A 72,089-nucleotide genomic window follows, 5' to 3' on the forward strand; every position below is an offset into this window, starting at 1 on the left:
TAAACAGGAAATTTATGAAAATTACCATATTAGTGATATTCATGTCAACACCGAAATGTTGACTACTGGGCTGGTGATACCCTCGTGGACAAAACGTCAATCAGCAGTGGCATCGACCCAGTGGTGTAAATAGTTATCAAAGGTATCAGGATTATAATCTAGTACGCCAGACGCGCGTTTCGTCTACATAAGACTCATCAGTGATGTTCATATGAAAATATTTATAAAGCCAAACAAATAAAAAGTTGAAGAGCAATGAGGATCAGAAATTCCAAAAAGTTGTGCCAAATACGGCTACAGTTATCTATGCCTAGGTTAAGAAAATCCTAAGTTTTTGGGAAAAATTCTAAATTTTGTAAACAGGAATTTTATAAAAACGAAATTAGTGGTATTCATGTCAACACCGAAATATTGACTACTGGGCTGGTGATAACTTCGTGGACAAAACGCCCACCAGCAGTGGCATCGACTCAGTGGTGTAAATAGTTTTCAAAGGTACCAGGATTATAATTTAGTACGCCAGATGCGCGTTTCGTCTACATAAGACTCATCAGTGAAGTTCATATCAAAATATTTATAAAGCCAAACAAGTAAAAAGTTGAAGTGCAATGAGGATAAGAAATTCCAAAAAGTTATGCCAAATACGGCTAAGGTTATCTATGCCTGGGTTAAGAAAATCCTAGGTTTTTGGGAAAAATTCAAAGTTTTGTAAACAGGAATTTTATAAAAATGACCACATTAGTGGTATTCATGTCAACACCGCAATATTGACTACTGGAATGGTGATAACTTCGGGGACGAAACATCCACCAGCAGTGGCATCGACCAAGTGATGTAAATAGTTATCAAAGGTACCAGGATTATAATTTAGTACGGCAGACGCGCGTTTCGTCTACAAAAGACTGACTCATCGGTGACGCTCATATCAAAATATTTATGAAGCCAAATTAGTAAAAAGTTGAAGAGCACTGAGGATCAGAAATTCCAAAAGTTGTACCACATACGGTTAAGTATTCGATACATGGGTTAAAAAAATCCTTACTTTTGTTTTTAAATTTAAAGTTTTGTAAACAGGAAATTTATGAGAATTACCATATTAATGATATTCATGTCAACACCGAAAAGTTGACTACTGGGCTGGTGATACCCTCGTGGACAAAACGTCAATCAGCAGTGGCATCGGCCCAGTGGTGTAAATAGTTATCAAAGGTATCAGGATTATAATTTAGTACGCCAGACGCGCGTTTCGTCTACATAAGACTCATCAGTGATGTTCATATGAAAATATTTATAAAGCCAAACAAATAAAAAGTTGAAGAGCAATGAGGATCAGAAATTCCAAAAAGTTGTGCCAAATACGGCTAAGGTTATCTATGCCTAGGTTAAGAAAATCCTAAGTTTTTGGGAAAAATACTAAATTTTGTAAACAGGAATTTTATAAAAATGACCACATAAGTGGTATTCATGTCAACACCGAAATATTGACTACTGGGCTGGTGATAACTTCGGGGACGAAACGTCCACCATCAGTGACATCGACCCAGTGGTGTAAATAGTTAACAAAGGTTCCAGGATTATAATTAAGTACGCCAGACGCGCGTTTCGTCTATATAAGACTCATCAGTGACGCTCATATCAAAATATTTATAAAGCCAAACAAGTAAAAAGTTGAAGAGCACTGAGAATCAAAAATTCCAAAAAGTTGTGCCAAATACGGCAAAGGTAATCTATGCCTGGGTAAGGAAAATCCTTAGTTTTTCAAAAAATTCAAAGTTTTGTAAACAGGAAATTTATAAAAATTACCATATTGGTGATATTCATGTCAAAACCAAAATGTTGACTACTGGGCTGGTGGTACCCTCGGGGACGAAACGTCCACCATCAGTGACATCGACCCAGTGGTGTAAATAGTTAACAAAGGTACCAGGATTATAATTAAGTACGCCAGACGCGCGTTTCGTCTATATAAGACTCATCAGTGGCGCTCATATCAAAATATTTATAAAGCCAAACAAGTAAAATGTTGAAGAGCAATGAGGATGAGAAATTCCAATTCCAAAAAGTTGTGCCAAATACGGCTAAGTTATCTATGCCTGGGTTAAGAAAATCCTTAGTTTTTCGAAAAGTTCAAAGTTTTGTAAAACAGGAAATTTATAAAAATGACCACAATCAGTGATATACATGTCAACACCGAAATGTTGACTACTGGGCTGGACTACATATAAGATGGATGTAAGTAATAATACAATGTTTATGCATGGCGAAAAAAAGAACCCGTTGTTATATCAACATATCAAGCTTAATTTTTTTTTAAGAAGAAATAAAATGGAATTGGCTTGACAAATTAGGATTAAAAAATTAATTCTATTGAAACACTTTAGATATATCTCATACTTACAATGAATACTGTTCTATCTTGGATCTTAATATCTATATTTCATTTACAATTTCGTAAATATAAATCATCGTGTTGACATCATAAGATTGGTACGCCAAAAAGAAAAGAAATTTTCCAGAAAATATTAGAGAGTAATACGGCACTGGATAATTTACATTATTATTCAGTTCCTTGTATTACTTGATAATTTATTGAAGGAAAAAGTTACACAAAAAATCATTGCTAGTAAATTAAATACCGTCTGAAAATGAAATTAACAATCGATTCTAAAGCGAACTACAGATATATTAATGTTTGATCCATTAATAACACCAGCTGCCAGGCTAAATTTGTTTGACATACTAAAACTAAAAAAATTTAAAAGAAAATTAAAAGGTTTGGACAAGGCAATCATCTTGTGACTCTAATACAAATTTATTATGACATGCAATGCGACGATTCTGTGTTCGATTTAATATCTGTATATGTACCTGTATAATGATAACTCTGTGCGTATAGGTTTTTATGTTGGATATAAGTTTTACTCTTTCAGCGGGTCACGAAATTGCCGAGCACACATGTACTCATTTACATCAAGTATTGCCTGTTGATTGATATAAATTAGGTCAAATTCATTTCCTGCAAGCCAGTAATGTATCTGTTAAGTGTTGACTTATTTGAACTACATAAAATTCAATTCCGGTATAATTCCATTTATATAAATAAAAAAAACCACAATTTAATTGTTTTGTCAAAATGGTACGCATTTCCTGTTTAGCCGTAAGGGAAAAGTGATAACAAAAACTGCGCATAGACTACATGTTCATTAAAAATAAATTGTGCCGGAAAAAAAGATGCACCTGCACAACATGGGGGTGTGGAAACATAAAACTATGCGCCTTTTGCATAAGAATCATTTGGAACATACTTGATTATTATATGCCAACTCATTGTTTCCATTTTTAATATGCAGCGGTAATAAAACACGGAGTAATTAAACACTTATCCAAAAGCAATAAATCGATGAACACTATGATGACAAACGAATATGTTTTACTTTGTTTATGTTGCATTCCAACTGTCGAAGTTGTTTGTTGTAGGTATCCCAATCATTTATTTTCATACATTGTATTAGGATAATATTGCATCCTAGAGTTATAAATCTCACTTCAAATAATTGAATCGATGCTATCACTGGGGTGACCTAGAGAGATGTGCGGAGCGTATTATAAATATAAAGAGGTTTTGGCATGTTTGGACCACCTTGAATAAAAAATGTTACTGATTTATGATCGTCAACTAACTCCATGAAAATGACTATATTGCATTAACTAGTACAACATGAAAGAATTTTGACTTACATACTTTATGCTGCTGTCATTATTGTAGTGTAACTTAATCACCTGCACTTTATGTATCAAAAAAAAAAAAAGCCTTATAGTTTGCTACTTTGATAAACTCTAAGTAAATCATCACTTTCTTAAAAAAAAAAGAAAAAAATGCAAGTATCGTTAATCTAAAGTATGGTATCAGATATGCCGATTGAGTTTTTGTCAATAAAATTCTCTTTTCCAATTCATTATCTTGCTTCAAATATAAAACTCGCTATCATTTTTGAATGGTGGCATGATTTATCGGCCATTTCGTTTTTTTTTTCGGCATCCAGGATATCTAAACTCTTATAGTAATCATTTATTTATTTTATATGTTTATTTCTCTGTCCTGAATGTTCTTGCATTTATTTGTACTGTATTCATAAAATTGAGAATGGAAATGGGGAATGTGCCAAAGAGACAATGCATGTAATGGTGTCATTTTAGTTTTATATTTTACATTGCTATAAAAGTGTTAGGTTTGGCTAGCCACAAAACCAGATTCAACCCATCATTTATAAAATGTCCTGTACCAAGTCGAAAAAATGGCAGTTGTTATCTTTAATATACGTTTGTGTAGTTTGTTTCTGTTCTTGTTACATTGTCGTTTGTTTTTTATTCACTTCAGCGTTTCTGTTGTTTCGTTGTTTTGTTCTTATTTTTGATGTGTTTCCCTCGGTTTTAGTTTGTATTCAGGATTTGTTTTTGTCTCAATCGATTTATGACTTTCGAACAGCGGTATACTACTGCCTTTATAAATAACATTTTCATTTTTTTAACTTGTAGCGAGAACGTTTTTCGGTGATATTTCCTTTTCTTCTCATTATTCAAAAGCATATTTTAATACCTATCTTCTCATATTTTATTTCAAAATTATGTCTGAAAAATTTCTTTGTATTAACAAAAAACCTTTTTTTCATGAATAATCTATGCAAAACATATGAGCTGAATCATAACATTTGTTGGTAAGCCTGAAATATCCGAATCAAATTTCTTTTTTTTTTTGGAACAAAGACGATACCTTATTAAAATGCTGTTATTTACAAGCTGTTTGATACAAAGGATCTATCATGTACTTCTCTTAAATATTGCGATATATTGAAATTTTGATAGCTTTCTTAAACTATCCTGTTTGTGTACCAAACTTGGACAGCAGCTTGTTTATGATCATAAGATAGTATCCAGAAGTAAATTTTGTACAACAAAAATTCCTGTTTTTCCGTATTTTATTTATAAATGGACTAAGTTTTTCTGCCAGGAAACATGACATTAATTTATTCGTCCATTGTGTCTTTATTCGTGTCACTTCGGTTTTTGATTGAGTTAAATCATTCGAATTGATATTTTATAGTGTGTCTTTCTATGTTGTGATGTTATACTTCTGTTTCAGAAAACGGAGAAGGTTTGGTCATATTAAAATGTTTAATCCCGCTGGAATTGTTGCACCTGTCCTTAGTCAGGAATCTAATGTTCAGTTGTTGTCGTCTGTTTATGTGGTTCATAAGTGTTTCTCGTTTCTCGTTTTTATATAGATTAAATTGTTGGTTTTCCCGTTTGAATGGTTTTACACTAGTAATATTTGGGGCCCTTTATAGCTTGCTAATCGGTGTGAGCCTAAGCTCCGTGTTGAAGGCCATACCTTGACCTATAATGTTAACTTTTATAAATTTTGACTTGAATTGAGAGTTGGCACTCATACCACATCTTTCTATATCTAATTAAAGTTTTTGAAAATTTTGATAGCTTTCTCAAACTATCCTTAATTTGTACCAAACTTGGACAGAAGCTTGTTTATGATTATACGATAGTATCAAGAAGTAAACTTTGTAAAACAAAAATCCATTTTCCCGTATAGTGCTTATAAATGGACTTGGATTCATAGACTATCCTGGAATTTTACCAAGCTATGACAGAAGCTTCTAACAATCAAAAGATAGTATCGAGAGGAATATTTTTATTAATTCCTTTTCTCTTTTTTTGTTGAGTCTGAGATTAATACTAAAAGTAGGCGAGACACTGGGTTCCGAGGAGAACTTATTATTTTATTTTTTATTGATTTAACGCAATATTGCAATTTAATTTTGGACTCAACATTTTTACAATATGACAGATTAATATATTCATACGAGAGAATTATGATTCTTAAGATGTTTGATATTTTGAAACCTGAAAGTTGGAGTTCGAAAACTAGGAAGAAATTATTAATAAGGACACATTTCACTAGTTTTGATAAACTACTGTTTTAGTAACAACACATACCATGCTGTTGATCGACTTAAAGAATCTCCACTGATGTTGTTTTTGACTTTTTATCAGGTAATAGAAATCTTATAAAATCCTTTTATATTTTCATAGTTTTTTTTAATGAGAAATCTAGAGACAAATTTTTATAATGATAGGTCAATGAAAATCTAGAGACAATTATTTTCCGCCAATATGTGCTACTTTTTTAACCAAGAACACGCTCCTTTCATTTGAATCTGCGTATTATGTTTTATTATTTATTTACTATCAATTTATTTAATCTAATTTTTTTTTCAAATATTGTATTTTAATATAGAACAGCAAATATACAACATATGTAAAACAATAAGTTATTTCGTTCATACATATAATAATAATATATCTAATAAAAGAATAAAAGGGAAGGTGAAGAGTTTATGATTTACAGGCATAACATATATGAGTTAAACCACGTTGCACACATCAAAGATAGGCCCTTCATTCAATTGTTGATCAGAATTATGCCAATCCTTTGAGGGGAACAAAACTACAAAAACTTAAAAAAATAAGATCAAAATATGATTATAGTAAGAAAAAATAAGAGTTTAGTTATTATAAATGTGCTAAATATGCATATGGTTTAAAATACTGTTGTTCGATCATAGTTATCTGTTTGCATTTGTGGCATATCAATGATTACTTAGTTTGTTTTATTGTCATATGAAAAGGTGTAAAAGAAATAAATTGTGCGAAAATAAGATTAAGATACACAGAGCATTACTATCAAATTCTAATATTTATTTTTTGTCTGATCAAAAATAATTAAATACGAGAAAACGCAAAACTGTTTCAAAACTGACAAGATAATGTTCAATAGAAAGTGAATATCATTCCATCTTTAACCTTAATAAATAACTTGGTAGGAGATCTAACTCGACTATTTCTTTCCTGTAATATTTTTCATTCAAACAAAGATAGGAGATTTAAAACGTTGAATGTTAACAAAAATAGCTAACAATTATAAATCACTCACAAGAAAGCGGTTGTTCTAAATTCGATCATTTATTTTAAAACAACTGAATTATATAGATATAGGAAGATGTGGTGTGAGTGCCAATGAGACAACTCTCCATACAAATAACAATTTAAAAAGTAAACCATTATAGGTTAAAGTACGGCCTTCAACACGGAGCCTTAGCTCACACCGAACAACAAGCTATAAAGGGCCCCAAAATTACTAGTGTAAAACCATTCAAACGGGATGCATACATGACTCTAGTACATTGTGGACCAGTTTTCAGATTAAGGAGGTTTATCTATTAGTTTCGAAGGTCATTTAAGATATAGTTAATTCATAAATTATGCACAATCAAATGCTTCTTAAAGTCTGCTTGAGAAGTTTTTAGGTTCTCAATCTTTTCGGATAAATTATGTTTGTCCCATCATGATGCATTGCTTTTTCTTTAAATTACCTTAATCCAACAATAATTTTTCATTTCAAAAATTTCTAACAAAGTACAAGAAATCTTGATTTAGACATAAAAGTAGTCAATACTTTCATTTCAATCACAATGGGAAGGTCGGAGCCAGTATTTTATCCACTTTTTTGTAAAAGGATTTTAGATAAAATAAAAAAAGGAATGTTCGTACAGTTCAACAGTCAAACTAATAGATTGAAAAAAAAAAAAACTGACAACGCCATGGCTAAAAAAAAAGACAAACAGACAAATATAGTACAGAACACACAACAAAGAATACTAAAGACTAAGCAACACGAACCCCACCAAAAACTTGGGGTGATCTCAGGTGCTCCGGAAGGGTAAGCAGATCCTGCTCCACACGTGTTGCACCCGTCGTGTTGCCTAATTTACTACAAATCCGGTAAATTGTCTAATTCGGTAGGTCACATTTATGAAAAGGGAATGGCATTGTAGTTACGACTGAAGGAATATATCCGATATCATCTGTGAAACGATTATTCCATTACGGTCAACCAACTCGTGATGGTGTCCGTAAAATTTACGAGGACGGAAAGTAATGATTTAAGCCATTATGGTTTGAGATAAAGTTTCCATCAGCATCAGGTAGTTTGCCACGGTATACCGATTGAGACTAATCATTTCACTAATTTTGATTTAGTCAGTTTGAACCATTACTAGGGACTACTGTACTTGATATACCTTGATTTTCGTATTCTTCATACATGATAAGTTTGAAGATTTTTTCTATTCTTGATAGTAATGTCCCGTTAGCGCATCCTTATGTCAAGTGCAGTTCTAATTTGGTTCTTTATGCGTCCCAGATATCAACCATTGTGATATTTAACATGATAAAGCAATGTTTACAGTAAGGAAATAAAATTCATAAATTTGTAAACATTCTACTAAATTCATCACAAATACAAAGACCTATTTGCGACGTATGTCTGAACCTTTAGAAATTTTGATAATAGTTGTACATTGAATCAAGATTTTACTGTAAAATTATTCATAAAACAATATAAAAATCGGTGAACTACTCATATTAAAAACAATGAAAAAGACGAATCTAAGACGAGGTTAAAATACCTTAAGCATCACTGTTGACATATTACCATTAGTTACATTGATTTTTGACGATTTTGCTGGGTTTTACATTGGCCTCTTGGAATCTTTTAACACCCATTATTGCAAAACAATAATAATAATAAAAAAAACATATCTATATCGACGACCTTCCAAATTGAATTGTGGGACATAAGGTAAGGATTTCTTAAACATAAAACATTTTTGTAAAACATAAATATCAGAAAAAGAGGTGCGATGAAAATCAGACAAACGCAAGTGCATTGCTAATATGAATTGTGCAGATAATGAGAACAATAATGATGCGAATCTGATTTTCAATCTTTGAGCTGTAAAGTAACATATACTGCATAAACAAAGTTGGAGAAATTATGTATGGGGAGTACAGTGAAATAGATCAAACTATTTATGTGATGTATTATAACAATACATGGCACAGTAACCATAGAGTTTCACATAATTTATCATCATTCATTACGACAATTATATGTTTTGACCAATATCATTATTGATAATCAATGAACTAAACACCTACTTATTAAACAATGCAGATTATCACTAAGAGATGTTATAATTTTTGTCAATGAAGAATCAAATTAGATTTAAAGTCGTTTAATTAATTCAAAAGTAAACAAGAAAAGTCGTAACTTAGAACGTTGGCAAGCCTACACAAACATGATTCCTGGTTTTTATTTTTCTAACATAACATTGATAAACTTGCATTGTATCATTACTGATAAAACATTTGTAGACTAAACGCGCGTCATACGTACACAATTATCAGTATGAATTAGTATAAATGGCATCAATTAAAATTTGAATGTTTTCATATTATTTTTTTTCGAAATATTATGAATGTCCTTTGCCAGGATAAGTTTACCTTATCTATATTCGGAAAAATATTTCGGAATTTTAGGTCCTCAATGTTCTTAAACCTCGAACTTTATTTGGCATTTTAAAACTTCTTTTTGTTTATCTTGATTCAAAACAACATGACTTAGTGGCGAAATAAGTATTTTTGTTAATTTAGAAACTATTAAGTAACTAAGACTTTTAATCCCTCAGACAAACTAGACGATAAATGGATTTGATTTTGGAGGGGCATTTATTGTCATATAGCTCTTCAACTGTTTCGGTTCTTATACATTATTGTCTTTGAAATATGCGACTCTGAGAATTGTTGAAGGTATATCACAATATTTACTTCGGACGAATGCAATATTTGAATTGGAGATCGAAGATATCATTAAAAAATAGAATTTGACATCAATTTTATTCTATGATATTTTGATTGTAATACAAATTGTTTTGTCGGAATGATATACTAATGTATACAAAATTTTCTAAAATTTACGTGTACCACCAATGTCAGTCCATAACAAGTCGAATAAAACAGACAATACTATATCCTTATACAAAAGCAAAAATGACGGATACTAACAGCAGTACATTAAATTATACACAGAGCACGTAAGAATCAGCAGCATAATCCTCACCAAAAACGTAGGTTGAACTCGGGCGTTAAAGAAGGGTAATCAGCTAATCATTTAGTAGTATGACCTCTTGTTCTGCCTGTTAAAATAGTTTATAAATCGAATCAAGTGACAGTGAATGATGTTATAGCAAATTGGTAAAAGTCTCATAGCTAACCTTACGACTTTTACAAATTTAAAAAAAGTCTTTTTACTTTCTATTCAAGTAACCTATAAACTGAAAACAAAAAATGTGTTTTAATTCTTATCATAAGAAATAATATGTTTATTAAGTTTAATAATAATCTTCTCGTCACTTTAATGTCACTGTCTTGTCCGAAATTCGTTCTCTTCCAAGCTAAATTAAATAATCAAAAAATTTTGTAACCATTGAAATATGCGTAATTTGCGATGTATTAAAATGTTTTTATTTGTATTGCCTAGTTTATAATCTCATTGTCAAGTGGCCATATCGTTCACACCACATCTTAAAGTTGAACAAGACCGAATCCGGTACAGAAAAGATAAAGATACGAGGAATGATTCATTGAGGCAACGCTTATCAATATATTCACCTTGTTCAACTGATAATTTGAAATTTCTGAACTTAGAATAAGATTGCGTAAAAAGGATAATTTCAGATTTGAAGATTAAAAATTGTTATTTTTCATATAAATATATTAATAACATTATTTCAATTCTGCAGCTTGTTCAAAAAGAAAAAGCTGGCTATAAAAGCGTTTCCGATACTGAGCAGTATTTGCTAGTCTTATAATCTTAATCAACCAGATTTAAAATTTCAGATAAACCTTCCATGCGTGACACTTCATTGAAATCTGACCAATTAAAAAAAAACCAACTTAATTCATGATTGTTGATAATTATCAAAGGTACAAGTCTTATCATTTGATACGCCAGACACGTGTTTCGTGTACACAAGACTAATTAGTGACGCTCTGATCAAAATAGTAAGAAAGCCAAACAAGTACAACGTTGAAGAGTTAAGAGTTAATATTTTCTTAGCAGTGTTATTGTACAAAATTCATTCTGATGACGTTGGAACTTACGCACAGAGGAATACGTTAATGTGACACGGTCTTATCATCTCCTACGTCATATACTGTGAAATTACTTTTAATCTTTAGGTACAATTTTTCGTTGGGTTTTTGTTTTGGATGGCTTTCACCACGAATTTAAGTGTCCAACGAAATATAACAAAATTAATGTTGTCCGATTTGGGACATTGAAATAACCTTAAAAAGGTTTGGCTATATGGATACGGGATATTAATCTAGATAATACATCGAATATAAGGTAGCGCACTATGATCTAAATATACAACTTTAGTCTGGATTTGATCTTAAACAAACCGAAATGTACGATTTACAACCTTTTAATTATCATGTAAAATAAGTTTTGATTGATGAAAGGTACATTTCAGTTGATGGCACATTTATGCGATGATGTATCATGATCCCCGAAAAACCCCCATTCCTTTTGAACTTGCTTATTTATTTCATTTGAAGCAATTTCGTATGTTAAATTGATGATGGCAATTTGGTATGTGTACCAGAGATAACAACCAGACCAAAGACTGGTAAACTTTTTTAACATGTCCCAATTAAGATCTTTGATGATCGTCAATCAGTTAGTCATTCGATCATTTCTAATTACAACTAAAATGTTTACTTTGCGATTTCCTACAAGCGGGACAATGTGTATGGGAATGACCATATTTCTTGTATTTCCAAAAGCAACTTTGTTTTATTAGAAATATAATCACTGATTAAAGACAAAGATAAAGTGAGTGAAAATGGACACATGGCTTTGCAATGTCCCACAAATCATTACAAAACAACATCCGATTATTTTCTCGAACATTTGCTTCTAAAATCGTCACTCGATTTTTTCTTCAGATAACGAACTCAACTAGTTTAAGTACCCACGAACATGTTACTGTATTTAAAACAACAAATAAAAGTACTTTCCCCGTAATTTTCAATGCTTTAGCTTCAATACAAATTCAAACAGCTTAGACGTCTTTTATTAGTTACATGCAGATTTAGTATCACCACTTTTATTAAGCGGCTCGCTGCTGTCTTCATTTATTTTGCACCCTTACTTTATTTTAGTCCAAGCATATGCAAATTTTGTTTTTATTTTACTTTCTTTAAAACTAAACATTTATGCATCAATGCAAGGGTATCTTATCGTTAGACGGAAGTTGAAATATTGTCAAGATATGTTAAATAAATGATACATACTGAACTTTATGTCATATCATAAAGCTTTGTAAATAAATATAATATTACCTTGGAGACAATGTCACCTGTGTTATTCTCTTGACAAGTGTAAGGATCACGTTATCATATAAATACTAAAATAGTGTATAATAGTTACAGATGCAACAATTGTATGACCAATTGAACTAGCATGGTAAGTTTACAGCATTGTATTATTTCAACAAAAATGATTAGTTTTCTAGACAAAGTCGATGATGTCAAGCATATTTTTTTCTGTTAGTTGTTTATGTAAATTTCATTGAATATTTCAAGAAAAGTTAACAGCTAACAAAACAGATGAAAATAGAGTAATTTAATATCTTAGGAAATACTTAAAATCGAGAATGGATCATAGCGTTATATAATAAAAAAAATTAACTAACTTATGAGTTGATACAATGATTTTAACCAATATAACATGACATTGACCCTCGGTTGAAATGATGCAGAAGTTTTACTCCAACTGTGTTGCCAAGTCAAATTGCAGTGAACGTACATTTATTCGTTACATGCAGTCATTGACTATATAAGGTTGAAATACAAAGTGTTTCATAATGTTATAATTTTCAATTTAGGAAAATAGTCAATATTAAGATGAGCAGTCGTTGTGTAAAAGTAAAAATAAAACTTCGTATACATGTGGAGATAATATTATTTCAAGATGTCGTATTTTCTTCATAATTGATTTAGAGCTAGTTTCAACCTTTGCGTCTTAGTTTCAAAATTACTTTATTAAGGTAGCACAATACAAAGATTTTCTTAACTTCCGATCTCCAACCTTTAAAATGCTGTTACTTTATCAAAACTGCATATTAATTAATAAAAGAGGTATACATAGATAGATAAAAGATAATCTTTTAAATAAATGAAATATTTGTGATATGCAATCATTATGTAACCAATTATTATGCAATTAATGACAAAATCTTGGTCAGTTCACTTGAATGAATTTAGATCTTACATCTCTTTAACTATACAGGAAATTTTAGCAAAATCTTAATCAACACAACAGGAGCTACGAAAGAGTGTCTCAAATTATCGCTATTGTATTCCATTCTCTCATTAATCTGTAATTAGTGTAAACATCCTTACCACATAAAAGTAGATAATGTTTGATTAGGTGTAAAATTTTATCTTCACATTCTATCCCATATCTACCCTTTTGTAGACAATGGCTCTAGGAACAACATATAATAAAGTTGACCCTCCTGATTATCCATGAAGAAGCTAATTTCAATTGAAAATGGAAATTTTATGTAAATTGTGGAGATACTGTTACCATTATAATTGCTTACATAATTGTTATATAATACGAACATTGAATTAATTTGAAAGAGTAATCTGTTAGCTATCCATAAATATCACTTTTATAAATTTTTAAGCTTTATAAAGAAAGTTATAGCGAATTAAAATTGGGGAATCGGAGGTATAAAATCTTTGTATTGTGCTACCTTAATTATGATCCAATCACTACTGCGTATTTGCAAAATCTTGGTTCTTGTGAGTTATTAATCCTGGTACCTTTGATAACTATTGGTATTTCAGAAACTTTATCAATCTTCTGTGGATGTATGCCAGCTTTCTGACGGGCTTTATTGCAGTGAATTATAGTTTTACGGTACATTCTAATGTACAATGGGTATAAAAATATTCGAATCCTGGATGTGCCGCAAAGCATTCCTATTTAGTGAGCGTGACTCATGAAATATGATAGTAATGCATTCCATTTGCTATTTTCTATCAAAGACAGTAACCTGTGTTAATTAACCTATCTTAAGACTAATTTTAGTTATTTTTTGTTTAATTTAAGAACTGTAATTTTTCAAGAACTGCTCTAAAAGAGAAAGGGTCTCAATGATATTTTTTGGATCTTTATTTTGCGGAAGTACTATACTTGCGTTTAACAGAAAACGGGAAATAATGTTTTTTTTTATCCCGGAATTCGAGATTCAGCGTAAATTTTTTGGGAATTTGGGTGGCAACCCTCTTTACTCTCAGGGTTAAAACATTGAAATTACTAAAAAGACATTATCGTAAATTACAATGTTGTTCAACATCAGTTTGCTTTTATGTTTGGTTATTTTCTTTTGTTAGGACTGTGAAATACTTTTTCAAAATAATATTGATTACGAAAAAGGGGTTTTAACAGGTGAAACGAAGTTCAATGAATAACCCATAGGCCTTCAAATGTAAGTTCTCTGATCTCATATTTATTTTACCGTTGTTTATTTATATGTCATTAGGTTTCTTTTGGAGAGTTGTTTCATTGGACATTATATCACATCTTCTTATTTTGATATGTAGGTATGAAATGCATTTATAAATTGTTGCTGCTGTCCTTGTTTAAAAGAGAATTTACTGAACGGAATTCGAATTTGTCTTCTTCTGTGTCTAGGAATTTATCCAGAACGTCAGAACACATAGTTATTTGTTCTGAAATCAAATAAATGTATACATTCCTGGCTTTCAACAGTGAAACGAACGAAATTAAGAAAGAGTTATTTTTAAATACATATCATTTAAAGTAATCTCGCGATACTTATTTTTTCTTCTTACAGAAGTTCTTATCTCGATGTGGTTGCATCTGCATCGTGTTTGCAATTTTCATTGCAGTAGGTGTTGAAGGTATGTTCTGATCAGTAATACAGCTGATGCATTGATGTCTATGTACAACGTATGGTAATGTTTCTGAATTTCATTCAGGTTTTAAATCTTATCAACAAAATGCCATGCTTTTTACTCTGATTTTCTCCAAACATTTGTGAAAGTATAGGGTTAAATTACAAACAAGCTTAAGGTACTTGTAGCAGATATGTTCTCGAAAGACTAAGGTATTGACATAATTCATATATTTAAATCTGCATTGTTTAATTTTGTATAAATGTTAATATATTAATTGGTTAATTTTAAGATGTATCGCACATGGTATAGTATAAAAGAGACAAACATGGAAGTGAATATAACTCAAATCGTCTAAATTGTTCTAAAGATAGAAAAGGTGTGACAAAATGGTTAACATCCACTGCCAAACCATTAAGACGTTTGCATTGTTCACATAACTTGTTAACGTCAAATTTAGAATCAAAAGATTTGTTGAGAAATTGAGCAAAATAAATTGTGAAATATCAATTTCATTCCTTCGTTTCAATAATTAGGTCTTTCCACTTTTCCGTGGAAAGACCTATTGGTTTTCTTCTGATTATTAGGTCTTTCCACTTTTCCGTGGAAAGACCTATTGGTTTTCTTCTGATTATTATTTTTTTTCTTCCGCCTAATTTTCTTTCCCTCGCTAACTTTTTGTTTCACAAGATGTCACTTAGATATTTTGTATATGATATCGAAGAGTTAATACGCTTTTGAAACTGACACCGCGTAACTAAAATCTTTTCCATGTAAGAGTTATCTCCCCGAACACTGTTTTTCTTGTTATCGCGTAATCTTCATAACCGTATAAGAAACCGACAAATTTATTTTTGCAAATTGCTCATTACATCTTCAGGATGTGCTGTTTTATTTTGAACGAAGCCGTATAGAGATTCCATATGAGAGTTATTTCCCCTTTTGTATTTGAAGTTTTGAAATGTATTTTAAACTGGAAAACCATAAGTGATAGAGACCTAGGGTCTTTTGATTTGAGATCCTTGGTCCAAAAAAATGAAAATTAGGTCAAGGTCAAAGGTCAAGGTCATATTCTAAATTTTGATTTTGGCTTATTTTCACTCATTTTCATTAACCTTATCAGATATCGACACATTATTTTTACTAAATTGTTAGTTGCGACATGTCGTAACATAATAATTTTGGTTGAAAGGGTGCGTAGACAATAAATGGGAGTTTTAGCCCCTACCACATCTAAAATTATGCGTAAAGTGATATTACTTATTAACCATACATATTAGAGACCTAGGGTCTTTTGATTTGAGATCCTCAGTTTGTGACCTTGAAATTGAGGCCTTGAAATTGAGGTCAAGGTCATAGGTAAATTTGGCGTTTTAGATTATGACCTTTGGTTAAAATTCATATCTATACATCATAAAGCCATAGGAACTGACATTTTAGACTGATTTTTAATATTTTAATATCAAAATAGATATTTACTGGTGGAAAGACCTTCAATTGTTCTCTGAACAATTGGTTTTTAATTATTATTATTTTTTTTCTTCCGCCAACTTTTTGTTCCTCCGCAATTTTTTTGTTTCGCAAGATGTCGCTTAGACATATGGTATATGATATCGAACAGTTATTACGCTTTTGTAACTGACACCGTGTAACCAAAATCTTTCCCATATAAGAGTTATCTCCCCGAACACTGTTTTTCTTGTTATCGCGTAATCTTCACAACCGTATAAGAAACCGACAAATTTATTTTTGCAAATTGCTCATTACATCTTCAGGATGTGCTGTTTTATTTTGACCGAAGCCGTATAGAGATTCCATATGAGAGTTATTTCCCCTTTTGTATTTGAAATTTTGAAATGTATTTTAAACTGGAAAACCATAAGTGATAGATACCTAGGGTCTTTTGATTTGAGATCCTTGGTCCAAAAAAATGAAAATTAGGTCAAGGTCAAAGGTAAAGGTCATAATCTAAATTTTCATTTTGGCTTATTTTCACTCATTTTCATTAACCTTATCAGAAATCGACAAATTATTTTTACTAAATTGTTAGTTGCGACATGTCGTAACATAATAATTTTGGTTGAAAGGGTGCGTAGACCATAAATGGGAGTTTTAGCCCCTACCACATCTAAAATTATGCGTAAAGTGATATTACTTATTAACCATACATATTAGAGACCTAGGGTCTTTTGATTTGAGATCCTCAGTTTGTGACCTTGAAATTGAGGTCAAGGTCATAGTTAAATTTGGCGTTTTAGATTATGACCTTTGGATAAAATTCATATCTATACATCATAAAGCCATAGGAACTGACATTTTAGACTGATTTTTAATATTTTAATATTAAAATAGATATTTACTGGTGGAAAGACCTTCAATTGTTCTCTGAACAATTGGTTTTTAATTTTGCTTGTTTTTGTGTTAATAATTATAATTCACAAATGTTACTTCATCTCTCCTGCATTAAATATACATTAGAATTCAATATAACCAAATTTTGATTTTTTAGTAAGATACAAAATAAATTTTGTAGTCCTTTTTTTTTTGCACTGTGTTCTAATCCCTATCCCGTCATCTTTCTAGTATCTTGCCCTGTTCGAAGAATTTCTCATAAACTGGAAGTCATATGTTATTAAGGTCTAACTTATGTTACCCTTATAAGCAGAGTGTTTGAAAAATAATTTTGGTTTCGCACGTGAGTCATGCAGGAGTAGTACTGAGCGGAATAATAAGCGGAAGTAAAATTTTATGTAAAGCCTGGCGTCCGTTTGGCCTTGCAAAATGTTGCAGTAAGCACCCATGTTCGGTCGGAATTGGAAATCGTTTGGCTGTGTAGGATGCTTAAATACGCATCGACGTTGTGTCGGAATGAGACTTTTACTCAGTTGTTTCATGTCAGGCTTTTCCACGCTCTGTTTCCGCGTTAAAGCCAGACAGACATATTGAAAACATTAAATTGTGTAATTAAATAAATAGTTTATGGCAAACAGGTTTGGAATTTATTTTCTTATCATCTATATTAAACTATCATATATACTATCAAAATTATTTTGTATGTTAAATATTCGGGTTGTTTTTTTAACACAAAAACATCATATATTATAATTGATACATGCGCTACCTTTATGAGCGCTCTTAGATACAGTGAACGTTAAGCTTAAAGTCATATGGAACGAGTGAGTGGTGAAAAATAATGTTTATCCAATTCTTGAACCAATACATGTATATATCGTAAACTTAGTCCTCTGTGCACGATTTTATCATCTTTTACTCAAATATATCGTACAATCGTCAATTTTTTTCTCTCTGTCTGTTATGATTTAACAAATATGGCTGCTCATTAAATGCCGTGTTATGAAGCCGAAGTTTACCGATTGTCATCTTATAGTAAACAAATAACAAAAAGCATGGGTATTTAGCACGTGTTTAAGATGTATAATTAGATATTTGTTTATTTTAATGACAGATACATGCGTATTGCGATCACCGGATTTTTACGAGGAGGGTCACGCTCAGGTCACTATGAATACGGAAAATATGTCGATGAATTGCTTCCTGGAAGCAAGCAATTGAATATAAGTAAACTTCTTCTAACTGTGGAAAAACTAAAGATTTTTTCTCAGAAAAAAGTATATGTACATAAGTTGTGAAATGAAAACTATCCATTTAGTTATAAAAAACATATATATATATTTTTTTAATTTGAGGTTTCTTATGACTCAACAAAATAAATAGAGTGAGAGAGAGATTTCAGGATTTTGAAATCTTTTCTACTCAGAACAACAAATGTTAAGCCGACATTAGAAAACATCACTGCTGAATGTATCACGTTTTTGAATTATTACACAAATGACTTTTTACCAAAATACCAGAGAAAACTCAGTTACACAGTCGTACTCAAACGTTACAAGTAATGAATAAAAAAAAACCAAACAAATCGTATTTATTACAGAGACAAAAGACATTTCTGTGCAATGGGCTTGTTTATATTAAACAGTTTGTAATCTATGGTACGCAAAATGATCTGAAAAAAGCCACAAAGGCAGAACAAAGTGGAAATAAATTATGTTGCATTGAGTTAGTGTTTTTTTCTATTTCCTGTACCGATACTGTATGCAAACTTGGTCATGTGAACACCTCATTTATCTGTGAATTCCGTGCAATACATTATACTCAATAAACGACTTAAACAATTCTGAGTGAATTGTTATATTTAACAAAACCGGGTTTAACCCACCTTTGTTTTGTTAAAATGTCCTGTACCAAGTCAGGAAAATGGCCATTGTTATATTATAGTTCGTTTCTGTGTATGTTACATTTTAGTTTTGTGTTTCTGTTGTGTTGTATATCTCCTCTTATATTTGATGTTTTTCTCTAAGTTTCAGTTTGTTACCCGGATTTGTCTTTTTTTCAATCGATTTATGAATTTCGAACAGTGGTATACTATTGTTATGGTATTTTTTTAGGAGTAGCTTACGGTGCCAACTGTACAGGCAAAGGCACTGGGAATTGCACAGAAAAGAATAATACAGTTTGTAACAGCACCTGTAAATGTGCTACCAATTCATTCCGAAAAAGTACTCCAGAATGTGCAAAAAGTAAGAGCTATTTATCAACATTGTTTGCTAACTTTACTGTATGATTTACACGTGTTCCTGATTATCTCCTGCTTTTCTTTTATTTGAATAACTTTCATTATTAAGACATTCCATGACAATTAATGATGAAAAAAAACCAACAATTTTTTAAAAGATTATAATGATATAACAAATATACATTTAAAAGCTTCCACGGGGGAGTGATCGCTTCATTTTTGTTAAATCAATTATACCCAAATACTTTCCGTTGACAACAATAACAGTTAGTTTGAATAATAACAGTTCAATTCAATTAATTTCAAACTTAAATGAAATTTTGACAATTGTTTCGTGACAATCAAAGAAAAGACAAACGTAACGTGGATCGTCAAGCTGCATCGATGTCAATTGTTGACAATTTTGATAGAATTTCACTTCTATAACGTGGTAAATACAACATTAAAATCGCAGGGGTCTCACTAAGTCTTGGCCTCATCAAAATCTGTCTGGACTTATAATTTTTAAAACTTTCATAACGTCCGAAAATGCATCCCAAATTGTAAAATGTTGTATCAGCTGAGCACAATTAACATTATTTTATAACAAAAGTTAAAAGTTAATTTATATTTGACGTCATTTTATTGCTCTATTTTGTTATGGAGACTGGATTTATATTATATATCAATAAAAAGTTCATCTTTTCACTGGTGGACCTTTTTTGTTTATGGCCAAAAATTACGAGTCCCTTGAGTTATTTAACAAAGGTATTCTCCCCTGGTTTGGATAACACATCGAAGTTCCATTCTAACGTGTAAAAGTTTTTTTTTTACAGAATAAATAGAACATAAATACATAATGACTCGATTGAACTTCATTCTCATAAGTAATATTATAGTGAGCTTGTTTAAAATAGAGAAACAATTATTGTCGTATTTTGTTATTGAAAAAACAATCCAATTCAGATCCTAAATTAAGTGTCGGAAGCAGTGTTAAAAAAATGGCCGTCAAAGGACTTTTTTAAAATAAAATTCGCTTATGAATATACTAACTTCAAATATGTAAAATGAATCCCGAAACAAGCACCTAACAATCGCCAGTCATTAATTGGAATTAGTCAGTACTCACCAAAATATACTCAACATATAATTGATATTTCTGCAAGTTTGTTTAAACAATTTATCTTAGTGTCTTTGTAGGCCACAAACTATAGGACCCGGTTATTTCTAAAAATGTGTTTTTTATTGGACGAGGTGCTTTAATGATTTAGTAAATATTCTATAATATTTAAACAGATTTGCACTAATCTAATAACGATTTCCTTTTATCCGTACGACGTAACAAGAGCTATATCTATAAATGATGCCCCTCAAAAGACAACTTTCGAGTTCGATGCATTTCCGTCAAAAACTCTGGTTTTAGTGAACATGATTCGTGCGTTTAGGGCATCGTCACTTCCGTACCAATGTTTAGCGAGTGGTTGGAAAACTATAATGATATTGCACGAATTATTCGGGAAACTAGATTTTCATAATTGACAATCAGCACTGCTGTCATTAGGAAATGTAATTAAGGGGTTAGGGTAGGCCTTTGTAACACCAAAATTTCCCTCTCGTTTATTTTTTCTTATATTTACATCATTGAAAAGGTAGGGGTCCATTCATCATCTGCCAAAGTCTTAAGGATATTCACCGTTTCATTTTATCTTTAGGGTATATTGAATATAACCAGTTTTGGGGTACCCTAAAAAACGGTCGAAAACACTAGTAGGTAAAAATCATTGAGTTTTTTGCATATGTTGTCATTAGAAATATCCGACTGTTAAATTGCATAGAAGAGACTTATTTTAAAGTAAATCTGAAACATCATGGTAATACAAATAGCCTGAATGTAAAAAAAAACCCGTTTTTAATAATCAATACGGTTAAAAGTCTGGCCAGCTGTAATGATACATTTTTTTTCAAATTTAGCCAGAACAAAATTTTTGTCGTTTAATTCCTGTAAAAAATTGTTTGAACATTTATTGGTTATTTATCTTTAAATTTACAAAATTTTATCGAATTTGACCCTTTGAAATTTTCAAAATTTTTCAACAAGTTGGCTAACAAGGAACACGAAAAAAGTAGAATTTTTGGACTAAATTTATTTTCCCCATACAAAACCTCCTACAGACTGTCTTTACATTCTTTTTCAAAAGTGAAATAGTCAAAGGAGTACTGTCCCAATGTTAATTGTAATTAGTATGGAACGAGTATCCTTGGGAAGAGTTGACATAATTTTTTATCACAACTATTTATTTGTTTCTCTCCCCAGACTACAAAATGCCCCTGGTATCATATCAGACGCTATCAGAGTTCACTGTTTTGACAGTCTGTCACTATCTAAGTACTATCTTTTTGTTAATGTAAATTATCTATTAGCATGAGCTTGTACTAGGATTGATATTCATATCTTCTAGAATATAGCCTTTTATATTCGGCAAAAAAAACCAACAAACAGAAAGTACAAACTCTGTATCAATGACTTAGCACTAAAATCATATTAATTCATTATTTGATTCATATGTTGAAATCGGATTTCCAAAAGATTTTTTTCTAAATGATGCCACAAGGTCCTTTAGTCAGAAAAGTAAAGTTGCTCCAGAACTCACCAGACGCAGTTCATTGTGTTTTTTTTAAGCATTTCATGTATGAATGGTAATTTTCTACCTTGTTATCGACATCATTAAAAAAAGATGTTCTTTAGTTAAATGTTTGGTGGTGTCAAACATGTACAGCTTACTGAATCTGTCTGCATCATTCTCACATCCAAATGTTAACAACATAAATGCTTCATCACTGTTTAATTTACTGCTTTGTTAAAACGCACTAATGACTTTCAATACATATGTAAGAGTTGTCTCCCATATACCAGGTCTACCCCCTTAAGTACTTACAAAACAAATATTATTTCTAGTTTATCCTGCACAGTGACGATCACTAAGACTCTAGATGAACGTAAAAAGGGCAGGGATACAGGCAATCCCCTCTATCTGTTATATGATGCTAAAAGGCAAGCATAATTGACGAGGTTTTCCCCGGTGACGGATGAACTCGAAAGTGGTCTATTCTTCTTTTCCTTAAGCAAGATGAAAACATTTAATTGTTTTGTCGCTTTTGTAGACATATTTTTTGGTATAACGTAGAATAAAGGGAAAACATGTTAAACCTGATAAAAATCATGTGCTGATTTTTCAGGATCCATTAGAATAATACTATAAAAAAGAGAACTTATAATTACTTTAAATATTTTTTAATACAGTAAATACACTATTGTTAACTTTTTACTGCAATCTTAAACATCGTTCTACCAATTAGAGGTGAAAAGAGTAGTATATTTTAGTTGTTTCGAAGTTTATTCAGAATAAAATATTTTGATTTTAGAAATTGCGCTAAAGCAGAACTGTACAGCTGGACAACCGGCTGATCAGTGTGCAGACGCTAATGCAGTATGTGATGCTACTGCATTAAAATGTCAATGCAAGTCCGCTCATTTTTTAAGTAAAACAAGTGGAGCCTGTAAACCAGGTAAGATTTATTGAAAGCATCATAGGAATAGAGTTATGGATTCTTTATAATATTTTTTTTATTGAAATATGTTCTGTGATACATGTCAACTTCTATGCCAGGGGGATATTGTTTGGTCTGTGATATTTTCAATAAATTGCCATGTGGCCAATATTTTGCCCACGGTTAATATGAAAACCCAATTGTTGTTAACCATGTACACTAATTTTGTATTGTAAAAGTTATAATCAAATAAGTAGCGTTTTTTTTTAACAAGTTAACACAGCAAATGCTGATAATAAAAGGATGTGACCACAATGCACTTACATGTGTACTCGTGCTGATCCCGAAAAAACATTGACCAATAAGAAAGATGAAATACAATCATGCAATGGTCATTAGTGAAATTTCTCTGCACTGGAAAACATGTCATCTAATTTCAACAATTCATCGTTTAATCAACTAGGACACTCTGACCCTTTGACCAGAACAAGAGACATCACCAATTTAAAGTCTAAATAGCCCACCCTTTATTTAGGTCTACGTAATAACCAATTAGAACAGAATTATCTTTTCTGCTGTCTTGAATTGATTTATTCAGCTTAATTTTCAATTAGCAAATAAAATTGGTTATTGATCATTGACGTACGTCTGAATAAAGGGAACCATAGTAAACGTTATTTATACGTCAGGGATATGGATAAATTAACTCATCAAATATGCTGATTTTATTTGCCTACAGTCAGATTGTTTTTTCTTCTTTTGATATATTGATATAATTAAACATAACTTTACTCTTTATGACAGAAAGATAATCTAATCTAACATGAGCTTGTTTCTTACAGTATGTGTTCGAAGAAGGGATTTATGAATTATTAAATAACTTTAAGACTATAGATACAATTGTATAGAACCATATTTCTTAAATACTATATACAAATTACAGTGGTTCCTGCCTTGAATGGAGCTTGCGACGTCTCGGATTCTGCATTAGACCAATGTGCTATAGCCAACTCGACATGTAGAAATGCTGGAACTGATAAATGTCTGTGTAAAACCACCCACTATGTAAAAGGAGCCGCTTGTGTTATCAGTAAGACTTGGAAATATAATTATTTAAAAACTAATTAATTGTTGTCAATTAAAATAATACCTTCATACTTTGGTTGTTGCTCTGCAAAGAAGTACTCTTTCACTGATTCAATCTTTGAACACTGAATTCTTCCAAATGCTTATTGGATACTCATGTTAAACAGCTGGAATAATATTTGTGGACGCCGCCTTCTTATGAGTGAGACATTGTTTTTGATATAAGTTTATATGGTAGTACCGTGAAACTTAGTAAACGGAAATAAAATTGCGTACTTAAAATATTTGTATAATTTTGGTCTTGAGTAGATTATATTTTAGTGTGATGTCAGTTTCAGTTGTTACAATTTTTAATTCTTATAAATTTAGTAATTGAGCAGACCGATATACAGTTCAGGGCTCAACCTGTTTAATTAATATTTCAAAATCATTTTATATCTACTTTCATATTTCTTTATTCTGTGGGCCCTTTTGATCAAATAGTTTTTCGCGTGTTTAGATTGACTTCTTCCTTTCAAAAATTTTGATCATTAAGCGTTGATGTTAGCCTTTGAGAGTCCAGAAAGCGCTTTGGAGGCAACACATGTAAATAGTTTTATTTACACATATTTTAAAAATATACGATCAATGTATTGCATTTACATAATTCATTTTGAATTTCATTCCGAATGCTTGGATATACACGTAAAATGCTCTAGCACGAGTGCATTATTTTCCTGTCCCTGTCTTAAAAAATATATAACGTAATAGTTTCAATACTATCAATAGAAGTTAACGAACACTAGATTCGACATACATATATTTGAAAACATGATAACTCCCAAATAATGAATTGAAACATATTCTTATATTTAAGGATCGATTGAGAAACTATAAATTAAAATTATTAAAGAGATATATGTATAGGGTGATGTCACTCAACAAATCACGTTGCAATGAGTGATTGCGCCTAACATATCTCAATAAACTTGAGATCAATGCTACAATCGAAACTCGAAGGTCTGATATCTTGAAATTATTCTCAATACTGATTGCAGACCTCAAACAAACAAAAATATTTTTATATCTTTTCTACTCCAGGAAAACAAATTAGCTCTCATTAATATTTGTACCTTTTGTCAATTTAAAAACCTAGTTATTGGTTTATTACAATCCAACTTATTGGTGTTGGTATGTTATAATTGAATACGGATGGGATGTCACACATCTTTGAAAAATCACTGTCACATTCACATATACTCTATATGTTTTTGTTCATTTTTAATTGCAGGAATTGTTCCAGGTGCCACTTGTGTTGCAAAACAATGTGTAACCCATGCTTCTTGTAACACTACTTCTAAATGCCAATGTGATGTAGGTTATACTGCAACACCAACCGCCAAGCCTACCATATGTGAGTTAAAGTTAAATTTGAAATACTGGTCAATGTCGACGTTACATTTAAATTTGTCACTTTAGGATCTTTGTATTACTATGATCTGCAATTTATCATTAATTTCATCGCTTAAATACAAGAAGACAATCAGGTGAATATAGTCAGTATTTCATAGCAAAAAACACTTCACTGTCATTCACGCATCCCCGATAACGCTATGTAAATGAAACGAACATCTTGCGTAAAACATTTTATACATGGTGTATGTGATGAGCTTTTGAAGTCGTCGATTCTTTTTTATGCTCCTCTAAGCTGTAATATTTCTACAGTTTTGACAAAATATGTATACTCAAAGATTTTTTTTTGCTTTGACCAAATACGTATACTCAAAGAAATTGTCTACTTTGACCAAATTGACAGGAGACAATATCACGACTACTGGTGTGGTTTAAAAGTTTTTTTATTGGACGAGTATTTCCGCTACTAAGGACGACCAATAAAATGATGGATATTTTCCCTTAGTTTTTCCTTACTAACTGCCTTGTCGATCGAGTATTTTGCGATTCATAAACAATCTTGTAGATTTTTTGCACTCATAGCCTGTGTATTAAAAATTACAAAATTTAGTTTGTTTTTTGTTTCGGCAATTTGGCAAATGAAACAAAACATATATCCGCTTTAGCGTAACTTTTATCGATGTAATAAAAAAACAAAAACAAAAAAAAAACATTGTGTTGAACTTATTTGAAATAACCTTCTGTGTTTTTCAGGCAGTGGTGCAACTAAAGTCACAACTTTGTTGTACATGTTTGTGATGCCTATTCTTTTATCCATGATGTTTCTTCTACAATAAATGTATCGTCTCGATACATTTCAGGTATAAACTTTATGTGATATTTGATTATTTTTTTATAATATCTCAGTTTAAGCTTTCAGAAAATCTATAAGGTGTTTATTGGTACCCTATATGTTTTTTTTGCTAATTTTTTTTGCTGTTTTTTTGTGTGATTAATTTCTTTAATTCATTACTGTCCAAAGCCTGGAGAAACCATTTCAATATACATTATTTGAATAATTTATAATTTTTAATTTCAGTTCAAATTGTTACATTTTTAAACATATAAATAATGTTTAAGTTCAAAACTCGAAACGATTCAATTTGTTATCACAGCATCTTACTGTTGAGTATATTTGTTAATTAGATTTCGCCTATAACAAATACATTTTGTCCGATGTTAAAGAGCGCTAATTTATTGCAATAATTCTTGCTGCCGTAAAGTCTTTTTTGTGTTGATGCGGATGAGACATCATTTGTCCAGTACTAATTAATGTACATGTTTGCTTGTTTTATTATGTCACATTGATACTTATTGTTAAAGTACAATAGTTTGAAAAACAAACTCTTAAAACTTAAGCAAAAGCAGTACATGTATACCTAATAAAACGACAAGAATATCGAAGCATTTAATATCAATAGCGCTTCATCATACTTATAAGTCAAAAAGCTACTATATAAAGAAAAACAAAAAAATGCATATGTTCGCTCACTGTATAATGATTTAAAAAGAATAATTCTGGCGAACATAACTCTCTAGCTAATATTTGTCGTATTTTCTCTTTGAAGTAATCAATTTTTCACATTCAAATGAAAAGTAAAGTACCTTTGAGAGGTGTATTTCATTTTAACTTTTAGAACACTTCTTCTTCGTTGACGTTTACAGGGAATTCTACACTGACCATAGCTGTAGTCGAGATCTCTTATACTATTCTGTGTTTTATACCGAAATATTTTGAAGTTTAAAGATAGCTGCTGATCTTAATGACAACACATGTGGGTGAATCATAAAACGTCGTGTCTGAGAATTAAATATGTAGACATTTCTATAGTTTAGTATTCATTGTAAGAGGCAACAAATTCGAAAAAAAGAACTATGTTAAAAATGTCTCGTATTCAGAGATAAAGGCAGTATTAAGTATATGTTTTATTAAGTAAGGAGGAAATTAACAAACCTACTGTCATTATCCTCACATGAGAAATGCATTCTATAACACCATTATAAACTTAACGTAATTTCCATTTGTCAATTCAAAACATGTTTTCTCCTTAAGCTTAAATCATTATACGTTTTACGTATTTTTTACATTTAATTTATATAACTAATTTTAATTATCATAACTATGGCAATGAAAGATGATTATGAACATTCGCTTTCAATGATATAGCATACTGTTTATAATGTTGTGAAATTTAATAACTATTGATACGTTCCGCATGTCAATGAAGGTTGTATTTGCAATGCAACTTGATGTACATACGTTTACGTTATATTAAAATTAAATAAAACATGTTTACCTTTTTGTGCTTTTATGAAATGTAATATATACTAAATGTAAAAAAGAAGATGTGGTATGATAGCCAATGAGACAACTGTCCACAAGAGACCAAAATGACACAGACATTAACAACTATAGGTCGCCGTACGGTCGTCAACAATGATCAAAGCGCATACCGCATAGTCAGCTATAAAAGGCCCCGATATGACAATGTAAAACAATTCAACAAGAAAACTGACGACCTTATTTATAAAAAAAATGAACGAAAAACAAATATGTAACACATAAACTAACGACAACCACTGAATTACAGGCTCTAGACTTGGGACAGGCACATACATAAATAGTGTGGCGGGGTCAAACGTGTTAGCGGGATCCCAACCCTCCCCCAACCTGGGACAGTGGTATAACAGTACAACATAAGAACGATCTATAAAAATCAGTTGAAAAAGGCTTAACTCATCAGATTGACAAAAATACAAGTAAATAGTTGAAGATTTGGTTTTAGTAAGTAACATAATGACTTACTTGACTTAATCCACTTCGTCCCAAGGGGGACATAGGGCGACTACAGTTTCTTTCAATTTCTTTCTGTCCATGGATATTCGTTTTGTTTCTTTCCAGGTCTTCCCAATTTTGCTCAGTTAAGTTGTTAGTCCCCTGCGCCAGGTGTTTTTTGACCTCCCCCTTTTTCGATGTCATTGGGGGTTCCATTCTAAGGCTTGCTTGGTAATGTTTGAGTCTTTTTTCCTGAGGGCCTGTCCGATCCACTTCCACTTTCTTGTTCTTATTATCTGAGTTGTTGGCTGTTGTTCTTCTTCATAACTCATTGTTGGATATCTTGTTTGGCCATCGGATGTTGATGATATTTCTCAAACACTTATTGACAAAAGTTTGGATAGATTTAATTGATGAAGCTGTTTCTCTCCAGGTTTCTAATCCGTATAAGAGTATTGATTTGACATTGGTGGTTAATATTCTAAGCTTTGTGCTAGTTCTTAAACCAATACTCCTCCAAACAGGTTTAAGCATGGAAAATACCTGTTGTGCTTTTGTTTTTGCTTGCCGATATACCTTCGTCTGTGCCTCCTGGTGTACTGACAATACTTCCAAGGTAATTGAATTGTTTACATCTTCAACAGAAGAGTCGTTGATCTTAAGACAATCGTGTTGGTTCGTTTTTAGCCTCATTTGATTTTGTTTTCTGGCTGTTGGTGCTGCTGTTTCAAGACTTTTGGTCTGATGTAGTGCATATTGGAAGTCATGGGATAATGTACATATGTCATAAGCAAATTCTAGGTCTTCTAGACGTGTTGTGAGAGTCCATCCAATGCCTTTCGGATCTTTGTAGTCTGTTTTCCCAACCCAGTCAACTACTATCAGGAAAAGAAGCGGAGAGAGAATACATCCTTGACATACCCCAGTTGTAACATGGAGTGGTTCGGTCACTCTTCCACAATGTATAACTTGACAGGAAAATTGGTTCTATAGCAGTTTGATCATTTTGATGATCTTGTGTGGAATTCCATAGTGTCCAAGAACATAATACCGATGTTAAAATAAAAAAGGGAAGTAAAATCTGAGCATAAATAAATACTAGAAGTACAATACCATGATCGAATGATAAAGATGACGAATAACAGTGGAAAAGAAACTACAACGAAACTTGTTGAAATAAAAAAAAATTAGGAGGATAATCATTTATATTTTTATTAGTTATACTCTTTGTCAAAACAAAGACACTACAATGAAAGACATTTCTTCCCGCGTTTTTTCCCGCTCAAATCATTAAAATAGTCATATCAAATATTGTTTGTATTTAAAAAACACATATAGAAAAAAAAAATAAAGTGTAGGTAAGCCAAAATGTATTCGAAAATATGGCATGATCTCAGGTGCTCTAGATCTGGAAGGGTAAGAAGATCCTAATCCAAATGTGTCGTTCGTTCTGTTACTCATTTTAGTACAAACCCGGTAAGAAGTTTTATTCGGTAGGTCACATTCGGGGAAAAGGGAATGGAATTGTAATAACGGCATTGTGAATATATTCGCTATCATATCTGACACAGATAGTTCAGAACATGATTGCGCCGTGAAATCTTAGAAGGAATATTTCAACTTCGCCAGTTGGAGCTCTTTTTTTTTTTGCATTTGAGTAACAGCCCTGCATGAAGGAAATCATGATAAGTAGAAAAAGAGAGAACTTTGAGAAAATTCAAATCAGAATGTCCTTAATAAAGAGCTAGATCAAAAGCTAAAAACATATCAAACGAATGAATAACAACTGTCATATTCATAACGTTGCACAAGCGTTTTTTGTGTGTAGAATGTGTAGATCAAAAATGTTTTTTTAACCAGCTAAACATCTCACTTTTTACTTGTATAACAGACGCATAAAATTTCATATTTTGACAACGATGTGTTAACAAACCAACTGACATATTTGGTACAAATGTCAAAAATAGGGATACAGCAGTCAACATTGTGTTATAATCTGAATCACTATAAAGCAAACAAAAACGAAAAGATGTATTGACAAAGCTTTTGACAAAGCTTGTTAGCAAAAACGAAAGACAAGAATACAAAAGTTTACAATAACACAATGAGACAATGACGGAATGTATAAGTAAGACTTATTAATAAACGTATTCATATACAAAGACAAATAAAAGAATAAAATGACACGTTGAGATGACAAGCAAAGTCAGTACCTATAATATATAATTCAAGACCATTGTGTCTTATAAATGTTAAGATGATATTGAATATATATCAACAAGGTTTTGGTATCATTCGCTAAAAAAATAATTTAGAAAAAGGACGAGACAGAAAAATAATAGTACAAAAGACACAACATAGAAAAATAAAAACTAAGCAACAAGAATCTCACCAAATTACCCCCCCCCCCCCCCCCCCCGTGTTGAGCGGGTGCATCTTTTGTCCGGCACAATTTATTTTCAAGGTAAGTCTATGCGCGAGTCATTTGTTACAGTAGGAACAAAGAATGAACGAATCAAAATAATTGATAAAGATAGGATAATATATGTTCGTTTAGACTGTTAGAGATAAAGGATACTACAGATACAGTTAAGTGGGCTTCATAAATTGACTTACATCTAGAAATTGACAATGAGGGTCGGTTGAAAACAAAACTTTACGACAAAAGAGATGATTTCAGCTTTCCAATTGTGAACTTTCCATTTCTAAGTAGCAACATTCCAGCAGCACCTGCATACGGGGTATATATCTCCCAATTGATACGATATTCCCGTGCTTGCGTTTCCTATCATGATTTTCTTGATAGAGGGTTACTGCTCACAAGAAAGCTATTAAACCAAGAGTTCCACATTGTGAAGTTGAAATCATCCCTTCGTAAATTTTACGAACGCCATCACGAGTTGGTTGACCGTTATGGAATAACCGTTTCACAAATGATATCGGATATGTTCCTTACGTCGTAACTACAATCCCCTTCCCTTTCATGAATGTGACCTACCGAATTAGACTATTACCGGATTTGTAATCACATAAGCAACACGACGGGTGCCACATGTGGAGCAGGATCTGCTTACCCTTCCGGAGCACCTGAGATCACCCCTAGTTTTTGGTGGGGTTCGTGTTGTTTATTCTTTAGTTTTCTATGTTGTGTCATGTGTACTATTGTTTTTCTGTTTGTCTTTTTCATTTTTAGCCATGGCGTTGTCAGTTTGTTTTAGATTTATGAGTGTGACTGTCCCTTTGGTATCTTTCGTCCCTCTTTTACTTAGATATCGTAAAAATGTAGGAGATATGGTATGATTGCCAATAGTTAAAAAACAGAGACAAAATGACTTGGATTTAAGAAACCCAAAAACAAATCAGTGAAGTATAGTAGATCCCGTTAAGACAGGACATATTTTAGTTACATATTTACCTGTGATCGTTCTGCAGAGGAGTGAAGTATTTTAAAAAGACGGATGACATGCTTCAATAATAGGCTCCATTTCATTTTGGCTAGGTGGGATGAAAAAATTACTCATCAGTGACGCTCGAATCTAAAAAAGTTAAAAAGACCAAATAAATTGAACTTTCAATTGGTCCGCCAAAATCAAAAGAATTTTTCTAGAAAATATTGTAGAGTAATACGTCACTTGATAATTTACATTATTTTTCAGTTTCTGGTATGGCTTCACAATTCATTGAGGGAAAAAGTCACACAAAATATCATTGCAAGTAAATTAAATACCGTCTGAAAATGATATTAACAATCGATTCTATCGCGAACTACAGAGATATATAAAGTTTGATCCATTAATAGCACCAGCTGTCAGGTTATAAATTTGTTTGACATACTAAAACTAAAACATTTGTAAAAGTACAAAAATGCTTTAGAAGTCTAAAATTTAGAAGAAAATCAAAATGTTTGGACTAGGCAGTCATCTTGTGATCCTAATACAAATTTATAATGACATGCAATGCGACAATTCTGTGTACTTTTTAATATTTGTACATGTACCTGTATAATAATAACTCTGCGCGTATAGGTTTTCATGTTGAATATAAGTTTTACTTTTCCAGCGGGTCATGCAAATTCCGAGCACATATGTACTCATTTACAAAGTATTGCCTGTTTATTGATCCAAATTAGGTTGAATTCCTTTCTTGCAAGACAGTAATGTATGTTTAGTGTTGACTTATTTGAACGAGATAAAATTCAATACCTGTATAATTTCATTTATTGACTCAGCACGTATTGGTTTTCATGTTGGATATACGTTTTACTTTTCCAGCCAGCGGTTCATGAAATTACCGAGCACATATTGTTACGCTCTGGCCCTTGGCCTTATTTCCTAAACTTAAACGTGTATTTTTCATCGTGTGTAATTGGTGACCCCCGTTCCACACTTCTCCATGCAGATGTCCCCGAGTACGCCTCGTATTGTATTTTTATGAGAGGAGTGGTTTACCTGTACTTAAACCTATCTAATGATTCTATTTAATCGATGTGTCATCTTCATTTGACGGTGCATTTGCCCAAATTTGTCTCAGTTTATCGTTACTTTCACTTATCGGCGCCATTCCTTATGTTTTGTTTTTCTTGTGTACTACGTAATATTTGTGGGCGGGGCCAAAGTATAAATAGCTAGGTTTGCGTGCACCGAGTAGGATTTTCACCTCAATGCAGAACGATCGCAGCTCTTTTAAAACTTGCAATAGAAATTATATTGCACCAAGCACATTAAATATAAAACTAATGCAGAACATGACGCAAAATCACTTAAGATTTAATCAAAGATTGGTAATTGTTTATATTTATAAAACTTTGTAAAGAGAATTTAATTCTTTGTTAGGAGAATATAATAAAACCTGCGTCTGCCGTATTGCACCAAGTAGCGTACTCGGTGTTTACATTTTGGCTAGCACCAAGCACATTTGCTCGGTGCTGCACCAAGTGGAATTACTTGGCGAAAAGTATTTTTCTTTACTAGAAAGCTTTTCGATATTTTAATATTAGTCTTTTATGATCCTTATAAAATTATGAGGTTAAAAATATATAACCTGCACCAAGCAGTATCTGAAATTATTTGCTCGGTGTGCACCAAGTAAAATTCTTGCACCGACTAGATTTCTTTGCACCGAGTGCAATAGGAATTATATAATAGCAGTTAAGAATAAAATGTGTCTTTGTATATTAAGATAACTCTATTTCATGTGTTTTATGAACTACTGCATCTGTTGTGAATTACTTATGCTGAATTAATAATAATATTTAATACAACTTATGAACTCCATTATGGTTTTTATTATTACTTCCTTCACCAGAGGCCCACAAATTTAAAGTAATTACGGGTGTAAATCCTGACAGAAAACCCCGGAACGTTACAATATGTAATCATTTACATCAAATATTGCCTGTTGGTTGATCCAAATTAGGTCAAATTTCTTTCTTGCAAGCCAAAAATGTATCTGTTTAATGTTGACTTAATTGAACGAGATAAAAAATTTAATTTTGGTATAAATCCATTTATATTCATTAAAAAACACACAATTTGATTGTTCTGTCAAAAGGGTAGGCATTTTCTTATTAGCCGTCAGGGAAAAATGATAGCAAAAAACCGCGCATAGACTACATGTACATTGAAAATGAATTGTGCCGGACAAAAAGATGCACCTGCACAACATGGGGATGTGGAAACATGAACATAATGCGCCTTTTGAATAAGAATAATTTGGAACATACTTGATTATTATATTGCCAACTCATTCTTTCCATTTTTGATATGCAGCGGTTATAAAACATGGAGGAATTATACACTGATCAATAAGCCATAAATCTATGAACACTGTAATGACAAACGAATATGTTTTACTTTGTTTATGTTGAATTCCAACTGTCGAAGTTTTTTGTTGCAGGTATCCAATTATTGTCATGCATTGTATAAGGATCAAATTACATCCTAGAGTTATAAATCCCCCTTCAAATTATTAAATCGATGCTATCACTTAGATGACTTAGAGATATGTGCGGAGCGTATTAGAAATATAAAGAGGTTTTAGCATGTTTGGACCACCTGGTATACAATAGCTTACTGATTTATGATCGTCAACTAACTCCATGAAAATGACTATATTGCATTAACAAGTACAAGATAAAAGGATCCACTTACATAACTTATGCTGCTGTCAATATTGAAGTGTTAATTAATCGCCTGCACTTCATTTATCAAATAAATAAATGCCGTATAGTTTTCGACTTTGATGATGATGATAGTCTTTTTAGAATTTTCACCACTTTTTAACACTGCCAAAAATTATACATTCACAGTTAACTGAAGTACTTTCATTTTACATTTCAGAAATGCATTTGAATGTGTATCATGACCGTTTACTCTTTTTGCTATTTTAAAAAACCTAAGGCTACTAGTGCTTTTAGGTATTTTGTCATGCAGTGAATACCCAATTAAAAAAAATACTCAAAAAATCATTTTCATTTGTATGTAAAATGATTACATATTTTTCTACACCTGATTCATCCCTCAGTTTGGGAAAGTATGTTCAGTTGATACTGTATTTTTTGTCCAATCATTTTGTTCAGATACCTTGACTTAGGTAGGGTACTCAAAAGAGCAACCTAAATTCTAGAATACAAATACTACCGTGCCACATTTAGACAGAGCAGCATAATTATCAAAATAAGGTTACATTGTACATATCTACATCAACAAAAAGAATAAAAGGGAAATTCGTAAAGAGGTAGATGCTCTGATTAATAGACATAAATGATATAAAGATAATCATAGACCAACGATGACCCTTTCATTCAATTGTTCATCAGAACTACGCAAATACTTTGAGGGGAACGCTATTACAAAAACTTGAATAAATAAGATCAAGATATAAATATTTTAAGGAAGCTTGAGGAAACCAAATAAAAGTGTTTAGTTATCATAAATGTGTGATATGCATATGGTTTAAAATACAGTTGTTTGATCGTAGTTTATCTGTTTGCATTTGTGGCATATCAATCAATCGTAACTACAATCCCCTTCCCTTTCATGAATGTGACCTACCGAATTAGACTATTTACCGGATTTGTTATCACATAAGCAACACGATGGGTGCCACGTGTGGAGCAGGATCTGCTTACCCTTCCGGAGCACCTGAGATCACCCCTAGTTTTTGGTGGGGTTCGTGTTGCTTATGTTTTAGTTTTATATGTTGTGTCATGTGTACTATTGTTTGTCTGTTTGTCTTTTTAATTTTTAGCCATGGCGTTGTCAGTTTATTTTCGATTTATGAGTTTGACTGTTCCTCTGGTATCTTTTGTCCCTCTTTTAGGAAAATAGACGGTTAATGTAGTTAAAAATAGTTTTCAGCAATTACAAATAAAAAATTATAAAGGTAAGATAGATTGATTGTTGTTAGCCTAACATCAAGTGAAAAATGTTGAATTCAAATTTGAAAAAGCTAATATGTGAAGAACAATCCACAGAAAACTACAAGGAAAACTAAAATGTTCTCGTAAAACCAATCCAAAAAAGAGACGAGCCCTGCTGCTCTGAAACTTTTTTTAAATTTCGAAGTATGCGAGGATAACTACAGGAAAATTGTTGAGATTTCCTTTTCAGCCATGGTAACCGCTGAATAACCTACCGACATTAAAATTGTAATCATTTTGTGGTTACTATATATAAAAAAATAAGTAGAGTAGAAAAAAACCCCGTAAATTCGTGTTTCCAAAGAACATACTGTTAAATTAAAATTCAACGAAAGAACACCATGTGGTACTTTGTGCATTAAATGATGCACTCAAATCTATTTTCTGAGATTAGTCGTAATCCATCCCGGGTTTGGCTATGATGAACAAAACGGCTGGTTTTACATGAAATCTATTTATAACATCTGTTAGTGATGATGTGCATTGTTTAATAAGTAGGCATTGATTTCAACAGAGATATTGGCAAAAGCATTAAATTTATATAATGAATTGTGATAAAGTATACAAAACTCTATAGTTACTGTGTCATGTATTGATTATAATACAACACATTCATATTTGATCTTTTGCACTGTACTTCCCATACAAGTTTTCCCATTTTTGTTTATGTAGTATATGTTACTTTACACCTCAACAATTGAAAATCAGATTCGCACCACAATTAACATAAGTCAGTCAGTACTATTATGTTAAAATAATTATTTTGATATTGCAATACAAAACATTGAAATACTTAGTACCACCAATGTCAATCCATACTAAGAATCTTTTTGATCCTAATTTTTAATTGATTTCAAATCAAACAATCTTTCATAGAATTATTGTGTTTACTCTTTAATGGCTAAAGTTGTGATTTAAAATATATTGTTTGGGTAAGGCAGCAACCATTTGATTTTCTGGGGGGGGGGGGCTATGGTTTTTTTTTCTGTGCAAACTTTTTTTTTCGCCTGCGGCGAAAAACAATCTATTTTTTTCGCGACAAGTCGAAAACAATTTTTTTATTTCAATATTAGCATTACACATAGTGGCAGCTGAGGGTGAAACAAACAATTTTTTTTTCTCAGAATCAAAAACAAATTATTTTTTTCTCCAAAAACTGGAAACAAACTTTTTTTTCCAAAAAAAACCATAGCCCCCCCCCCCCCCCCAGAAAATCAAATGGTTGCTGCCTAACTGTAAAATTCCCAAATGATTCAAGTGTAGGACGATACATCGAAAATGAACTGTCATTGTTTTGTTTATATTTGGTGCAATTTGCATATATTTGTAAAAGATATTGCACGTTCTTAATCTGAAAGAAAAAAATTAACATTGTTTAACTATTTACAATTTGGCTCTATATGAAACTTGGCACATGTTCTATAATCTTAATTTCATTATTTGTTTCCAATGAAAATATAAAACAGCTAAATAATATGCTTGATACTTTCAAATCGCCACCTTTTAAACATTTTATGACTAGTTTCAATATGAGTTTTAAATAATTATAAATACCCAGGGTAATATATTTATATAGCGAGTGGTGGATTAATTTAATTGAATTGTCTTAAAAGTACCCGTATCCGTGGATCAGTGGTGAACATATAAAACTGTTCTCGTAAATCTTTAGTTTTCAATGTCACAATAAGCTAAATTAAAATAGGCAGATGTCGTACATTTTATCATCCCTTCGTAAATTGTACGGACGTGTTGGTTGACCGTTATGGAATAACCGTTTCACAAATGATATCGGATATGTTCCTTACGTCGTAGCTACAATCCACTTCCCTTTCATGAATGTGACCTACCGAATAAGACTATTTACCGGATTTGTTATTATATAAGCAACACGACGGGTGCTACATGTGGAGCAGGATCTGCTTACCCTTCCGGAGCACCTGATATAACCGTGTTACTTATTCCTTAGTTTTCTATGTTGTGCCATGTGTACTATTGTTTGTCTGTTTGTCTTTTTCATATTTAGCCATCGCGTTGTCAGTTTATCTACGATTTATGAGTTTGACTGTCCCTCTGGTATCTTTCGTCCCTCTTTTATCATTATAACATCGACATCTATCTCACAAACAACAACATGACGTCGTCGACCTTAAATATGTCAACTATATTCGACATCAAATGTGATAAAATCTGAAACTATAAACTAAAAGTATCATCTGATTTTATCGTTAATGGTTACTTTTAATCAGGTTAGTTATATCACATTTTTGTATAAGATGGTTCCTTTAAGGTAGCACAATACAAAGATTTTTCATCCCCAATCAGAAATCTTTAAACTGATGTAATTCCACTCATCTTTCTTTAAATTTTATAAATGTGGTACCAAAAGAAAGAAGAAGGATTAATCTCTTTAAATTGGGATAATTTCATTATGACATAATTATTACATCATTAATTGTTATGTAATTAGTTGCCATATTGTGATGTTTATACTTGTATGAATTTAGCTTCTTCGTTATTCATAGCATCCCAAAATATTTTATAGAATCTTGCACAACACAGTTTGACCTCCAAAACCGTGTCTCAGTTTTTTCCTATTGTATTTCATTCTCTCATAAATCTTCAATGAAGTTTGCAACATCAATTCATAAGAGACCACTAAATTCAATTGGGTATACAATTTGTTCTATTGATGTTTTTGGAAATCTGAGACACAGTTTTGGAGGTCAAGCTGTGTTGTACAAGAATCTATAAAATTTAGAGTGAAAGATGTTCCACTGTCTGCCGATGATGGCCAAATATTAAGAGCTCTAGAAGAACGGAACTGTGTAATTATGAACCACTTTAGAGAACGTCTCAGGTATGAGAATGAGATCACTAACTGTCTCACTGGTGATAGAATTATCATATGTCAGGGTCCTTTATCCCAAGACATTCCTCGCTCTATTACTATAGGCAAATACAGAGCCACAGTCATGTACCGTGATCAACCATCTACAAGCAGTCGTCCAAAAAAGTGCTCGAAATGTCTAGCTGATGGGCATAATTTTAGCAATTGTCCTAATGACTGGGTTTGCAAATCATGTGGTAAGGAAGGTCATAAACAAATTGACTGTGTAGAAAATGACCTCTCTGACAACACTCAACACCCTAATGAACAACAAAGCACAAATGAAAACACAAATGATGCTGAAGGCACCACTGAAGAAAATGATACAACACAGCAACCAAATCACACAGATGATCCATCTACAAATAGTGAACATGAATCAACGAGTGTACATGAAGAAGACATTGATATGTCCCAATTAGTAACATCTCTGGGGGCAGAACAACAAAAGAAAAGAAAGACAGAAAAACAAAACAAACTCAAATCACCTCATTTGTATCGGAGCAACAGGAATCTGTATCAACTCCAGCTAAACAAAAAACCAACAGAAACGTGGAGAGGTCTCCAGTTACCCCGACCCATGTTTTGCATGACAACGAAGGTGATACCACAGCTAAACGGTCAAAAACTTTGGCAACTTAATGACACCAACTGAAACCAAATGGCATTTATCAGTACTGTATATGTAGCAACAAACAGTTTACAGAACCTTTATATGAAAACAAATAAATGTAAAACTAGTTTAAAATTATACTGTAATGCATGTTTAGTGATATTTATTTTGTTTATAATCATGATGACATGTGTAACAAAACTCATTTACAGTAGAGTTGAATTTAGTATAGTTTCACAATTTATATCTTTGGTGAATTGCATATTTTATATAAATTTCGCACTTTTCTCATCACAGTTCCAATTAATCCAGATGTGCCTCAAAATTCTTCTCCTTATATCACAAAATGAACACACATATATTTTGTTAACTCTGTACACAAATTTGCAACAGACATACTTTTGCACACAAAAATTCATAAGTGAATTGACAACAGATGTTCCCATACAGATTCACACTTATAGCTCCGTGTATGCTGATACTTCATGTCTAGATTATGTGCAAAACTTTGAGTCCAAATTGGAAAACAGATATAATCCACTTCATAATGCAAACCATTACATATATCTCCTGGAAAAAATAATAAATCTTTTAGCACTCAATAGCTATAAAAAACAATTTAGCAAAATAAAAGCAAAGAAGAATGAGAATAACAAAACATTACGAATAAGACCTGACAAAAGAAACACTTATAGTACTGATAAAATAAAATGTACATATTTACATAAAGAACTCATTATCTTTATCTACTGTAAACTATGTAAATACATCTTTTGTATAATATATTCATGTAAATGTTTTTATTTTTATATTTTTTTAAAGAATTATTGTAGTATTTATATTATTTTTGTATTGAGTAAAATTTATTTCTCAATTATTGTCTTCACAAACTGTGTGTGGCATATGTTTGTCATAGCTCAGTTTGTAAACAAAGTCACGTTGTTGACCCAAATAATGACCCGTAAGGCGAGGTCATCATGTGTAGAAACTGTATGTTTTGTCAATTTGAGAACAACATTGTGTAATTTTCTTTTACATAATACGGTAAAGAATTTAAGATAAACATTAATGATACTGTGTATCTAATTATTGTGATTAAATTTTATCACTATTTAATATGTTTTTATGTAGGATCACTTCTTACAGTAAAACAATTTGCACTTTGTATAAAGTATAAAGAATTAAATGCTAAAAGTACAGCAAAATTGACGACAATTATTTACCTGTTGAATAAAGTAAATACTCGTGAACTGGTAACAGAAAGAATAAAATCGATAATTGATACTATAAATAGATGGGGGTTCCCCAATCATAAACTTACCTTTTACATTAACAATTATGGCTGATCAAAACCTTCACATCTGGTCCGAGTACACAGTTATTTCGTAGTGCATTTCTTTTAGACAATAAATGAAAATTAAAAAAATCCCACCTGCGCTTTCTCAATAATATTTTTACAGTGTGTTGTACTACTTTTGGGACAAATTATATCAAAATTATAGAAAACTTCATCAGCTCTAACTCAAAATATGGACAATCTTATGTTAAGGGGGTCTTGAAATCTTTTGACAGCTTCCGAAGTGCTAATTTTTGACCTTTTTCAGCTGGACCTAATCACTACTTTACATTAATATTTATGACCCAAATTTTTTTACAGTGTCATTTCACCCCCCAACTTGCTATACGAGGCATAAAACATGGAGAAATTAATTTGGAAGGGGTGTAACAAAAATTGGCAAGTAACACACTGTCCACACTAAGGACTATATTCGTGGACAACGAAAATCAAAGGACGATAACTGTGTACTCGGACCATCTGTACAGTTAATGCTAAGGGATTACAGCAAGCTGAAAAAAGAAAAAGACTAATTGAATGGACAAAACAACAAAAATGTGATATTCTCCTAATACAAGAAACACACTTTACTGACAACTTAGAAGAATCTTTAAAAAAAGAGTTTGAAGGTGAATTATTCTTCAGTAATGGTCAGAGCAATGCTAGAGGGGTATCTATATGGTTAAAAAGTAGGCTCAACTATAAATTTATTGACTTTTATAAAGATAAAGATGGAAGACTTCTTCTGGTAAATATAGAAATTGACGAAAGCATACTTACAATTGCAAACGTTTATGCACCAAATAATACTAAGCTAAGAAACACTTTTTTTAAAACGGTTAAAACTTTTATAGATAAATATAGTCTTGGACAACTAATAATCGGAGGAGACTTTAACGATATTTTATCTGAAAACGATACTAAAAATAAAAATAAAAGATTAAAATTTGATAAACCAGTCTGCGGACTTAAAACTTTAATTAAATCTTTGAAATTAACAGATATATGGCGTGAAAAAAACAGAGATAAAAGTCATTTTACATGGTGTAAAAGAAATAAAACTGAAGCCACTAGAATTGATTACTTCCTTGTTAGTACTGAAATAAAAAAAAATTGCTCCTCTTGTGATATTAGACCAATTGTTATTCAATACACTGACCATAATAGTGTATCTTTAAAAGTACATATATCAAGAAATAATAAAGGACGTGGATACTGGAAATTAAATAGTAGTGTTTTAAACGATGAAATCTACCTAAAAATAATATACAATCTAATTAACAACTATAAAATTAAAGCAAATGATTCAAAAAATCTAGATACTTTATGGGACACTTTTAAAATAGAGGTTCGAGATTGTACAATTCAATTCTGTAAATTAAAAGCCCTCAACAAAAAAGATTCAATCAATGTGTTAGAAAATCAACTTAGACAACTTAATAATGAAATTCATACAACTAACATCAGAGTTAATGATTATGAAACAAATACCTCCCTGATTGAAAAAATAGAGAAACTAGAACAAGAGTTAGGAAATCTTTATAATGAAAAAGTAAAAGGTAACCAAATAAGATCAAGGGTGAAATGGATTGAAGAAGGAGAAAAAAATACTTCCTACTTCTTAGGTCTTGAAAAAGCCAGGCAGTGCAAAAAAACCATCACTAGATTGTATGATGTAAACAATAATATAATTATTGATCAAGAAAAAATACTTAACATTGAAGTTAACTATTATAAAACATTATACTCCTCAACTAAGCCTGATGTGGAAGATATTAAAAAGTACTTTAACAATATTAAAAAATGTCCAAAATTGAGTGATACCGAAAGTGATTTATGTGAAGGAAAAATAACAGTGCAGGAATGCACAGATGCAATATTCAAAATGAAACTAAATAAAGCCCCAGGTCTAGATGGACTTAATGTTGAATTTTACAGAAAATTCTGGGAAAAAATAAAAGATTTAATTGTATCAGTATTTAATTTTTGCTATAAAAAAGGAGAATTATCATCTTCACAGAAAATTGGAGCAATATCATTAATATACAAAAAAGAAGATCCACTTTCTTTAAATAATTATCGCCCAATAACTCTGTTAAATTATGATGTAAAATTGTTGGCTTATGCACTTGCTCAAAGATTAAAACAAGTATTACCAAAAATAATTCATACTGATCAAAAAGGTTATATAAAAAATAGATACATAGGCTTCAATATAAGGCAAATACAAGATATTATTGATTACTCAGAGAACTTTAAAGTAGATGGCGCTATACTTTTTGTTGATTTCTCTAAGGCATTTGACTCCCTCGAATGGAACTTTATGTCAGAAACTTTGGTAAAATTTGGCTTTAAAAGTAGTTTTATAAGATGGATTCAAACAATGTACACAGACATAAAAGGTTGTATACTCAACAATGGTTGGGTGTCCAGCAGTTTTAACATTTTTCGGGGAATTCGACAAGGATGTCCAATTTCTTCGTTAGCCTTCGTATTAGTGGTTGAAATTATGGCACTAAAACTAAGAGAAGATAATAATCTTAAAGGTTTAGAGGTGAAACTAGATGGTAGAAATTGCTCACTTAAAATATGTCAACTTGCAGATGATACAACACTATTTCTTAAATCACCAAAAGATGTTAGTTTAGCAATGAATATAATTGAAACTTTTGGAAGTTTATCAGGACTACAACTAAACAGAAATAAAACAGAGGGATTTTGGTTGGGAAAACTTAAACATAGCAGAGACAAATTTGAAAACATAAATTGGAAAACAGATAATATTAAAAGTCTTGGCTTTTATTTTGGTTATAACAATCAAGACTGTCAAAAACTAAACACTGATAAGCAGCTTAAAAAGTGTGAAAAAATAATATCAAACTGGATGAAAAGAAATTTAACATTAATAGGTAAAATAATAGTAGTAAAATCATTAATTCTACCAAATTTAACTTATATTGCATCAAATATGTACATACCAAAGGAAATAATACAAAAGTTTAAAACTCTAGTATATAATTTCATATGGAATGGGAAAAAAGATAAAGTTAAACGTGCAACTCTTTGTAAAAACTATCTAGAAGGTGGGTTAAAAATGATCGACATAGACCTATATCTCAAAGCTCTTCAATTGCGATGGATTTTAAAACTTAAACAAAATTCTGGTGATAATTGGACAATCATACCCCAAGCTTACTTAAACAAATTTGGTAAAAACCTCTTGATATTTCAAATGAATATTAAAAATGTTAATATGTTAGACAAAAAAATATTTAAATCCCTTCCTGAGTTCTATCAGCAATTGATTAAAACTTGGATAAATGTTAAGGGAGGACAGACAAAGATCCCACAATCGTTTCTAGACATAAGAAAGCAGATTTTATGGGGCAATCATAACATACAAACAAAAGGAAAACACTTATTACTTACTAAATGGATTGAACATAATATTCTGTATGTAAATGACATACTTGATGAAAGAGGTTGTATATCAGAAAATAAAATTTTATTTAAATTAAAAGATAAACGGGATTGGATTAGAGAATTATCATTATTAAAGAAAGCTATTCCAAAACATTGGCAGAATATTTTAAAACAAGAAAGCTCATTTAAAACAAAAGTAAATATAAAGAAAACAAAAAATCTGCAAATACTAATCAATCATAATATCCATCCAGAAATGAGTAATAAAGAAATATATTCAATACTATTTGCCCCCTATAAGCAAGAAAAACCTGTAGGTATTCTGAAGTGGGAAAGAATTCTTGAAGAAAATTTAAATATAAAATTTAAAAGCACTCTTAATTTTATATTCAATTACCTAGAAAACAACAAATTTAAGATGTTTAAATGGAAACTTCTAAACTTCATCCTTCCATGCAACGACTTATTAGTACAGTGGAAAGTACTAGAAAACAATTCTTGCAATTTTTGCAAAGAAATTGACAACTATAAACATTTTTTTATTACTTGCCCTTTATAATAATACTTACTGGCAAGAAATATACAAGTTATTACTTTATCTTAAAATAGATAGACATATTTTAAGGCTAGAAAATTTAATAACTGGCTATAAAATAGCAGATGTAAAATATTTTGATATAAACACCCTGATAACAGTTATATTCTTCTCCATATATAAGGCACATTTTGTTTCAAACAAAAAAGAATCAAAGATAGAAATCTTTAAAATTTTCAAAAAAGAAATATATGACATTATAAGATCAAATTCGATAAGAAATATAGAAACCGGGAATACGTTATTAAAGACTTCAGCATACTGTAACCTGTAAGTAAAGGTATAGTTTGTTTTTAACAGATAAACAGATGCTAACTTCCCTTGGCCTTGTATTATAAATATTTCACCACGAGGTGCCAAGATAAACCCGCACAGCAAATAACCTTTTAAATTGAATTTAAAATTATTTCATAAACTTACCTAGTTATGTTTTACTAACATAGTCAAGCAAGTAAGCTTAGACAAAGTAAATCCTTCAAAACAAAGAATATTAAAGTAACTCCAATACACAGGTAACCACCTGTGAGAAAGTAAACACATATAATAAACACAAAACGATACGGTGTAGATCCGTTCTTTTTCCCGATTTGTAAGCAGACTAAATCAATGTATATTGATGTTAATTTAATTTATGTATTATGTCTTATTGTATAATACTAACAATTATAAAATATTTTATCATATATTCTCCCTGGATGTATAATAACTGATATACAGGGATACTTAGCCTAATGCTGTAAGCTAGGTAAATTGTTAAACAGCATTTAGTGCAATAAAGATGATTTAATTGTTTCAAAAAAAAAAAAAAAGAATCTATAAAATATTTTGGGATGCTATGAAGAACAAAGAAGCTAAATTCATTCAAGTGTGGACATCACAATATAGCAACTAATTACATAATAATTAATATGTAATAATTATGTCATAATGAAATTATCACAATTTGAAAGATTAATCTTTCTTCTTTCTTTTGGTACCTCATTTATAAAATATAAAGAAGGATGACATGAATTACATCAGTTTAAAGTTGTCTGATTGGGAGTGACAAAATCTTTGTATTGTGCTACCTTAAGCGAAAATCTTTAAGATAATCATTATTACTGCACTGTATTTGATTTAGCCAAATCATGAAAAAAAGTTGTCTTATATACAAAATGTATATATATTTAAAAAAAAAATCGTTCTTCTATAAACATGATAAAATTGAGAAGAAAAAACAAATGTTCTTAATTTCTTATCATAAGAAAAAATAAACTCATCATAGATACCAGGGGCCTGTTTATCGAAACTATTCTAAGTTCCGTCCTAAAAATTTCTTAGGACAGAATTTAGGATAAAGTTAGGACCGACTTACGACACGTCTCAGCATGCACATCGAAGCTATCTTAGGAATATCTTAACTAGGACGTCCTAACCAATATCCTAAGTATTGACGGAAAAGAAAATACAAATTAAATATGGGAAAAAATAAATATGATATCATATTTTATCAATAGTTTTTTTTTTTTAAATATGGTTAATCAAACCTAATTATAAGTTTTAGATTAAAGGAAAAAAATAATTATTGTATAATAATTGTATATTTAAACTGTATAAAACAAAACAGAAGACAAAAATAATAACTACGCATTATATAAGAATGTAATATACTATAATTGTAAACTAGATATATAATCGGTAAAAATCATTACATTTTTTTGAGTGAGTTGAATTCGAAGTGTCACGGTTTCATTCTTTACAGCTGAAAGGCAAATCTCGTGCATAAATACTGACATATTTCAACTATTTTACTACTGCTAAAAATTAATACGTGTGAAAATGTACAAAAGACGAAATTCGAATATCCTAACGTTAGGACCATCATAAGACCATCTTAAGACACCTAAATTGGTATCCTAAAGTTAGGACAATTCCTGGGATTTTCCTAAGTTGAGACATGTTTGATAAACCCACTTAGGACTAAGATGTGTCCTAAGTTGGTCTTAGGACACGTCATAATCTTAAGAGAACTTCGATAAACAGGCCCCAGGACTAAATTTTGTATATACGCCACACGCGCGTTTCGTCTACAAAAGACTCATCAGTGACGCTATGCTGATTAAAACCAGAATATTAAGCTTCTCTTCTTTAAAAAAACACCGCAATGTCTACAATTCGTTATAAACTAAGCAAAATCATCTACTAAAAAATTTAAAAAAGAAATAAGGTCAACATAGAAACATGTGTAATTTGCGCTGCAATAAAGTGAAACATCTTTTGTAGTGCCTAGTCTAAATTCCCACGTTCCATTTCTAGCACATGACATGTTCTACTAGATCTCAAAATTCTTTGCATGCCATATTTGTTTTTTTTTAATTTACAATGTAAAATAAGCAAAATTGTAAAATTCCTTATTGTTTAGACTTTTTGAGCTGATGTCAAATTAAGATGTTGTTGGAAATCACGCACTGAGGAAAACTTTACCATTGCGCGGTATTATCATGTCTTACGTCATATACTTGTACTTGTGATGACATTTTCAATTCTTTAGTCTTCAATACAAATCCATTGAGCTTAGACTTCTTTTATATGTTACGTGTAGATTAAGTATCACCACTTTTTTTAAGAGGCTCGCTCCTGTCTTCTTTCTTTTAATCCAAGCTCCTGCAAAACGTTTTCATTTATTCAACGTTCTCTAATGCTAAAGATTTATGCATCAATGCAAGGGTATCCTATCGTTAGACGGAAGTTGAATTATTGTCAAGATATGTTAAAAAAATGATACATTTTGAACTTTATGTCATATCACAAAGCTTTGTAAATATATATAATATTACCTTGGAGACAATGTCACCTGTTTATTTCTGTTGATAAGTGTAAGGATCACGTTATCATATAAATACTAAAATATTGTATACTAGTAACAGTTACAGATTCAAAAATTGCACAATCAATAGAACTATCATGGTAAGTTTATAAATCAATTAATTTGTAAGTTTACAACAATTATTTTAATCATAACTGTAAACATATTGTAAAAAGGTTTTACTTCTTAATTTTGTTTTTGTAAAGAATGTTACCAAACATTACTGTCCTCGTAGTCTATAAAATAACTCATCACTATTTAGGAACTTATATGTACGGCACTTGAAACTTTCCAATAATCATTTTTGTGGTGTCAGACATTTTGAACTGTATCATTTTCTTACTGGCTATAAAAAGGGAACCTTCTTTTGTAAAAAGTAAAATCACAAAAATACTGAACTCAGAGGAAAATCCAATCGGAAAGTCCATAATCACATGGCAAAATCAAATGACAAAACACATAAAAAACGAATGGACAAGAACTGTCATATTCCTGACTTGGTACAGGCATTTTCAAATGTAGAAAATGGTGGATTAAACCTGGTTTAAAACATCTTATTAAACGAGGGATAAATCACAAGAGGTAAACATTAGATTAAAAACAGCTAACGTGAAACAAAATTATTATTCTCATAAGCACATCCATGACGTTCAGCAATTATTTTTCCTGTTAATTGTTAAAGTAAATTTCATTGGATAGTTTGCATCATTTGCAAGTGCTGCAGTAAACAGAGAATAATCAAACATTATCGCGGAATCTCCGTTGTTAGATAAAGGTCGGCTTACACGCCAAAAAGTAAAAAAAAACATAGATATTACATTGACATAAATAATAAAGCATTACTTTGAAAACAGCCCCTCCCATTTCCCTCCCCCTGTGTATGTATATAGTGTGTATGTGTATAGATGCTGTTAGAATCCAGACCAGTATCAGATCAGATGCATGTCAATTTCTAACTCTGATCGGAATCCAGTCAGGAAACTTGTGACTCCAGATGGTTACTAGTGTAAAACAAAGACATGTTTGGGAAAAGAACCACAGTTTAATGCTTAAATTTCATATTAATAAAACATAAATAACATTAGAGTTTGAAAACTATACACAAATTAATTAATTTATAATCTGTGGTATTCCAAACTTCCGATACAAGTGTGGTGTAACCAGTAGAAGGTAGGTTAATGTAGTTAATTATTTCCCCAGGGCAATTGCTAATTTTTTCATGACTTTCTGTCTGTGTGCAAAAGAAGGATCCAAGTGTAATTTGTATGCATTAGATTTCCAATCACCCTGTGATTGTATGAGATCAGCAGGAACCCCATATTCTAAGGCAAAAGAGGCCCCTCCTTTGCGAAAACTATGTCCTGAATAATTGCTGCTGTCATAACCCTTATTAAGTTCTGTTTTAACATCTTTACAAAAGCTGTATATGTAAGAAGGGTAACCTTGCCTTGTTCTAAATACAGGAATACAGGTGAGGGTGCTGACACTGCTTGCACCTGTTAAAAATTAAAAGAAGCGCCTGAGAGGGACATAAATGAAAATTATTCACTCTAGGAAGGGGAATTTCTAATACATGCTCTGAAAATTGAATTGTTTTTGTTTTGCGTATTTTTAAACAGACAGCATCTGGGTGAAAACTAATATCCTAACGAGTAAAATGTCGCAAAGAGCCAAAAGCTGAAATTGAAGGGGCAAACAAATTTGACTTCCTTAAAAAAGAGAAAAAGCCACTAGGCAAGCTGGCCAAAAACATTTGTCCTTACTACTGCTGACTGACAGTAAAGTAAATATCTCATTTAAAATTGTTGGTGTAATAGGAAATTTTCTATGTATGACAGCACTTTAAACACGTTTCGCACCCCTGAGTACAGACTCCATAAAAAAAGGAATCCACTGGAGATGCAACTCCTGATTCTAAATGTAGCAACCGCACAATTGACAAATAATTTGTTAGGGAATTAAATTGTAACCTTGAAGATAAATGAGCTACATATCTGGCTAAACTTCTGGCTAAACTTATAAGACTTAAAGGAACAAGGGTAATATTTAATCTTCTACAAAATTCTGCGTATGACTTGAAATAGTTTAAATATGTCTTTTTGGTAGATTGAGCATAAGTATGACATCTAAAGTTAGCAACAATACTATCCAGTGATCTCATCCCCCTTGATAACAGTAAGCCTCAATCAAAGAAAACGAAGGGCATTCCTAGACATGTGCCTGACAAGATCGCCAAAATTGTTCACAAAAAGGTGGATCATGCATCCGTGAAATACAGTCTGCTAGTATATTCGTTTGGCCTGAGACATGCTTAGCTATCAAGTGAAAATTATGCGTTGCTGATAATCAAAAGAGCTCACGCAATAAGGACATCAAAATAGCATTCCTTGATGTACCTTTATTAATGCAACTTACAGTTACCGCATTATCGCAATGAACTTTAATACGCTGACCACGCCAATATGGGGCCCATCGCTTTACTGTTAACGCCACTGAGAATGACTCTAGTTCATTAATGTGAAGTTTCAAAGCAAAGGGGTGATCTTTTGACCAATTTACATAAAACCAATCATTATGGGAGACCCCCCTTCACATGATTTACAAGTACCAGTAGCCACAGAGGTGATAGGAACCTTTGCAGGTAAAATTGACTTCCCATTAAAAGTAGAAATAAAGTTATGCCACCACTTTATATCTTGCAATATTTCCCCTGTGAAACGCAATTTATGCCGATCTAGCTTTAATCGCATGATGCCGTTTATAATTCTACGGAGAAAAACTCTCCCGCCTCGAACCACAGCAGACGCCCAATTAAGCTTTCCCGCTAAAGATTGCAGTTGCTTTTTTGACGCACGCTTACGCAATAAAAATTAAGCTAATTCTGATTTCAAATCGTGCAATTTTGAATTAGGCAGTATTGTTTCTAAACTGGTAGAATCTATCTTAACCCCTCAAAATACAATCTGTTGGCAGGGGTCTGTTACGTTAGACCAGCTGATACAATAACATAACTTCCTGAGCAGCGCATTTAAAATTGCTAACGCCTGAGCACAGCACTGCTTTGTCTGTTTGCAAATGAAAAAAATCATCTAAATATGCCACAATGGTAAAGCCTTTACGTGACAACATTCTGCGAATTGCCTGAGGTACTCTATGCAAAATACCAGGTGCTAATTTTGATCCAAATGGAATTTCTTTTTATCTATGAAAGTGTAATCATGACCATCAGGAAAAGTCCATGTAAGCCGAGTGACCTCTCTACTATCCTGGTTCCCGTTACTACGTTCCAGTTATTAGCTATAAGCCATACTCTCTCACGTTATATTGGTATATGTGTAACATACTTAATATTGTGATCGGGAACCAGTCTACCTCTTTACTTTTCTACACATGCAGCACATTCTCACATAAGCAACACGACGGGGGCCACATGTGGAGCAGGATCTGCTTACCCTTCCGGAGCACCTGAGATCACCCCTAGTTTTTGGTGGGGTTCGTGTTATTTATTCTTTAGTTTTCTATGTTGTGTCATGTGTACTATTGTTTTTCTGTTTGTCTTTTTCATTTTTAGCTATGGCTTGTCAGTTTGTTTTTGATTTATGAGCTTGACTGTCCCTTTGGTATCTTTCGTCCCTCTTTTAGCACATGAATACTCAAACTTACAATGTGGCATGAAACAACCACTACGACTATTGAATTTGTTGTAAATCATCCTTCCCCATGGAGTATGAAAAGCATATGTTACTGCATGTTTATAAGCCATTACTTTCGAGCTTTGAGTTTGAGGTGCAGTGCGGGAATTCTGACTCTGCAAAAACTTTGGCCTCCAAAATACAGAATGGAGATGGGGAATGTCTGTACCCCATCTAAATTGGTGTTGCTTTTGCAGGTGACGGTATTCCCGTTAAGGAAAAAACACACACCAATTCACAGCTCGAGGGAAAAAGATATATGCGCATAGTATAAGATACGTAATCCATAATTTGGGATGATTGTAACTCTCCTATAGCTATCAACTTATGCATTATGGACAAATTAGCCATAGACCATTGTGTTACTGACAATCTTTCTAATTTTGGCTTGACAGGCCAAGATTAAAAAACTAATTCTCCCCCTGACGATTCCGAAACTAATTCCTCTTATTCTGAGTGTCCCCCTCAAGTGTTAGGTACAAAATAAGTTATATCAAAGAAATTCACATTAGGATCAATATTTGCAGACTTTAAAAATATTTGAGGGTCTTTCCATGAGTAAATGTCATTGACCAGCAAATTGTCTCTACTGTGGAAGAATTTTAAGAGTCATTCACATATTGTCCAGGAATGTTCTTCTCCCGACACATCATCTTTAGGTTCTCTTGTATATAGGCCTCCTCCGATCGGGGGTTTGACTGATGGGCGCCGCCTTCTTTGTTGTTTATATCGTCGCAATCTTTGTTGTTTACACCGTCGCCATCTTGGTTGTTGGTGCCGCCATTTTGTATCCTAGCGGAAGTACTCTGTGTAGCCTCGTTTTCAAGTTCGACAGGGTGCGTGTCTGCCATATTCCCAGCTTCACCGCGACCACCCTTGAAAGTTTTCCCCATTGCTCGCATCAACACGTTTTGCTGTCCAAGCGGAATATTAAAAACACTGGCTTATCTTCTTTTTCAATCATAGAAATCGCTTCCATAGAGTCGACCCCAAGTCTAATTAATTCGGAAGCTGTGTTTGGATTAAGATTCATTGTGGATGTCCTCATCTGTACCCTCTCGACATTACGTGGCAAATCCACCTCGCCTTCGCTATCGCTCGACATATCACCAATAGTCACAAATCTACTGCTTGGTACAAATGTTAAAAGCACAGCATTTCTGTTTAGATAATTCTGTCACAGGAGCGTGCAGTACAAAAACTACAAAAGTCTACAAGGAAACGCAATAAATTCCCTCACCAGAACACGGTATGCAAGGAATACACAGGTCAACAGCAGATCCCAATAAATTCCATCGCCGTAATGTATACAAAAGTTACAGTATAGCACTGTTAAAATAACACATTCTCGGGAATTCAGCTACTCCGATAAAAAAAAATTATCTATACTTTCACTGGTTTAACAACGTTGCCGAGATTAATTATTTCTAAAGATTAAACCAATATTTTCCACAAAATAAATCGAGATGTTTAAAGACAATATATATAAATATATATTTAAAATTCGCTAATGCCTAATTTCAATTCGTCTGCTTCATGCAGTTGTATTATCTAGAATCGAGCGAGATTTCAAGAGTGGCCAGTAGGGAATTCCTTATATTATTGGTTGTTATTATTGATATAAGCTGAACTAAAATACCCAATCGGCAATAAAGGACAGGTAATGCATGTGCGATAATACATGTCAACATGCTGTGAATTAATAATTTTTCTTGTTAATAAAACTATCACCAGACAAAAAACATTTAGGGAAAATACTAACGCACGGTAGGCAACAAAACGCAGTCATAAATGATACATTTTATACATAATTAAAACACAACTTTTGGAATGCCTTGGCAATTAAAAATTACTGAATCGTAGGAAACTTCTATATACATTTGTAAATGAATCATAGTTAAATCTCGTCGTCTCGAACTCGTTTGACACGTAATCATACGCATGATACATTTATCAGCTTGGTTGTGTAAAAAGAAGGGATTAAAACATCCGTTGATTATCAACTAAAAACAACTCAATCGGCTTCTTTAACGTTTTATTTTTATTTTCTCTTTATGAAAAAGTTTGAAATAAATAAATTCCAGTGGCACAAGCATATGGAATATATTTGTCTCAATTGATACGTTACTCTAGAGCTAGCTGAAAGTACGTTGATTTTGTTGAACGAGGAATACTGCTTTCTCAAAAGTTGCTACGACAGGGCTATGAATCAATTAAATTAAGGTCTTCACCCAAGACATTTTACGGTCGCCATCATGAGCTGATTGGCCATTATGACAAAATTGTGTCAGAAATCATATCTGATAGTCCTCCTCAGTCATGATAACCTTCCATCATTACCTACGTATACGGTGCAGGAAATGCTTACCCTTCCGAAGCACCTGATTTCACACCCGGCTTTTAGTGGACTTCGTGTTGTTTAATTTAATATCAACCAACGACACGTTGATAAAATAAAAATATTTAACAGGTCAGGAAAAAATAAGACGAGTAAGAATGAGAGAAATTTATTGAAGAAAATTATATTGCTTACTTACTTACCCCCTCTTTGTCAATCTACAATTCACAGATAAATATGTTATCTTCTCATTTTTGTATTCAATAAAATAAAATCTTTTAACTCTATTCAAAATCTTCAAACTTTTATCGGTAATGTTATGGCCAGAAGAGTAACAGGAACCAGAATAGTCGGGTCGAATTTCATTTTATAATATGTTACTCTCGAATTTGTTAACATTTTAACATAATGCATATATAGTTATGTTCCATGATGTACCGCATATTTGAGATAAGTAAACAGACCGTAAAACAATTTAAGTGATAAAAACATACCAATTAGACTGTAAGATGGGTCAGGACCCTATAGTTCATTGTTGAAAACCGTACATTGAACTTATATTTTTATTAGTCGTTCGTGGCTTTTAACTAGCTGTCAGTAACGACGAGTACTCTCAGATCTGTACTTAGTATCTGTGTGTTGTTGGGATATACAAGTACTCGGCAGCGTCCACTCTGTGTATTAATTCTGTTTGTATCCATCTGTTGAGTCTTTGGCCCCTTTTTTAAATGATTTTGATAGTTCATTCTTATGTTGTACTGTTACACCACTGTACCATGTTAGGGGAGGTTTAAGATCCTGCTAACATGTTTAACCCCGCCACATTCTATATGTATGTGTGTGTCCCAAGTCTGACGCCTGCAATTCAGTGGTGATCGTTTGTGGATGTGTTACATATTTGTATTTCGTTCATTTTTTGTACATAAATTAGGTTGTTAGTTTTCTCGTTTGAATTGTTTTACATTTGTCATTTCGGGGCCTTCTATACCTGACTATGTGGCACGGGCTTTGCTGATTGTTGAAGGCCGTGCGGTTGCCTTTAGTTGTTAATTTATGTGTCATGTGGTCTCTTGTGGAGAGTTGGCTCATTGGCAATCATACCACATCTTTTAATTTATATTTAAGATGAAGATTTCTGTGTAAATTGGTCTCTAGAGAAGAGTTATCTCATCGGAAATGATATGTATATAATATTTAAATATGATAGGTCCACCTTTTTTTTGTCATCACAACTTTTATGTTTTCTCGTGGATTTGAATACAATTTAATACATTTTGTGCTAATTTTCCTTCTTTTTTGTTTATCCCGAGAAAATTAATTGTAAAACTAGTCAATAAAGTTTCTAATCTAAGGCCGTGTTCACACCAAACACCATGTACAGTACACATGTTACATCCCAGCTCCTTTGTTCTAACAGAGGTGATCTGAGCCGGATCACCGCTACCAGATCACCCCAGTTTGAGTTTCTTTGTTATGCATGTTTTCCTCTGTTCTGTACCATTTTGGCGGGAATGTCAAATCCACTATAAAACTTATAATTTTAAATTATACGGAAAAGACTATCCATCAAAATTCAAATAGAAAAAAATCCAGTGTATATGCTGGAATTCGAACTCACGACCTATAGTATACCAAGCCACGACACATACCACTACAACAGGACGACTGGATACGAACTATCAGTTATTTAACATACTCAAACGAAGCAAGATTTTTTATAATTGGGGTGAGTTGGCAGACCTTTATTCAGTGGGATTTAAACCCTTTTCGTTAATAAGTGAGTTGTCAGACTGATTGTTCAATTTGATTTTACACTCGAGTTGGACGATATTTTTTTATAAAGTGGCGATATAGTGTGGGCCGATTGGCAAGTGGGGCGAGGTGACATTATTTGAAATCTACTTATCGTGTTCGGGGGTCATAAAGTATACTATAATGGTTGTGTGGCGTTCTAAACTAGATTTTATGAATTGTAAATGGTTTTTCGTCCAATCGAAGAGAGCTGTGATGTAAAACAGTTATCCCATTCGGACTTGGTGTGTCAGTGTTATATCACCCTCTGGCCTCCTGATGATCTTACACTGACACACTGCATCCTCGTGGGATAACTATTACTTACAATTAGTTTAATGTAATTTACATCCACGCTCCTTTGTTCTAACAGGGGTGATCTGAGCCGGATCACCCCAACCAGATCACCCCAGTTTGAGTTTCTTTGTTATGCATGATTTCCTTTGTTCTGTAATATTTTGGCGGGAATGTCAAATCCACTATAAAACTTATAATTAAATATACAATTATACGGAAAAGACTATCTATCAAAATTCACGTAGAAAAAATCCAGTGTATATATACTGGGATTCGAACTCAAGACCTTTAGCATATCAAGCCACGACACAACCACTACACCAGGACGACTGGATACGAACTATCAGTAATTTAACATACTTAAAGGAAGCAAGATATTTTTATAAGTGGGGCGAGTTGGCAGACCTTTATTCAGATGGGTTTAAACCCTTTTTGTTAATAAGTGAGTTGTCAGTGATTGTTCAATTTGATTTTACACTTTTTCAGAAGTGGGGCAAGTCGGTAAACAAGAGTGGGGCGAGTTTTTCATAAAGTGGCGACATAGTTTGGGCCGATTGGCCAGTGGGGCGAGTTGACATTGTTTGATATCTACTCATCGTGTTCGGGGTTCAGAAAGGGTATAAATCATATAGTTATGTATAAAGTATATTATAATGATTGTGTGGCGTTCAAAACTAGATTTTATGAATTGTAAATGGTTTTTCGTCTAATCTAAAACAGCTGGGATGTAAAATAGTTATCCTACTCAGACTTGGTGTGTCAGTGTTAGATCACCCTCTGGCCTCCGGCCATCGGGGTGATCTTACACTGACACACCGCGTCATCGTGGGATAACTATTAAATACACTGGTTTCAAATTAAATTTGTTCACATCTATACACCTGGTTTAGTTACCTGTGCATAAGTTTTGTTCACACTTATAAACTATATGTCATTTAAATGTTCATTACATCTAATCGAATTAAAATTTCTTGGACAACTTTTCTAGCAGTTATGAAAGTTATTTTGATGATATGCACCTATTTAAAAGATGCTAAAGATGTCTCGATTACCAGAGTCGGATAAAGGCATTTGAAAAACTAAGTAAAAATGTTCGTGCTATGCGCGAAAAAAATAATCTGTGTCGAAAATAAAAACCATAACCTCCTTACCGCATGTAGTTAAATGGTTGCTCCCTAATAAGGCTACTTAACAGTTTTTTGTATATAACAAACTAATTAATGTATCGAGTTTGACAAATAATTCGGTAAAAAAACTACATAAATAATTGTTATATTTATCAATTTTATTAAAAAAACGTTTCTTCTTTAAATATACACAGTAAAATGCATGTTCTAAATACTTTGTTTTGTGTACATTGAACCACACAAGTTCTACATTGACTATCGACTGCATGTCGACAGAACATGATTTAAACAACATGTAAACATTGAGTTTTATCAAGGGGAACGTAGTTGTGTTTAATTTACGTGTGAATTACACTTACACAACACTGAGTTTGGGTCAATGAGAACACGGCCTTAAGTTATCATAACTTGATTTGAAATTATCTTAAATCCCTATCCATTAGGTTTACGTGTGTTATTACAAAAAAGCGATGGAATTGAGCCAAGAGAAATTTTAATACTAAGACAGAACAAACTCAAGTATAAAATACAATACACGAAATCCAATGCAATGTATAAAATTACGTACCAAAACTATATGTTCTACAATAAATATTTAAATTTCTGAGTTTGGCTCCGGAATTTTTTCGACAGGTAACATAGTAGTACTCGGTCAGATGAAGGCAACTAAAAAAGGAAAATCAAGCTTCCAAATTAGCTTCGGGAAAAACCCTATTATGTTTAATGTTTTCTTTACGCGATAAAAAAAAAAAGTGCAAACGAATTGTTTTTCACAAATTGCACCGATTGTAAGCTTGATTGAATTAGCTTCAGTTTGGATTTAATTAAGAGAGCATCAAATGTCATGCCATAAAATACAGAGACAGCCTGTCGGAAAATGATATACTCCGTGTACAGAGGAGGGTTGCACCCACAATGCTGCGACAATACTAATTTATGTGTATTGATTGTTTAGTAGCAGGGGCGGATGCAGGAATTTTCGAAAGGGGGGGTGCTAACCCAGGGCACCCAGGGCAAAAGGGGGGGGGGTGCAAAACATATGTCCCGATACAAATGCATTGATCGGCAAAAATAAAGGGGGGGTGCGCACCCCCGGAACCCCCCCCCTTGATCCGCCACTGAGTAGTAATGTTGTTAAAGGACAGTTTTAGCATTTACTTTCTTATTTGTTAAGGTGGCTCGGGTGTCTTTCTGCATCTTGGATTTGAAAAAGCAGATAACAATTGGTCTAGATCTTTAATGAAATGTTCCAATTTCTTAGAGTAGTAAGTAAATCATGTGTAAGACTTTTAATGTTAACATAGAAAATTATGCGTTTTATCACATTACGGCTGTATTTTCTAATAAACACAATACTTTTGTTTGATTCATTTTTTTCACCTTTGCCAAATAAGGGAAGATAACTCAAATAGTAGGGGAGATAACTCAGATAGAGTTATTTTACAATAGAAAGTGCTGTGAATTTACCTATTTCAATATGTAGCAATAAAACAAGTCCGGTGGCCCCATTTTTTTAATTTTTTTATATGACGGCATGTTATTAGGGCTATCTTCTCACATTTTATCTTAGAATTCTATGATGTAGTTTTCTTTTTATCACACAAAATTGGACTTTTCGTGCATAATCTATACAAAATCTGACAATTTTACACAACCTGTGGAGTGAAAAAAAGTCCGGTGACAATTTTTATTGTTTTTTTGTAAACAGCATGATAAAACTTCATTACGACAAATTATTAAAACATTCTGTGAATTTTATTTAGACCCCCTCCCCCAGCCAAAAATTACATGTCACGATACCTGTTTTTTTTTCTCACAGGAACTCTTTACTCAGTTTGTTGGCATCTGGATGGTGTTGGTTATTTATATTGCAGCAGGTGTTGAAGGTATGTTATGATAATTGATACAACTATAGTCAGTTTACAATACATTGTTATGTTTGAAGTTTGTCTCGTGTCGGGGAATGTCATGATCTATATACAAGGTATAGACAGACCAATAGTAACAACACCATAAAATGCTACATGTGGACTGTTGCAAGGCAAAATGACTGCATTTGTTCTACATAACCTCCTTTCTAGAGGCATATTGATTATTCCGAGTTTCATCCCGTAGCAAACTTTTAAGTTTTTATAAATTTTCCCGTCCGGAATATATATATCTATTTATATCTAGCACTGTACAATATTAAACTGGTATAATTCTAAAATTTCAAAGTTGAGGAAGGTTAAGTAATAACAACAGTGTCTGCGTATTTTAACACCACTTAAAAAAATAATTTGTTCGGAGCGACAGCATTTACTGTTCCCACATGATGTCAAACTTAGTCCACACATGTGGCATTAACCACCGTGTTGATGGTTAACATGCCAATGTTGGGAATTCATATCAAAATCTTCTATTCCAAGCCATGATTTAGAATGATGTTTTAAGCTAAAAGACTATGTTACATTTTTTTCAGGAGTAGCTTACGATGGAAAGTGCTCAGTTGATGGAGATTGTGCAGAGGCAAATAATGTATGTAAAACTAATTGTACATGTAGTCCCACTTCATTTAAAACAGATGGTACCAATAAATGTGCAAAAAGTAAGATTTGTTTGTTAATTCAATTGGTTTGCTAGCTGTCTCAACGCCATGTGTCACTGGTTTAACATTTCTTTTTCATTAAAACCAAGTAATTTTCAATGTTAAAATATAACATATACTAGAATATTAAAAGGTATCTATATATAATGGAATAACACCTTGAAAAGATTATAAGGATAACGAATGTACATTTAAACCAGGTTCAATCCACAATTTTCTACATAAATAGGTGCCTCTACCAAGTCAGGTATATAACAGTTGTTATCCATTCGTTTGAGTGTTTGAAGTTTTGATTTTGCAATTGATTAGGGACTTTCCATTTTGAATTTTCTTCGGAGTTCAGTATTTTTATGTATTTACTTTTATAGATTCTTTCATGAAGAAATTTTAATTCAAATCATACAAACCAATAATAGTGTATTGAACTGACATAGAACGTTTTAAGGGCATATGATATAGTTTTGATCCCGTATTTAGATTTTGATAAAAATTTCCATATAGGCTACTGTTACCTGATTCAATCAAATATGTAATAAAAATATAACTTCATGTGGAATGAATGAATGAATGAATGAATGAATGAATGAATGAATAAATCTTTATTTCCTCCATATATATGAAGATTTTGCATACAAAAAGAAATTAATAATTATTTACACAATAAACAAAATATCATACATTTTGAGATAAATACCCAATGAAAAAACAACAACATATTTAGATAAACACACATACACATATTCCAGTATACACAACAAAAACACAACATTTTTCAATCAAAGTCTATTCAAAATTCAAAATTAAACCTGTTTTCAAATAATACATGTCTGAATTTTTTAAACATGGGGTAAACATGTTTTGCTATGTAATACATCATTCTAGACCAATCTATAGGATCGAGATCGTATACTATATCATTCACAGCTCCTAATAGTACTTCAAGAAGGTCATCGTCGTCTAAATTGAAAATGTCCACAGATTTTTGAATGGAAAGTTCATCTACAATTTTATAAAACAAAACATTTCTCTCTGTTAATAGTACATGACACTCCATGATTAAATGTTTAACGATATCAAAAGACTGTTTGTTACATAGAGTACATGTAGCTTTCTTAATGGCTGCCGATCCTAAAGCCACAAGTACTAGAAGTTCGAGTTTTGAATCGGGATATAAAACTGTCACCCGAATTAATCTATGTTCACAGAGGGAAGGATGAATTTTGGAATACCTTTTGAGTTCATTTCTATTTTCTAAATTACTTTTCCATCTGTTCTCTTCATAAATTTCAATAGACTGACGGACAATTTTCGACCACAGCTGTTTTTCTGGTATGTAATCCTCATTTACATAGGTTTCAAGGAAAGAAAATAGATCGTATTTAACAAGAGTTGTTATAAGATTATAGGTTATAGAATGTTCAGCATTTTCATCCAGAATAAATTGACTTATGCACATGTTGAACAATTTTTTATGAGTTGTGCCCGATTTACTCTTACATAATCGCCCAAAGAATAAAAGTTTTTTTTTAATTATTTGTAATTTCTGTCACATAAATGGCCTATAAATTTATGCATTTTATTTTAACAAACAAATCATATTTATCAAATATTCATGAATGTAGAAAAAACGCCATTTTTGCTGTACATTTATCAAATTTAAAAAATTGCACTATTTACGTTATAGTTAAAATTGGTACAAATAATCTTTATACTTAATCAAACCAAAATGTCATTTTTAAAAAGAGGGGTCCATGAACTCGTTTTTAAGTTAATTACGTTTGAATGATAAAAATCAGTCGAAAAATGCATGTTTTCCCGATATGTCACAGTTTGACGTCGTGAAAATAACATTTTACGTTAGCAACGTCATTACCTCCGCGGTAACTGTATCGTATGCTCTTTTAAAAGGATTATACTAAGAAAAAAAGAAAAACGAGAGACTAATGACGTGTTATGTCTCGTAAATACATTATTGTTGTCTTTATACTGCATTAAAAGCTGCTCGAAAGATCATTCCTTTTCCTTATCAAGTTAAATGGATATTTCAATTTTACAGTTTCTCTGAAATTCTATTAAGAATATTTTTATTTAAGAAATTGCTTTAGCTGAAACATGCACAGCTTCACCGGCTGGTCAGTGTGCAGCAACTAATGCAGAATGCCATGCCACTCATTCAAAATGTGAATGCACGTCCAGTTATTTTGCAAATAAAAAAGGAGCCTGTGCATCAAGTGAGTTTTGTTGAAAAAAGTATAACAACAAAAAACATACCGAATTCTACGGAAATTTCCTTTCGGATAGATAATCATTGTTTATGTACAAACTGTAAATTTAGAAAAAATTGCGAGGTTTTTATTGATGCGAAAAATGCGACTTAGTGATTATTGCAGTGATAAGAACTTGCATTTGTAGATCTTATACCTATATCTGTTCCTGACATTGCAATAATTAATCTCGCATTTTTGTCCATTTTTCAAAAAATCCCAATATTAAATGCACGCAATAATTTCTTAATTAACAGTATCTTCAATGATACATACAAGAAGACCAATATTTTGGCCTTTGTAATTTGTCAAAAATTCCATGGCACCAACATTAAGCCCGTTTATTTATCATTTGCAATATATGAATAAGCCAGAAAAAAGGTATATTTAAAATTTCCACAAACAGTTACCGGAAATAGTAATTGCGTGTTTTCTAAGTGCACGTAGGTAAAGATGTAAAATCTGTAGACACGCGTTTATCATTGACTAAACGAGTAGACATACGAAATAACCATTTTGACCGCATTCATGCAATTGTAGTAAACGCGCAAATACTGGTAAACGCGAAATTTGTAGTAAACAAATGATAATGTACACATGGTGTTTTAAAACGTGTGTTTACTCAACGTTATGCTATGTCTCCCTTAACTGTACGTATCCATGAATAGGCATTTACATTAAAGTTAAAATTTTCAAATTCAATTCAACAGAGAAAGAAGTTACCTTATAATCTATAAGTTTGGGACCCTTACAGACGGAAGATTGGAAAGGTTTCAAGTCTAACTTTAATGAACTGTACACTTTGGTACTATCCATAAATAATTGGAATATATTCGATTTTAGCTAGATAAGCACATGACTTTGTGTAATCAGTAACTTTTAAATTGAAACATCTACAAAATTATCTGCACACTGTTATAGTTTATTCAACTCGTTACTTGAAGATCACTATGTCATATTTTGTATCTTTTTATAAATTTTTACGCAAAATTAAAAATAATAAAAATAGTCCCTCCCTGTTATAAGAAATTGAGCCTGATTTGATGGACGTTTCTTGTTTGAATAACGTTTTATCAGCTTTCATCAGTTTTTGACCTTCAGGTGCAATATTTATTCTAGGCATTAGAAAAACAACTCGACAAAGCGGGTATAACGAAAATGGATAACTTTTACATAGATATGTATGAATACAAACTCGTACATGACACATATTGTAAAAGAGTGGCTATTAAATTGGGGGAAAACAGCGGAAAAATAAACATAATATCAGTTTGAATCAATTAACCAGTCATGACTTAATTATACAAACCTTTGATACTAATATATATGTCGGGGTTGGGTTGGTAAACATCTTGCAAGAAAATATCTTTCTGAAGTGAGATTATTCACTACAAGCAATACAAAATATCAGTTTAAGCTCCGGTAGGTGCTTTACTGAAGCCAACTAAATCTCCATATTGTGTTAAATATAAAAAAGAAGATGTGGTATGATTGCTAATGAGACAACTCTCCACAAGAGACCAAATGACAGAGAAATTAACAACTATAGGTCAATGTAGGGCCTTCAATAATGGACAAAGCTATAGTCAGCTATAAAAGGCCCCGAAATGACAATGTAAAACAATTCAAAAGTATTCATTTGAATTTGATTTCAAACAAAATGAAAACGATTTTCATCTCTAATGGAATTAATGCCATCCATAAGTACATAAAACTATGTATATATATTGACCAATGACCTACGACTTATGAATGTAAATCATACTTGACACTATTTATACATAAGATACATAGATAAATATACTCATCAAAGATACAAATTTCTATGCAAATAGTCAGACTGCTTATACGAAAATAAGAAGCTATGTATCATTGCCAATGAGACAACATTCAAAAAGAGACCAATTGACACAGAAATTTACATTAATAGCTCACTCTACGACCTTCAACATTGGGTTTCCATTTTCTTTTGCTATGATTTTATAATCGAATATAACTTTACTGTATATGACTGACTGATAATCGTTTCTTTAATGCGTTTATTTCTCACTGTGTATGTTCCTTTGATTTATTTTCAGAAAAAAGTTACATGTTTGAATGACTTATTGCCTTATTAGCGATTTTAGATAAAGCTTTACATGTATAGACTAATATGTTTTAATATCAATTATTTATTGCAGAGGTTGCCTTGGATGCTACTTGCTTTGCCACGGAAACTACCACAGATCAATGTAGTGTTGACGACACGGAATGTAGAAATGACGGTACAGGAAGTAAATGTCTATGTAAAACCTCCCACTATAAAGATGGAACTGGATGCGTTATCAGTAAGACTTTCGATATAAACATGTTATGAAACTTATTACTTTTGCGTGAATTTAAAATGTCAAATCAAAACTTCTCGTTTTTGTTCTACAAAGAGATGCATATTTGAACTGTAATACTGACAAAATCGAAGAACACCGACTACTTAAAAGTGCTTATTGATTTCAACTGTGACGTTGCTTGACTACTAACGTTTCTTTAAGCCAAGTTCCTGTGACTGGGCTGTTTTATAAATAAATATATATGTAAAATGTTCGAGCACGAGCGCTTTATTTGCCCGTCCATGTTTTAAACATATAGACCATTAGAGTTCCAACACTTCCATTTCAAATTACCAAACTGGATTGTGTGCAGGATACAATAAGTATTGTCTTTACATAATTCGACATAAGTGTATTTAAAATGTGATAGCTCTCGAATTTAAAAATATACTTATATTCAAGGATTGCTTGTAAAACTACATACTAACATTTTGTAAAGATATATGTATAATGTCATGTAACTCGATACCTTATGTTGCATTGAGTGATTGCACCTAACATATATCAGTCAACTTGGGATTAATGATACAACTGAAGCTTGAAGGTATGTTTGATTTCTTGAAATTTTACTCGATATTGATCGAAGTCCTCAAACAAAAATTATTTTTGTATCTTCTCTATTCCAAAATTTGTTTTGATCAATATTGAGTTTCATTAATATTCTTGCCTTTTTCAATTTAAGAACCAGTCATTGGTTTATTTCAATCCAACTTATTTGTGTTGGTTTGATGTCAGAATACGGAATGAATGTCACATATCTTTGAAAAATCACTGTTACTTTGTTTTATAAACAACATAAGACTGCTCGATTGACAGATATACGTACTAAATATATGCACCAATCTAGTGTCCAGGACCAGATGTTGAACCTAATGTGACTTTGTATTTGATCGCTGTCACATTAACGTATACTCTATATGTTTTTGTTCATGTTTAATTGCAGGAATTGTTCCAGGTGCCACTTGTGCTGCAAATCAATGTATAACCCATGCGTCTTGTAACACTACTTCTAAATGTCAATGTAAGGCAGGTTATACTACAACACCAACCATCAAACCTACCATGTGTAAGTTTAAGTAAAATAGCGAAAATTGGAAATACTGGTCAATGTCGCCGTTTCATTTGTTACTTTATCTTTGTATTTCTATGATCAGTATGATAGCATTAACATCAAGATAATAAATTTTCCTCGAAGTTCAGTATTTTTTGTAATTTTACTTTTTTGAAGAGCTTTTATAATCTTTGATTCCGTTCTATGATGGTTTTTATTGTATTAATCTTACCAAATAGGTATACGAAAAGATAATATTTTTTTGCCAAAATGACAAGACACAGCATTACGACTACCGGTGTGGTACAACGTATAGCGTATAGGACGAGTATTTTTGATACTAACTACACTAATAAAATGGTGGCTATGTCTTAAAGTATCCTCACTGTCTTCTCGTATGACTTAAATGTTTTATAAAATTGAGAAAGGAAATGGAGAATGTGTCAAAGCGACAACAACCCGACCATAGAGCAAACAACAGCTGAAGGCCACCAATGGGTCTTCAATGTAGCGAGAAACTGCCGCACCCGGAGGCATCCTTCAGCTGGCCCTTAAAAAATATGTAAGGCTCCTGAATTGGTACAGGTGCCAAATTGCGGTGAGGTTAAACATGTTTATGAGATCGCAACCCCCTCCTATACCTCTAGCCAATGTAGAAAAGTAAACGCATAACAATACGCACATTAAAAAATTCAGATCAAGAGAAGTCCGAGTCCGATGTCAGAAAATGAAACAAAAGAAAATAAATAAAATGACAATAATACATAAATAACAACAGACTACTAGCAGTAAACTGAAATGTCAGCTCCAGACCTCAATTAAACTGATTGAAAGATTATGTCTTTATCATATGAATGTCAGGCACAATCCCTCCCGTTAGGGGTTTAATATCATACTATCATAAAATATATGAGAAGAACATAACCCGTGTCATTTTTTTTTAAATAAATGTGTTTATTTCCGATGCAAAGACCCTATAAGTGAATCAATATTAAAGCCAAAATATGCAATCTGTAATGACCTGACAACAGTATCGTAACTATATCCCTTCTTACTAAGTCTGTTTTATTCACACTTAGCCAGTGTATAAACATATTACAAATACAGTTTTGTTGCGCAAATTTTGTCAATGACACAAAACATTAATCTATTTCAGCATTTCCTGTATCGAAATAATATCATATGAGTTTGAAAAAACCATTGTGTAAGCTGCTTTTAATAAACCGTCTGTTTACTCTTTTTCAGGCAGTGGTGTAATGAAAGTAACAACTTTGTCGCACATGTTGGCGGTACCAATCTTTCTATCCGTGATGTTTCTTCTACGATAAATGTTTATTCTCTATAGTGTTTAGGTATTTTCATGTTGTGGTATTTTCATTTTGTTTATGATATCTATATTACACGTTTTAGTTTTTAGACAATCTGTTTGGTTCATAGAAGTATCCTATAATTTTATTTTTTCAGTTGGTGTGTGTTTGGTTTTCTATTTCTTTCATTTGTCAACTTCAAAAATCCGGAGAAACCATTTTAATATACATTATTTTAACTATTTATATTATAAAATGCCAGTTCAGACAATGATATCTTTTTTAAGAGAGATTGAAATATATTTTAAACATAATTATACACAATGTATTTGTTTAAAACGATTTTAATTCATCTATTAATCCTACTGTTGAATTTATTTGTACATAAGAAATTTTGGTTTGAACAAAATTGTAAGTATATTGATAGTTTTGAAAAGTGCTAGACTATTGGAATAACTCTCGACTTTTATGTGGCAGCGAAAAGCAATTATCACTCTTCCTTTATATTGATGTAAATATTTGCTTGTTTATTTTCTGGTATCAATATTTTGTTTTAGGTACAATAATTTAAAAAAAACTAACTCTTGTATGTCTGCATTCAAAGTAATAACACTGTATGCTTCTTGTAAGTAAACAAGCTATAATATGTGTTCGCTCACTTTATACTTATAGTCCTGGCAAACATAACTCTAAATCTGATATTTGTCTTGTTCTCTGTTTGAAAAAATCACAGTCAATTTCTCTAGAGTTTGATAACAAGTAAAGTAGCATATGAGAGATGTAATTCATTAGAAGATTTAAACATGTTGCGGTACTTCATTTTTCATGTATGTATAGGTAATGTACGTGTGTTAATGAAAGTTGTAATTGCAACGCAACTTGATGTACATACGTTTACGTTATATTAAAATAAAAATAAAACATTTATTTTAACTTTGTTTTGCATTTATGAAATGTAATATATACTAAATAGTGGAAGATTTTGTGTTAGTAAGTAACGTACTACAGATGTTAAGAATCAAAAAGGGAAGTATATTCTCACCAAAATTAATTAGAATTCCATGATTGAAAGAAAAAGATGAAAAACAACAGCAGTAAAAAGACACTAGACAAAAACTTGATGAAATCAACAAAAAGAAGGAGAATAATCATTTGCATTTCATTAGTGTTACTCCAGACCAAAGCCAATACATTTTCTGCTCAATATAATGACACATAATAAAAGAGAGTCCAAAGAAACGAAAGGAACATTCAAATTCATAAGTTAAAAACAAACTGAAAAATCCATGGATAACAAAATAAAGTATCATCAGATAAACAAAATAGTACAAAACAAAATATAGAAAAGACCGAGCCAAAGAAATCCCGACAAAAATGTGTGGCGATCTCATGTGCTTCGAAAGGGTAAGCAGATCCTAATCAAATTTGGTATCCGTTGTGTTGCTCATTTTAGTACGAACCCGATAAGAAGTCTTCTTCGGTAGGTCATTTTCGGGGAAAGGGGGACGGAATTGAAGTAACGCTATTTGGAACATTTTCGATATTAAAGTTATCAAAGGTACCAGGCGTACAATTTAAAACGTCAGACGCGCGTTTCGTCTTAATCAGACTCATCAGTGACGCTCAGATTAAAAAAGTGAGAAAGCCCAACAAGTATAAAGTTGAAAAGCATTGAGGACCCCAAAATTCCAAAAAGTTATGCCAAATACGGCTTAAGTAATCTATGCCTATGATAAGAAAATCCTTAGTTTTTCGAACGGTCAACTAACTCGTGAATGTGTCCTAAAATTTTTACGAAGGAATTATTTCGAATTCACCAGTTGTGTCTTTTGGTTTAATAGATTCCTTGTGAGCAGCAACCCTCTATCAAGGAAATCATAATAGGAAAAGTATGAAAAACGATACCAAACTCAGAGGAAAATTCAAAACGGAAAGTCCATAATCAAACAAATGGATAACAACTGCTATATTCATGACTTGGTACGGGCATTTTCTCGGATAGAAAGCGATGGATTAAACATGGTGTTATAGCTAGCTTAACCTCGCACTTGTATGAATGTCCCATTAAATTCAATGATATTGACAACAATTTGTGAACAAATCAATACATAATAGGTGAAAATGTAAAACAAATAGGGAAACAGCAGACAATAATTTGTTATAATCTTAATCACTATAAAAACAAACAAAGTAAAACAAAGTTAAACAAAGTAAAACAAAAAGGCGTATAGACAAGGCTTATTAACCAAACTGTAAGAAAAGAATACAAAGAACACTGCACAATAAAAAATGCCGGGGTGTAGAAGTAACAAACCACGTCAAACGAATAAATGAATAATACCTAATATAGACTAAGCATAAAAAGAATTAATATACAAAGACAAATAAAAGAAACATATAATTTATAACACGTTATGAAGATGGACAACAACGCCAGTTCCTATAATCTATACTTCAAGACCGTCGTGTATTATTTATCAAGTTGATACGGAATATTGATTAAAAAAGTCTTGATATCTTCCGCTGAACTTTTCATTAGACAATGGACCAAACGTTATTTGACAGATCCCTGGAGCAGCATGTTTTACTCTTTTGTTGAATATTAACAATCAATGACGTTTTGTATCTCAAAGTAATCAATTTATAGAATATGCTACCATATGTATGTTGAAATTCATTGTTATTATATTCTTTTAGACGACCTTTTAAAATTTCACATGGGGAATGATGGTATAGGGGTATCTTCATTAAATACATTTACGTCATTATGGACCACCCATTTGGGGGATGGATCAAACTATGGAACAAAATGGAGTTAACAAAAAAAATAATAAAATAAATGCTGAATGTACTTTTTTTTACTTCAGAGTTAAAAGGTAATGGGGGTCAGTAAAGGAATCATGTTCGAAACTACAGTGTTTGTAAAGCCTCGGTCACACCTTAACGGATAGCTCGAACGGACGCCTAACAGATAACTTTTTTTCAATCCGTTTATGTCCGTTAGACGTCCGTTCTTATCCGTTAGACGTCCGTCCATATCCGTTGCATGTCCGTTAAGCGTACGTTTTATCCGTCGGCGTCCGTTCTGTCCGGTGAAAATTTTTGAGCATGTTCAAAACTTTGAACGGACGTCCAACGGATAAAATGTCCGTTGAACGTCCGTTAGGCGTCCGTTTTGTACGATAATCGTCCGTTTCGTTTCCGTTTTGTACGGTACTCGTCCGTTTCGTTTCCGTTTTGAATCCGTTACGTGTCCGTTATACATCCGTTGGAGGTCTGGAAGATAAATTTACCAACGGACTTCTATCGGACGTTTAACGGATAAAACAGATGTTGAACGGATGAGAAACGGACTTTTACCGGACGTATAACGAATAAAACGGATGATGAACGGATCTGAAACGGATAAATGCAAATTGAAAGTTTCGCGTCAGAAATGCCAATTATTGGTATGTCAGATTTCTGAAGGTTCATGAATTCTTATTATTCATAATCGATCTTAGAGTATAGGCACGTCTCCACAATCAAGCGGGTCTTATTCAGGCCAGACACTAACCTTTGTCGGAATTTTGAAGAATAAACCAAAACCAGTTACACAGAAACATTTTGAATATATATGCGATTTACATGTATCATTATTGTCGCCTTTGATTTTTCCGTATATCTTGTTCATCCGTTTTATCCGGTACGCCTCCGTTAGGTGTCCGTTTTATGCGGTACTCGTCCGTTTGATGTACGTTCGACATCCGTTCTGTCCGGTACGTGTCCGTTTCTCGTACGTTGCATATCCGGTGTGTGTCCGTTATGCATCCGTTACACGTCCGTTTTATTCGGTAAGTACATCAACGGACTCCCAACGGATAACAATTTTGTCAACGGACAACTTTTATTTTCATCCGTTAGTCGTCCGTTCGTGCTATCCGGTAAGGTATGACCGAGGCTTAAACAAGGCCATGTGAATGTCCAAAAATCTCGCCTGACCCTATGTTTTTATTGTTGCAAAAGATAGGGCTACACTTTCATGAATGATATATGAAAGCTTCTAAATTTCTAAATGTAAATCAGATATAAATTTTATTCAAGACATAGATTAGCAATGAAGTCAATGGGATTTTTTATGAATTTATTCCTGTACCGGGTTGAAAAAGTTTGACAGAAATAATTTCAGAGAAAGATCGAGACTTAACCAAATGTTAATATTATCAAAAAGTTCTTAAAAGTTATTTAGAATCCACACATGGTAAATACCATTTCGCGAGTGAACAGTAATGCAAGCACTAAACTATCGTATCAATTATCAATTTTTAGATGTTAGGCAAGATAAGAATCAGACATATCTGACTGTATCTGTTGTATCCCTGATGTCAAGTTCGATGTGATAGAATCGTTCAACACAGTCACCAAATTTTGAATTAATTAGTGAGATAACATCATCGATAAAACGAGAAGTTCAGTTCCTGTATGAAATCATCCTCATATGAATAAAGTAACAAATCGGGGAAAAGGGGCACATTTGGTTCCCCTTGAATTACTGATCGTTTGTTGAAAAGTAAGTATTTCAAACGTAACAGGTTTGCTGTGAATAAAAAAAGTCAAGCACTTTCAGTGATTTTTTGTTTTTCTAAATCAGAGTACATCATCTTTAGACAAAATAGTTATATCTATATATTGGCCATTTGTTTAATGACACAATGCACGATTAACTCTTTCAATTTGTTTTTTAGTTGAAAATGAGGAATACTTGTGTAAAGTGTACAATATTCTTTTTTTAATTTTAATTGCAAGGTGAAAGAGTCTTATATTGTATGTTCTCTGAAATATCTAATAAAGGGATTCGAGGTACAATTGAGTTGTTCTCTATTACACATAAGTACCGTACATACAAAAGTTAACAGTAGATAGAAATAACAGAACAAAGATGAGATGGATATCAGTAATTATACAATGTTATGCATGGCTTCAAAAACCACCCGTTGTTCTATAAACCTATAGTTAAACCTTTGTGAAGAAAAAGACTAGACTTGGTTTTATACAAAGAAGATTTGAAGATTAAACCTGTGGAAATGATGTAAATAAAGCTCGTGCTAACAATGAACAATACCCCTTGTTGGATCTTGAAATCTATATCTCATTTATAATTTCATTAATATAAATCATTGTTTTCACATCTTATACGTTAATGTATCTCACATTCTGTCTTGTATGGCTTTATTCTATACTAAGCATACACATACATACAAGTTAACCAAGCCTCTAATCAAATTTATTCGGAAGGAATGTAGTTAAAATACTATGTTCAAAGTATTACACATTGTATTCTTAAAAGAAACATTGATACACCCATAGGGTCTGCGCTTCGAAAAAAACCCACATTTGTTCTAAAACCAGTGGTTTGCATGATAATTTTTGTCATCTTCTTGAATAATTTGTCTATGTTTTGTTTATTTCTGTGGTAAAATTTTGAAGAAGAAAACTGAATTGAAATAAAAAAAAAGTCAGAAAAATCAGAAACAAGTATACAATTTGAAAGAAAAAAAGGATTATTAATAAACATTGGTTTACTCTGCATATCAAGGCGTTTATATGGTACTTGAATCAAAAAAGAGGGACGAAAGATACCAAAGGGACAGTCAAACTCATAAATCTAACTAAACTGACAACGCCATGTCTAAAAATGAAAAAGACAAACAGACAAACAATAGTACACATGACACATAGAAACATAGAAAACTAAAGAATAAACAAAATGAACCCCACCAAAAACTAGGGGTGATCTCAGGTGCCCCGGAAGGGTAAGCAGAATCTGCTCCACATGTGGCACCCAT

The 72,089-nt window shown here is 32.1% G+C and overlaps 3 long non-coding RNA genes across 3 annotated transcripts; 2 read left to right on the forward strand and 1 right to left on the reverse strand.

Annotated features, from left to right (window-relative positions):
- Positions 1 to 14,848: 14,848 nt before the first annotated feature.
- Positions 14,849 to 25,512, forward strand: LOC139488359 (uncharacterized). Its single transcript, XR_011655994.1, has 5 exons — positions 14,849 to 14,916; positions 19,377 to 19,508; positions 22,907 to 23,050; positions 23,976 to 24,122; positions 25,389 to 25,512. It is a non-coding gene; the product is annotated as an uncharacterized lncRNA (long non-coding RNA).
- Positions 25,513 to 26,263: 751 nt separating this feature from the next.
- On the forward strand, positions 26,264 to 27,841 carry LOC139488360 (uncharacterized). Its single transcript, XR_011655995.1, has 2 exons — positions 26,264 to 26,370; positions 27,215 to 27,841. It is a non-coding gene; the product is annotated as an uncharacterized lncRNA (long non-coding RNA).
- Positions 27,842 to 39,373: 11,532 nt separating this feature from the next.
- LOC139488361 (uncharacterized) lies at positions 39,374 to 40,609 on the reverse strand. The gene is made up of 2 exons (XR_011655996.1): positions 40,567 to 40,609; positions 39,374 to 39,815 (listed from the first exon to the last, which is right to left on the reverse strand). It is a non-coding gene; the product is annotated as an uncharacterized lncRNA (long non-coding RNA).
- Positions 40,610 to 72,089: the final 31,480 nt, after the last annotated feature.

Source organism: Mytilus edulis, chromosome 9 (genome assembly GCF_963676685.1).
Source record: "Mytilus edulis chromosome 9, xbMytEdul2.2, whole genome shotgun sequence".
Taxonomy (NCBI): Eukaryota; Metazoa; Mollusca; class Bivalvia; order Mytilida; family Mytilidae; genus Mytilus; species Mytilus edulis.